Source organism: Mauremys mutica, chromosome 3, assembly GCF_020497125.1.
Source record: "Mauremys mutica isolate MM-2020 ecotype Southern chromosome 3, ASM2049712v1, whole genome shotgun sequence".
In the NCBI taxonomy this organism is placed as follows: domain Eukaryota; kingdom Metazoa; phylum Chordata; order Testudines; family Geoemydidae; genus Mauremys; species Mauremys mutica.
The window spans coordinates 96,503,222-96,575,310 of NC_059074.1; the positions used below are offsets into that span (position 1 = coordinate 96,503,222).

At 41.6% G+C, this 72,089-nt stretch overlaps 1 protein-coding gene across 1 annotated transcript; it reads left to right on the forward strand.

Annotated features, from left to right (window-relative positions):
* Positions 1-21,464: 21,464 nt before the first annotated feature.
* Positions 21,465-34,108, forward strand: CENPW (centromere protein W). The gene is made up of 3 exons (XM_045008750.1): positions 21,465-21,732; positions 31,264-31,377; positions 33,006-34,108. Exons 1-3 carry the CDS (start codon positions 21,643-21,645, stop codon positions 33,030-33,032), a joined length of 231 nt encoding a protein of 76 aa, XP_044864685.1. The 5' UTR covers positions 21,465-21,642; the 3' UTR covers positions 33,033-34,108.
* The last annotated feature ends 37,981 nt before the right edge of the window (positions 34,109-72,089 follow it).

Here is a 72,089-nt window from a genome sequence, read left to right on the forward strand (position 1 = left end):
TCACGCGGCATGCGCTCTCTATCTCCTTCAGTGACCGTCCTCAGGGTGATCTCGCTCGGAGACTCCTGCATCTAATTAGGGGAATTACTGTAATGTTACGCCTGGTCCAAAGTATTTTTAAAAAATCTCCGGACAGACGGCATAGCAGAGACTCAGCACGCTGCTGCGTGACGAGCGTAACGGAAAGCCAAAGAATCAAATGGACGCTCATGGAGGGAGGGGGGACTGAGGACGCAAGGTATCCCACAGTTCCTGCTGTCTCCGAAAAGCATTTGCATTCTTGGCTGAGCTCCAAATGCTTCTAGGGTCAAAAACAGTGTCCGCGGTGGGTCAGGGCATAGCTAGGCAATTTACGCAGCGCCCCACCCACCCCCAGAAGTGAAAGGGAAAACAATCCTCTCTTGACTCTTTTACATGTCACCCTATCTTTACTGAATGCTGCAGATAGACGCGATGGTGCAGCACTCAACACCAACATCCTTGCTCCCCCCACGCTATGGAGGGCTGATGGTACAATACGACTGGTATCCGTCCTCATCATCAGCCTATTGGCACATGGGGCAGTGCAAAAGGGCTGGTAACCATGCTGGCTAGCATCGGTAAGGTCAATCAAGGGCGCCTGGCCCTAATTTTTCCTGGTAGATGGTACAGTATGGCTGATAACCATCGTCATCATAGCAACAGGGGGCTGAGCTCCATCAGCCCCCACCCTTCATGTGTAAAGAAAAGATTCAATTGCCCCTGGACTAGCAGCAGGATGATGGGCTCCTCTCCTCCACACTCCTTAATGTCCTATCTGGACTATCATAGCAACTGGAGGCTGCCTTCCACTCATTTCTCACTAACAAGTCACTGTGTCTTATTCCTGCATTCTTTATTACTTCATCACACAAGTGGGGGGACAATGCTATGGTAGCCCAGGAAGGCTGGGGAAGAATGGAATGAACAGGTGGTGTTGTTGCAGGAGCACCCCCTGTGAATAGCATACAGCTCATAATCTATGCAGGATCTGACACAGAGCAGCTGTGCTCTCTGGTTCTCTGATACAGTGGTTCTGTAGTACACTTGCCCATATTCTAGGCAGGAATGATTCTATTTTTAGATACCAAAAAGGAGGGATTGACTCAGGGAGTCATTCCCAATTTTGGCTTTTGCGCCCCTGGCTAAGAGCAGCCAGGGGCACTTATGACAGCAGCAAATGGTGCAGTGCAAAAGGACTGGTAACCATGCCCATCTTATTACCAATTTATGGTATGGTAGATGGTACAGTATGGCTGGTAACCATCTCTGCTGTCATGCAAAAGCAAAAGCATGCTGCTGTGTAGCGCTGCTGGACCGCGTCTGTCAGCGGCATCTAGTACACATACGGTGACAGGCACAAAAGGCAAAATAGGCTCCATGGTTTCCACGCTGTGGCGTCTGCCAGGGCAATCCAGGGAAAACGGGCTTGAAATGATTGTCTGCTGTAGCTTTCCCGGAGGAAGGGATGACTGACGACATTTACCCAGAACCACCCGCGAAAATGGTTTTTGCCCCATCAGGCACTGGGATCTCAACCCAGAATTCACAGAGACAGACTACACTGTGTTCATTCTTCGCAAAAATGTATCTTTGCAAGGAATTCACTCCCTTTTTCACATCACACAGCTTCGACTGTGTCCAGACCTGCCACAGCATCCCCCTCACAGAGGCTGGCAAAGATTAGGCGGCGAAAGAAAAAGACAGGGGACGAGATGTTCGCTGAAGTTATGGGGTGCTCCCGAGACGAGGCGGACCAGCAGAGCCAGTGGAGGGAGACCCTCTCTCTGTACCAGCGCTCACACAGCGAACGGGAGGAGAGGTGGCGTGAGGAAGACAAGCAGGCGACTCAAACGCTGCTTGGACTAATGAGGGAGCAAACGGACATGCTCCTGCGCCCATACCCCCCTCACCCAAAATAACCAGAAGGAGGGGCGCCAGAGGCCGTGTAAACTGTCACTGCACCCCAGCAGAGTGCTCAAGTACCGAAAAGCTCTCATAGCCTAAATTTTGAGAAGTCCTTTCCTTCCCGCCTCACCCAAGCCCCCATCCCAGTTTCATCCCCTAACTGTCTAGTTGATAATAAAAAATACTTTTCTGTTAATTACTTTTTCCGTCATGTTCTTTTAGAGGAGACTGTGTTTGAAGGGGGGGAAGGGGGTTGGTAATTTGACAGGACAATCACCTTTACCAGGGTACAGACATGGGGGCAGGATCAGCAGCAGGTCACACACACACTGCAGTCAGTACGCACCCTGGTCGGTATGGGAGGTGGTTTGCAGGTTCTGTGTGGGTGGGGGGGTATGTGACTTTGTAGCGGGGGAGGGGGGTTACAGATCTCATGCAACGGTCCCTGTCCTGGACCACAGAGCCACGCAGCAGAGGAATCTGTATCCGTCCTCCCCCGCCAAAAGGCCACATAGCCCCCGCAGACAGAGTCCCAAAAAGGAGGGATGGCAGGCTCCGTTGAAACATCCAGTCCGGCACTGCAGACCACTCTGGGAGCAGGAGCCTGTCATTCCTCGAGTTTACAGGCAGTCTTTACATCACCGCACACCCTACCCAGCACAGTCCGTGTCCCAGTTTCAACCCTGTAACGCAAAGTCATCAATAAAGAAACCTTTGTAAAGTTACAGTGGAACATGTATTTTATTTTTAAACGTGTGTTGGAAGTTGGGGAAGCGGGGTGGGCGGGGTATGTAACTGCAGATGCTAGTCAACAGTCACTTGGTAAAGAAACAGGGGCAGGTTCAGCTTCTCTGTAAAGAAACTGAACAGTCACAGGTCACGCTGCTCACTGCTCGCTGGGACTTGAAGAGTTCCTTGTCGCTGTGCAAGGTGCCTGCACAGAGCTTCACGAGCCAGGGCATTAGCGGGTAGGCTGGGTCCCCGACGATCACTGTAGGCATCTGCACATCCCCGAGACTTATTTTGTGGTCCGGGAAGAAACTACCTTCCTGCAGGCGTCTAAACAGACCAGAGTTCCTGAAAACACGCACGTCATGAACTTTGCCTGGCCACCCGACATTGATGTTGGTAAAACGTCCCCCATGGTCCACCAGTGCTCGCAGCACCATTGAAAAGTAGCCCGATTTCTCAGCAGCTGACTATGGAAGAGGTGGACGATAAGGTGCGAGGAGTTGACAACGGCCATAACTGCAGCAGGATCCGTGCTCAAAGTGCTGTGGCGCCCGCGCTGTCACTGAGCAGAAAAGTGCACGAACAGATTGCCCGCAGGCGCTTTCAGGGAGGGAGGGAGGGAGGGAGGGCGTGATTGACGGTTCAATGATGACAGTTACCCAAAACCACCCTCGACACATTTTTCCGCCCAGCAGGCATTGGGGGCTCTACCCAGCATTCCAATGGGCAGCGGGGAGTGCGGGAACTGTGGGATAGCTTCCCACAGTGCACCGCTTCCAAAGTCGACGCTGGCCCCGTTACTGTGGACTCAGACAGTCGAATTAGTGTATTTATTGTGGATACACAAATTCGACTTCATAAGGTCGATTCCACAAATTCGAATTAAGTAGATTCGAAATAGTCTTGTAGTGTAGACGTACCCTTAGAAGAGTTAGTAGCTAGCCAGGCAGAGATTACAGTGCCAGACCTGCAAGGGGAATAAGATGGAGTAGTATTAAATCTGCATTTAGAGCTGGAAACTGGTTCTATGTGTTCAAGTTGCTGAAAGCAGCTTCTTTAAGAAAACATACTGAGTTGGAGCTGCTCTTGCATTCTAGAGCTGTTCAGTTGTCTATAGATTTATTTGCTCAGCTGAGGAGGCAATGGCCCACTGATGCTGGAAGTGCAATACTCCTGGTATTAGCACTTATGTTTACACAAACTGGTTTTGCAATAAGTTAATTAAAATACATGCAGTCATATCTATCTATCTATCTAAATACATTTATAATCCAGTTACACATACACAATTTCAAATTCAGTGTGAGTTCATTCAGCTGTATATCTGGAATATCAATTCATATATTGTAGACATCCTTGTATTAGAAGTGGGCTAGAACAAAACCCCCAGATCTAAACCTCTTCAATCAATGAAAAGATTCCAGATCCAGATTTCTGGGTTTGGTCCCACCAGTATTCATACACAACACAGGATGGATTCCTACTTTAAATGCCAAATTCAATTCAATCTGAATTATGGAGCTGCAACCTGTGCCTCCATTATAATAGGAACCCAAATCAGAACACTGGATCCCAACACTCTTGACCTTTGGGGAAATTCAGATTCAGATCTCTACTTATGAATATTTTTTGTATATAGCTATTCAGATAATACAGGTGTATATACTTTACTTTTAAAATACTGCTAAGGATCCTTCCCATAATGTGATGGCAGGCACAATAATCACATGTTAATGCTACCACACTACCTTCTCCAATGAATATATGCCTTAGGATCCAATTCTGGAAACACTTATGCACATTGTGGTGCATAGCTCCATTGGTTCCCAGAGCTTAGTGTAGACACATTTACACAGTTATGCCATTTCACCTCTGAGTTAAACCATTTTTGAAAATGCTTTAATTTTCTTCCTGGTTGGATGGGTCACTATCTTGTGTTTCAAAGGGTTCATTCAAAATAATTAACTTAATTACCAGATTCTTTTTTGTTTTAAATAACATTAAACTAAACCAAGACATGGCAATGGGGAAAATTCTCCTCTCACAGTGGTTTAAACCCATTGTAATTTCATTGGACCAGAATATGATTCCAGGTACACTGCCACAATTTCACTGAAGTCAATGGAATTCTTTCCAGACTTGCACTGGTGTACATTTTGCCTGCTGGTGATTATTTCAAGTATATCTGTTCCTAAAATAAGATGACCTAACATCCCCAGAAAACATATTTATCAGTAAACTCATATTTTCTCCTCAGTTGTTAGGATAAGAGAGGAAAAATAAGCTTTATAAAGAGAATTTTAAAAAAATGCCACGGCAGTTCACATTTTACTTTGAAATCATATCTGTATATTACTACCATTCTCTTTCTCTTGTCATCTGAACTGTTTTTCATTTGCTTTGACCCCCCTCAGTGGAGTTGGTGGTAGAAGAAAGTATCTGCCGTTGTGTAGCCATCTACTGAAAACTCTTCTGTTTCCATGTAACCATAATGTGCCTCTTTGAGACAAAACAAGATATTCTTACTCTTCTTAATAAATAAGCAGTTTCTGTTGATAGGGAATTTTCCCCATTGCCATAAATAAAGACCGGACACGAAAAGCTATGTCAGATTAATTCTTTCTCTGTAGCTAAGACTCATAATAACAAGTGATACAGTTGTGAACTGTACATTGAGAATTCATGTATTCAGTCTGAAAGTGGTTTCTAATTATAAGCACAAAATATCGTTGGGCTATAGGATAGCACTGTTCTAGATTAAAGGAAAGGAAATATGCTAAAAGATCTGCTCTAGGAATTATTTGGGAGGAGTTCTATGGCCTATCATACTGGAGGTCAGACTAGATTATCAGCATGGTCCCTTCTGGCCTGGGAATCTATTAATATTTTTATCCATACATGGAACACATAAATGGAATTACTGTCACATCTTGTAGTGATTGTTTTTATTTCATATGCCAAAAATCAAGTCAATGTAGAAAAAGATTGTAAAGAAAAATAGCTTAGGGTGAAATCCTAGCCCCATTGAAATCAGTGAGAGTTTTGCCATTGACTTCAGTGGGGCCAGCGGTTCACTTAATATCCAAATTGGATTCATCTGATCAAATAATCTTACAAAGTGATATTTATCTCAAGAATTTTATACATTCAGGAAGTGTGCTACAGTATGCTAATATTTAATCTTTTAAGGATTTTGAGCAACACTGACAAAATTCTGCCTGGATGAGGAATGCTGAATAAAGCCCTAAAAGGGGACTTTTAGGGCCAGAATCACTGATACTCACCAGCTGCTTTTTGGTGCTCTGGTAACGTAAAGATGCCATAAATTCAACTTAACTGGAGATTTAAGCTTGCCTTACATCTGCTTTACACTTCTTTAGCAAAACAAAGGAGCTGAGCTGAATGAATCTGGCCCTTAGACCACAGCACATTTATTTAAAAGAAATATCAGTCTGTGGGCCTGATTTTTTCCACTCTGTAACAAGCCTTACTATACTGATGGAGCTTCTCAGGTGTACACCCAGAGTAACAGAGTGGAAAATCAAGCCCAATGATGTCACTGCAAGATCAAATAAAAGAGGAAGATGTGCTAGAAGGAAGCAAAGCCCTTGCTGAAGCAAAATACAAAGAGTTGACATGTTATTAAACCAGTGGCGGCTCCAGGCACCAGCGCTCCAAGCGCGTGCCTGGGGCGGCAAGCTGCGGGGGGCACCCTGCCGGTCCCTGCAAGGGCAGCAGTCAGGCAACCTTCGGCGGCTTGCCTGTGGGAGGTCCCCGATCCCGCAGATTCGGCGGCAATTTGGTGGCGGGTACACCAAAGCTGTGGGACCGGTGGACCTCCCACAGGCAAGCCGCTGAAGGCAGCCTGCCTGCCGTGCTTGGGGCAGCACAAAAGCTAGAGCCGCCCCTGTATGAAACACATGCAAAAAGGTAAATGGACATATGGCTAAATTAGGACTGCTGTTGATTAATCGCTGTTAACTCATGCAATTAACTCAAAAAAGTTAATTGTGAATAAAAAAATGAATCATGATTCATTGCAGTTTTAATCACATTAAACAATAGAATACCAATTGAAAATTTTAAATAGTTTTGGATGTTTTTCCACATTTCAAATCTATTGATTTCAATTACAAGACAGAATAAAAAGTGTACACTGCTCACTTTATATTATTTTTTATTACAAATATTTGCACTATACAAATGAAAACAAAAGAAACAGTATATTTCAATTAACCTCATACAAGTACGGTAGTGCGATCTCTTTATTGTGAAAGTGCAACTTACAAATGTAGATTTTTTTTGTTACATAACTGCACTCAAAAACAAAACAATGCAAAACTTTAGAGCCTACAAGCCCACTCAGTCTTACTTCTCGTTCAGTCAATCGCTAAGACAATCAAAGCAGCAAAGAATCCTGTGGCACCTTATAGCCTAACAGACGTTTTAGAGCATGAGCTTTCGTGGGTGAATACCCGACGAAGTGGGTATTCACCCATGAAAGCTCATGCTCTAAAACATCTGTTAGTCCCCACGAAAGCTCATGCTCTAAAACGTCTATTAGGTGCCACAGGATTCTTTGCTGCTTTTACAGATCCAGACTAACACGGCTACCCCTCTGATATAAGACCATCAAGTTTGTTTATATTTATGGGAGATAATGCTGCCAACTTCTTATTTACAGTGTCACTAGAAAGTGAGAACAGCATTTGCATGGGACTTTTGTAGCCAGCACTGTAAGGTTTTTACATGACAGATATGCTAAACATTTGTATGCCCCTTCATGCTTCAGCTACCATTCCAGAGGACATGCTTCCATGCTGATGCTTGTTAAAAAAATAATGCATTAATTAAATTTGTGACTGAACTCCTGGGGGGAGAACTGTATGTCCCCAACTCTGTTTTACCCGCATTCTGCCATATATTTCATGTTATAGTGGTCTCGGATGATGACTCAGCACATGTTCATTTTAAGAACATTTTTGCTGCAGATTTGACAAAACACAAAGAAGGTACCAATGTGAGATTTCTAAAGATAGCTACAGCACTTGATCCAAGATTTAAGAATCTGAAGTGCCTTCCAAAATCTGAGAGGGATGAGGTGTGGAACATGCTTTCAGAGGTCTTAAAAGAGCAACACTCTGATGTGGAAGCTACAGAACCTGAACCACCAATAAGGAAAATCAGCCTTCTGCTGGTGGCATCTGACTCAGATGATGAAAATGAACCTGGGTTGGTCTGCACTACTTTGGATTGTTATTGAGCAGAGCCTGTTATCAGCATGGATGCATGTCCTCTGGTATGGCAGTTGAAGCAGGAAGGGACATATGAATCTTTAGCGCATCTGGCATGTAAATATCTTGCAATGCCGGCTATAACAGTGCTGTGAGAACACCTGTTCTCACTTTCAGGTGACGTGAACAAGAAGCAGGCAGCATTATCTCCTCCAAATGTAAACAAACATGTTTGTCTGTGTGATTGGCTGAACGAGAAATAGGACTGAGTGGACTTGTAGGCTCTGAAGTTTTACATTGTTTTATTTTTTAATGCAGTTTTTTTTGTACATAATTCTACATTTGTAAGTTCAACTTTCATGATAAAGAGATTGTACTACAGTACTTGTATTAGGTGAATTGAAAGATACTCTTTTGTTTTTTACATTGCAAATATTTGTAATAAAAATAATAATATAAAGTGAGCACTGTATACTTTGTATTCTGTGTGGTAATTGAAATCAATATATTTGAAAATGTAGAAAACATCTAAAATATTTAAATGAATGGTATTCTATTATTGTTTAACAGTGCGATTAATCACGAATAATTTTTTTAATCACTTGACAGCCCTAGGTTAAATGTATTTATTTCCAAATTGTCTCAGATATGTATATGCCTCTTTTAAAATGGAAAGTGTGATTGTTCCATAGAAAAATAAAGATATTTTATTTCATTTACTGAGGTAGTAGCTATATATTTACAAAAATGTGTTGACAGTTACACTTATTTAAGTAATACTTATTGGTATTCTTCAACATTCAATATAGTGTACAGAATGTCTTTAACTAGGCAAGTTGCTATTGACATTTAATGAAATTTGTAAATGTAGATGTTACCATTCCTATAAGGCAAAACATTCTAAACTGCAAAGGAATTTTTAAATTCAATGTACAATAAACCTATGAAGCTCCTTGCTGTAGGATATAATTTACAGCAATTTATAGTTTACAACAGGGTATTAAAAGAATTAGATATTTATACTAAGAACAGTACTTGCAGTTACACTAGCTGGAAAGTAATTACCAAGGTTAGTAATCCTCATACTTCAAGACATAAAACATGGGCTCTGGGACTTTGCTAACTTCTGACAACAAACTGTGAGTGTAGTGCAGCAGAGGGAAGGGAGAAGCGGCATATTAGAGGGGACATTTGTAAACTGGACATTTCCTTGGGCAAGTGGGGAAACTGAGGTGAAGGGCAACTGCCAGAGATATTGGGGGAGGAAAGGGGTAGATGGGGGTTTTACGTATTATTCACATACTGTTGATTCATTGTTGCTGTATTTTCCTAAATTAATGTTGTGCTCCATATAACCTTAATAAAAGTGTTCTTGTTTCATACACAGACTGTATTCTGTGTAGCCATGACATTAAAGGGCATTTTCATTATATTTTAGATGTCTTCTGTGCATTTGGAAGTTATGATATCAGATACCCAGAATCTTGCTGCTCCACAGTTGGCATCCTTATTTCTTCCATCATGTTCACACACAAAGACAACACTGTAACTCAGCTTTTACCCTGTAGGATGGGATTTAAGTAATCAACAATCAATTCATTCTTGCAAAATTCCATCTGAAGCCTAACCAAGTTTGTCATTTTGTTGGACTCCTTTGAATTCAGTGTGCCATAATCCATCAGCAGGAGCATAAAAAGGATTAGGGTAAAGTAGTTCACAGGCAATCATCCCACTTAGATGGATATACCATGGATTCTACTGTATTCATTTTAAATGGTCTAACTGTATTCCCGGATGTGTTTGGCTCGGTATATGCAAATATATTAAATTAGCTCATATATTCTTTCAACAAATGTTCATGGAAGATACTCTGCACTAACTAGTTCACACTTCAAGTGTGAGATATCAGGCAGGGAGAGCCCATTTTTCATCACATCCATGTCCTCGGTGGCCAGATGACCACCTCCTGGCATTCTCTTGGGAAGTAGAGGAGAAGCACCCATCAGTAACAGGCCCAATTTCTATTGGGATTGTGATCCAAGGGTTAGAAGACCCATTCTCCCTGGCATCAGAACAGAAGAGGTGAAGAAGAAGCAGTGGCAAAGAGCAGTGGGGGGCAGGGATAGGTCATTTTAATCAAGTTTTTGCTTACAGTGGTCAGAGCACCTACTCCTTCCTCCTCTTCCTTGCCTATTGGAGAGGAGAAACAGCAGCCAGGAGCAGCAGAGATCAAAAGAGGCCATTTTCCATCTGGCCCTCTATTCCCGAGGAATACATTTGACAGGGAACAACCTGCCTGAGAAAAACCAATGGGGAATGACTGGGTTCTTTACTGGAGAGGAATGTTAATGTTTCTTAGGGCTTGGCTACACTGGAGAGTTGCAGCGCTGGTGGTGGGTTTACAGCGCTGCAACTTACACACCGTCCACACTTGCAAGGCACATACAGCGCTGCATCTCCCTGGCTGCAGTGCTGGCTGCACTCCTGCTCTGCCTCGGGTATAACTATTGCAGCGCTGGTGATGCAGCACTGCTCTGCCAGTGTGGCCACCAAAAGCGCTGTAATTGGCCTCCAGCAGAATTTTCCCATAATGCTTTTAACTAAAGAACTCTTTGTTTTGTTATGATGCCTCTCTTTGTTTTGTTGTGAACTCGGGGCTCCCGGAGCTGCTTATCTTAAAAACAAACACAGCTCCTGTTTGCTGTGAATGAGGCAGGCAGGCGGATGAATGTCTACAGCTAGTGTTTGCTTTAGGAGAGTGTAGACGGGCTGACTCACCCCTGCGGCGCCTCCTGCTGGTGATTCCGGGAATTAGCTCAGTTCCAGTCCAGAGCTCCCTCTGCAGGCCGGTGATCCGCCTGTCTTCAGGCCCCCGTGTCCCGCCTTGGACCCGGTGCCCTTTTACATGGGGTGCTGCCCCCTAGCAGTAACCCCTTTCTCTCTGGGTTTCCCCTGCCCAGGGAACCCCCACCCTCTATCCCCACCTTGCCTCAGTATTGGCTACTGCCAGTCATTGTCTAGCCCCACACTCTGGGGCAGACTGCAGTATCAGCCTACTCATCACAGGCAAAGGGGTTTGGACCTGCTGCCTTGGCCTACCCCTGGGCTGCCCTCTGCAACCCCCAGTACCTGTTGGCCCACTGCTAGGCCGCAGCCTGGGGCTTTCCAGGCTGGAGCTCCCCAGCTTCTCAGCCTTTCCCCAGCCCTGCTTCACTCAGGTATCCAGTCTCTAGCTCCTTGCAGCCAGGCCCTTCTCTCTCTGAAGGCAGAGAGAGACTCACTGTCTGTACCTCTGGCCTCCCTGGCCTTTTATAGGGGCCAGCTGTGGCTCAGTTTGGGGCGTGGCCCCAGCTGCAGCCACTTCCCCAATCAGCCCAGCGTCTTGCCCCAGCCTAAAGGCTGCTTTCTCCAGCCTCAGCCCCTTCCCAGGGCTGTTTTTAACCCCTTCAGGGCCGGAGCAGGGGTCCGCCCTGCTACAGAGAGAAACAGCATGGCAGGGGGGAGGGGGGGAAAGGGAGTCCGTCGGAGCAGCTGCTTGTCTGGTCTGCAGGCTGTTTGCATTTAAGAGTGAATGAGGCGTCGGGGAAATGGTCAGAATTTGCAAGGCAGGGAGCTGACACAGTGTCGGCTCCAAAAATCCTCTCTCTCTCTCTCTCTCCCCCACGCTCCCTGTCACACTCCACCCTACCCCCCTCTTTTGAAAAGCACGTTGCAGCCACTTGAACGCTGGGATAGCTGCCCATAATGCACCACTCCCAACACCGCTGCAAATGCTGCAAATGTGGCCACACTGCAGCGCTGGTAGCTGTCAGTGTGGCCACACTCCAGCGCTTTCCCTACACATCTGTACGAAGACAGCTGTAACTCCCAGCGCTGCACACCTGCAAGTGTAGCCAAGCCCTTAGAGTAAGGCCATGTGGTGGTTCTATCCAGTGATGAGCTGCCAAAATCTTAACAACCGGTTCCCTATAAAAAGTTCTGATTTAAGGGGGGTGGAGCGGGGGAGGGGCCAGGGAGAGATCGTCATGGGGCCAGAGGCCCCTGCAGAGCCTGGGCCAATTGCCCCACTTGCCCCCTCCCCTCTCCTCTGGCCAGCCCTGGAGCTTGCAGCAGCCCCCCCCCCCCCACATACGTTGCTGGGCCATTCAAAAAGTGGCAGCAGGACGACTCCAGAGCTCAGCTGAGCTGCCCAGCTGGTGCCGGCGGCTGGCCACACTGCAGCTGGGGCGGAAGCGGGGGAAGGGCCGGGGGAGCCTCAGCCTCCCCAGCTGGGAATCCTGGGAGCAACAGGATGGTCCGGCCCACAGACCAGAGTTCTTTGCCCACCCTCTGGCCCTTTAACAACCGGTTCTCCACGGAGGTCTAATTTTAGTAACCGGTTCTTGAGAACTTGTGGGAACCTGCTCCAGCTCACCACTGGTTCTATCCTTACTGGGATAAAACCCAACTCTGATAGGTCTTTGCTTGGAAACTATTGCCCAGTCTCTTATTCCCTCTTTCTGGGATATATTGTTGAGAAGGTGGCAAAGGTCTACCTACAGCAACATCTGTTTATCCATTTTCCTTTGGATCTTGTATTGGTGTCCATCACAGCATATGATCACCAGCCATGTTAATTAGATTGTCATAGTAAGGTCACTAGTGGGCTTTGTAGAGTTTTTGGCTTTTCTTCCTTCTTAAGTTGTACCTGGTTGGGATAGATTTTGGGAAGGGAGAAGTGGTAATTGTTGTACATATTCTGGTTATGGTGGAAAAGGTTTATCAAAAAAGGTCTTTCAGAATGACCTAAAGGAGATCAGACTCTGGATTAGTCTAATCTCTTCTAGAAATTCATTCAACAGCCAGACCTTATGCATGTCATTCTGAGCTTTGTTGATCTGATATTTTCTAATTTTTGGATTCCAGCCCTCAGAATGGCTAGGGAGAGACATTAAATATAATGGCTGTTGACCAGTTCAGGGGACTAGACAAAGGCCAAACATCTTTCCGCAGCCTTTGATTCCACTTATGAGATGCTGTTGATGTGACTGCAGACCCTGGCAGAGGTGGCTAGAATTGCTCATTGCTTTCACAGCAGTCCCAAAGGATGGAGTTAGTTGATTGCTCCTCCTCCTCAAGATCTTTTAGATGTGACATCCTAGAGGACTCAATTCTGTCGCTTCTCTTGTTGTCTGTATGGAACTTCTGGAGATATTTGAGGTGATAGTGGCTGGAGTACCATCAATATGCTAATGACACTAAGCTCGGCAGCTCTGCTTCACCGCACTCTGATATAGCCTTTTCCATGCTCTCTCAATGTCTGGTAGGAGATGGAAGTCATTTAATTTAAGATTAATTTGGATAAGACAGCGGTGATGCTGACTGCCATGAAATGTGTTTTGACAAACAGGCAAAGTATATAGCTGATTGCTCAAGTAAGAGTGCCCACCTTGAGTGGGACAGACCAGCAAGAGCATAATAAACTTGTGCTCTACAAATACAAATTATATTGTCCTTACTCAGGCAGAAACTCCCTTTAAATATAAATACAATCTGAGTATTTTTGAGTGGCATATATTTCTGTGTATATGTTCTCTATCATCACAATTAAAACTCCTTTAGTTAATGCTGCTATGAGCCACTGTAGTTCCCACGTGAAATGATATTTTTCTTGGATGCATGAAGGACTGGAAGATTTTACATAAGGAAAAGACTAACAGAGATACATTGAAACTGCAAATTGGTACTTAGAATTTATTTTTATAGAAGAGGAATTAAAAATAAATTAGCATTTTTTAAAATTGGTTTCTGTTGGACAGCTACAAAACCACGTGATTATTAACTAGAGTTGAACAAATTATTCATTACAAATAACTTATTTGCTGAATGTAGCATGTTTTTCTGTTTGTGGAATGACTGTGAAAATCTCTATGCAATGTTGTTGTAGCTGTGTTGATCCCAGGATATTAGCGAGACCAGGCAGGTGAGGTAATATCTTTTATTGGACTGACTTCTGTTGGTGAGACAGACAAGCTTTCGAGCTTATACAAAGTTCTTCTTCAGGTCTCGGAAACTAACTCAGAGTGTCACTGCCAAATACAAGGTAGAACAGATTGTTTAGCATAAATAGTTAACACACATTTCAAGGGACCAGTCAAGGTGAAGTGGCCCATTAACAAACCTCCAGTCACAGGAAGGGGAAAAAAGTAAATGGAGGGGAGAAACAGCTGGGAGTGGGCATTGTTAGTGAGTTACAGATTGTTGTAATAACCCATAAATCCAGGGTCTCCTATTCAACAGAAGTTGGTCCAATGAAAGATATTACCTCACCCACCTTGTCTCTGTGAAAAACCTGCAATTAAACAAATATTTCTTTGATTGCTTTTCTTCAATGAGTGTTTTATCAGAACAAATTTTATCCTATGGATTGCTTGCAAAGTTTCCTATGAGTATTGGTGCTAATATCTGATAGCTAACATTCAAAATATGAGCTGCATGACTGTTCACCAAAGACATATGGGAGAAGATCCTGGCTCCCTCTCTGGCCGCTTTTGCGGTGCTGTGCTGTAAAGCAAGTTTAAACCAACTGCCAGAAGACCCTCCTGGCATATGAGAATCCCCAAGTGGCATAATAACCTGTTGGCTTCACTGCTACCTCCTTCTGGAACTTGGTGTAGGGGATATGGCTGGGGGAAAGAGGATGTCACATCCTTGTAATCATTTGTGCCAGTAAAACTCACTCAAATAATCTCAAAAAGTGAACACGAAAGTAATGTGAATAAGGCCAAAGCAAATTAATTAAAAATGTAAGCAAACATTCATGAACACTGTGTGTCATTATTTGCTCAGTTCCAGTGACTTACATTGAGCTGACACCTCAGATGATTAGTTCTCCCTTATGGGTTTAAATAGAAATAGAGCAATGAATCCAAGTTACAATGTGGTCTTTCATCAAATTACTTCAAGAATAGTGCAAACAAGTGATTCTATACTTCACACTACACATTTTATCAATAGCCACTCACAGGGTATAGGGAATATCTCTAAAGATAAGTGACCATTGAACTCTAACTTACATTTCAATATCCCTTGCTTTCTTACAGTCTGGCTCTTCAAGTAGCTACATGCAAGTGGATCCCTGTGCTTGGGTAGAGCCTCATTGTCTTTTAAAGGGGCTCTGTGCAGTCTCTGAGGTCCAGCTGTCTACAGAAGCGTGCTAGACTAGATCCTAAGTTATAACCCTTGCAAACTAGGAAATACCACTTTCTCTACTCCTCCTCCTCCCCCACACCTTTTTGTTTGTGCATTGCCAGATTTTGGGGACCTGCAAACAGACAGAGCATGAATGATTTGAAGGCAAAAAAGCCACTTCTCATAGCTGGTTGGCTCTAAATTCTTCCTTCCCTTCTTTGTGAAGTGACAGGATGTGATGACAACCACCCCTCCTTTGGGGCTTCTAGTATCTGCTGCATTAGAACTGGTGGCAGCTTCGGGGAATTTACTTGTGCCATTCATCTGGCCTGTCACAATAGGCTTTTTTCTCTCTTTAATGCATCAGTTTTAGGTCCATGGATGGATGAGCAATGTCTGACTTTCGTTTGGTGTTTTTTTTTTTTCCTGCTCTACATAAGGTTCCCAGATACACATCAATTGCCCTGCAAACAAGCTACTGGAGAAAGAAATATAGATGCAAGAGGTGGAGAGCCAAGCTGATTACTTATAACCATTATGATCAAACCTATCGTCTACATCATAGCAGAGTTTACTTTTGCTGGATTGTTATGTTCTGTTTTAGAGATATCTTTTCATCACTGATAAAACATCAAAAGCCTTAAGACTTTGGCATTCATATCCAGGATAGTTTCAAAGTCTTTCATCAACACTTGAAACTGGATTAGCACCAGTAACTATCTTACATTCATCATCTGACAAAAAAAAGAAGTAGATACACACTTGGCTGAGCAAGAATCTATGAAATGTGAATATTAATTAAAAAATACCCTGCATATAAGATGAAATTTTTCAGCTTTTCTGCAGTAAGGTTTTCTTTAAAGTAATGAGTTGATAAAGGTCAAGATCGTGAAAGAACCAAAACACCAGTGTTGGTGTATTCAGAAGCCATAAACACAGGAAACAGGTTAACAGATACATAGGGAAGGGTAGGAAAATAAGTTGAATAGTTTGAGACTGGCTTGACTTATTTAAAGAGGTACTGAACAGAAAGGGACCCTTGTTACTCAGGCCAGTGTTTTTCCAATTTGCTTTCCTAACATTACAGTTTATTCCAGCACCCAATTTGTTATACAAGTGGGTAAGTCAGTTTTTAAATTAAACCCCTTCTCAAAATATGATGAAAATAAAAAATGTCTTCTGGTTTGCAATACATGAATATTAGCAACTGATCATATTTCCTTTTAGTCACAGAATTGTATTAATCAGTTTGGAAGAGATCAATATTATAAGGAGCAAAAGTGACAAAATAATGATACCATAATGTACATATTCTTAAATGTATGGCAAACACAAATATCACTTCTTTTTACATTACCCACTCTTGTACCTAGACTTCAGTTCTCAGATGAAATATACTAAAATTATCACTCAAGAAAGGAACATATTTAAATTACAAGAACCTTCCTTGACAGAGAAACACGTACTCAAGGGCAAGTTTTAGCTGTTGAAATCCATATACAAATTCCTTCACTAGAACAGAATCAATAATGTTAAAAAACCTTAAGATATTATATCTACTTAATTTTCTTGAAGTACACTAATCAGCTCTAAGTTTTTCAATGTAAGAGAATGATTTGGCCCAGAGTCAGACATATAATAATATGTTATGTTTTATAATTAAAATAAAAACCACATCCATTAAAATATCATAAAATTAATTAGGCAAAGGAAAATATATAGCATTCATTTCAATTTTTATATTATAGACACATCCAGATGGGCAATGTTGATGTAACAAAGAGCATGTTTAACCATACAATCATTGTTTTCATTATTTCATTATTGGTCACAGGGCTAGCTCCAGGGTTTTTGCCACCCCAAGTGGCGGGGAAAAAAAAAAGCCACGATCCCTCGCCACCGAATTGCCGCCGAAGAGCCGGACGTGCTGCCCCTTCCCCTTGGCCGCCCCAAGCACCTGCTTGCTCCGCTGGTGCCTGCAGCTGGCCCTGATTGGTCATTTATGCAGGTCATTGCATAATTTCAAATTTGAAATATGTAATTGTAATCAGAAAAGTGTTGTTTTTTTTAACTTGTATCTGCTTCCTATGGGCCATATTATACTTTTAGAGCTAAATCCTCAGCTGGCGTAAATTGATGCAGCTGACTGGAGCTATGCTGATTTATGCCAGCTGTGAATCTGAACCTTCAATTGGCATGCTGAAGTACTGTTGATGCCAGTGGGAGTTTGTCTGTGCAGACTAGTACAGACCCTAAGTGCCTTCTGAGTCATAGCCACTTAGTTTACTGACAAAAGCAAATGTTTATTACTGTCAGCACTGCTGAGCCAGTAACTGCAACTACTGAGCTGCAGTAAAGTAAGCTATGTTTTATCCTGCCTCATGCATCATCAACAAAATAATTTGTTAAATTCTGATTCCAGGATCTACATCTTTGATGATGACTGATAAGGAATGAGCATCAAGGCTGAAAGAAGAGAGTCTGATTTTCAAATACCAGACAAAGCATGCAGAGCTGGCAAATCACAAGCTTGCTCTTCCTCTCAGATATGGCACTTCAATTCACATCACTGCATATGCTGAAAAATTAGCTGAAACACTGAGGCATGTAGACATATTTTAATACAACTGATTCATATCCTGATATCTTGTAGGAGGACCTGTAGAATTTTTCTATATGTGAAAAGGAAATTGACTAATATTAAAATAAGCTCATGATACTGATCTATGCTGGTAGTTAGAATCTGTTTATCTATGTACTTATGTGGCCCCCTTAACCATAGCATCTGAATGCAAGAATAGTGTTGTAGGTTGTAAACAAGTGTTTTCTCGTTTGACCCACTCCTTTGACATTGGTATGTCTTGTAGTACTGGTGGAGTATGCTACGTTTTACATTGGTTTTGTTTAAAGAAATAGATCTAGAAGTGTTTAAGCAAGGGCATATTTTCACTTGGCCTGGTTCTTTGCTATGTGTAGTCATTTACACCTGTGCAAAGTAGCTGTAAATGGATTGTTGTGTTCTGTTTTAGAGAGATCTTTTCATCACTGATAAAACATCAAAAGCCTTAGGACCAATGTCAAAGGAGTGGGTCAAACGAGAAAACACTTGTTTACAACCTACAAAACTATTATACCAGAAATCTATATCCCCTCTCTTACATCTACGTTGCATAGGTATAAAAGACTACACAAAAATGTAAAGAAATGGAGAATCAGGTACACTCTCTTAATGGAACATTTGTGAACAAGCATGACAAATGTATAATATGCCTCTAGGTTTTAATAAAATTGAAAAAAAGCAAAAATTGCACAAACATACTTTGGAGTTGTGGCAATTGTTCTTTATTAATACATAACAAAACAATGTTTTTCTTTGTCTACAGAAGTTTAACTGTTGACTGAAATTATAATATTTGGGGACTGATCCTCAGCATAACTCCATAGAATCAAGGGCTACATAAATTTACAGCTCATGAGGAACTTGCCTTTCATGTTTTTAAAACAAACAATAACCCCCCACTTCCTAAATTTACTTCTTTCTGTGGGTTTCTCAGTGCTTTCTGTCTCTAAGGTGTTTACTTTTGTTTCAGGTCTGGTTGTGGAACCCTTACTCACATTAGTGAACACTTAACTCATCAAACAGTCCAGTGTTTCCCAAACTTGGGACGCTGCTTGTGTAGGGAAAGCCCCTGGCAGGCAGGGACAGTTTGTGTACCTGCCGCGTCCGCAGGTTCGGCCGATCGCGGCTCCCACTGGCTGCGGTTCACTGCTCCAGACCAGTGGGAGCTGCGGGAAGTGGCAGCCAGCACGTCCCTCAGCCCGTGCCGCTTCCAGCAGCCCCCATTGGCCTGGAGCAGCGAACCGTGGCCAGTGGGAGCCGCGATTGGCCGGACCTGCAGACGCGGCACGTAAACAAACAGGCCCGACAGGGGCTTTCCCTACACAAGCGGTGTCCCAAGTTTGGGAAACACTGAAACAGTCCTATAAATTTCAATGAACTACTTGCGAAAGTGTTTACTAACATAAGGGTTCCTCAGTTGGGTCTCTAGATTAAATGCTTTCAGTGCAGAACCTGTCTTCATTTTATCATTTACATCACTGAACGCAGTGTTTAAAACATAAGAAATAATATTAAAATAAAATAATATATTGACACCTTAAGCTTCAGTTTAGGATGCTAGTCCTTACTCAGCTACTTATTTAGAATAAATGTTTACCTGAGTAGAATAGACTTAATATACTATCATTCATATTATATTTTCAAAGCAACATACTCACTTTTATTAATTACGCCACACAACATCTTTGTAAACAGGTAAATATTCTTACCCCCATTTTACAGATGGAAAAACTGAGTCAAAGAGAGATTAAGTGACATGGTTTTAGTTGCACAGCAAAGCAGTGGTAGAGTGGAGATTAGAACTCAGGCTCCCAATCCTGCACTCTAGTATTTCTCAACTGGTGAGTGGGCACCCTGGGGAGAATCATGAAAGGCATTAGGGGGTTGTGAGGTGTTGAAAATGATATTAGAGTTCTAAAGAAAAAAAATCCAGAATAACTGTGGAGTGGCCAAAACCTCAAAGTTTGTGAGGAAGTTGAAACAGCTGCAGTTGTAGTAACTCCATCCCATTTGTACTCATGCAGGTGACTGTCTCCCACTACCTTGTTCCCCTCACTCTTACTGTTCAAAGACAAGTATTCTGTCATCTCAATACACAGACATACACATAAATTATATAAACTTATCACGGCTACTCCCTTTTCTCTTACAGCAAATACAAAGGGGTCACAAAATTTTGTTATTTCAAATAAGGGGTCGCCAACCTAAAAAGATTGAGAAACAGTGAGCTACACTGTGCTGTCTCTCTTGCTGTACTGTGAAAAGAGTGTCAACTTCAGAATCACATGCCCCAGCCCTAGCTCTGCTCTGGCCATGCAAAGCAGCCCTAATGCTGGTTTATCTAGCTGGTGGAATAGTTTTACATTGTTTTGAGTGTAGTTATGTAACAAAAAAAAGGTCTGCATTTGTAAGTTACACTTTCAGGATAGAGATTGCACTACAGTACTTGTATGAGGTGAATTGAAAAATACTATTTCTTTTATCATTTTTACAGTGCAAATATTTGTAATAAAAACTAATATAAAGTGAGCACTGTGCACTTTGTAGTCTATGTTGTAACTGAAAGCAATACATTTGAAACTGTAGAAAAACATCCAAAATATGTAATACATTTCAATTGGTATTCTGTTGTTTAACAGTGCGATTAATCACAATTCATTTTTAAAATTGCAGTTAATTTTTTTGAGTTAATCGTGTGAGTTAACTTCAATTAATCAACAGCCCTAACTGTAATGTTAAAACTAAGGCCTTTTTGTATGCAGGGTCTCTATATGCCTATTTCATTGTAACTGCTATATGGTTTGGATATCCTGTGTATTATGTATCTTTTATTTTGGTGCACTACTTTATTATATGATTTTTAAATGTAATTCTATTATGTTTTACTATGCTCTATGTATGTCTTTCTTGCTTTATTAGATATATTGTAACTACTTATTTCTTTTAAATAAAAATGATTTTGTTTTTGAAGAATTTCTGCTTGTGTGTGCCAATCCTTGTCCTTTCAGTGTCAGCAAGCCCCCTGGTAACACCCTGGCAATTGCTTTAGAGCAAGTCACAACCTTATTACCCATTTGGACAGAATAAGTTGCGTAATCATAAGAAAACCATTCCTGGAGTGCCTGAGGTCCAATTTTTGGGGCAACAAGGGGTTCATTAACTCATCTAGATATTTGCCTAGTTTTACAACAGGCTACATAAAAAGCACTAGCAAAGTTAGTACAAACTAGAATTTCATACAGACAATGACTTGTTTATACTGTTCTGTATACTGTACACTGAAATGTAAGTATAATATTTATATTCCAATTGATGTATAATTATACGATAAAAATGAGAAAGCATTTTTTCAGTAACGCTGTGCTGTGACACTTTTGTATTTTTCTGTCTGATTTTGTAAGCAAGTAGTTCTTAAGTGAGGTGAAACTTGGGGTACACAGGACAGATCAGACTCCTGAAACGGGTACAGTAGTTTGGAAAGATTGAGAGCCACAGGGCTAGGGGAGCTCCTGGCTGTAACAAGTCACTAATAACTGTCAGGCACAGCTAGGGGGCAGAAATTGGGCAGTGCAGACCCTGGCACTGTTGGGCGGTCCCTGGTGCAAGTGCAACTCGCGGGCTAAATTGTCAGACTGTGGTTGAATGACGCGCAGAGAATAACCCGATTTCCAGTCTCCCCCCGTCCCCGCCACAGAACGCCTGGGCTAGGGCGGCGGGGACTAAGCCTGTTCTGAGGGGCGGGGGAGGAAGCGGAGGATCCTGGGAGCAGCGCGCGCTTAGCCTTAACGGTTAGAGTAAAAGGGGAGGAGCCAGCGCCTTCAATGTTGCGGGCGGGCGCGTCAGGCCCGAGTCTCGGTGCGGCTGCGCGGTGATCGAGCGGCGGATTCGAACGGTCCCGGGGCCAGGCAGGGGCGGTTGGACCCGCGCGTGAATTACGGGCCCCCCGCGGTGGCGGGGAGGATGAAGCGAGCGGCGCCTCGCAGCACCCTGCGGAACCTGATAAAGAGACACAAGCCCCAGCTTCGTCTGGCGGCCAACGCCGACCTGCTGGTGAGGGGAGCGGGGGGGGACAGGGCGGGAGGGGGCCGAGGGATCGGCCCAGACGCGCAGCGGCTAATTCCTGCCCCTAGCAAACGAGCGCCCCTCCCCCAGCGACAGCGGCTCTGCAGCTTCCAGCTACCAGGCCGCGACGGGGGTGAGGAACCAGCTGCCGGCCGGGGGGGCCGGGGATGGGACACCGCGGGTGGGTCACCCTAGTGCGAGGGGATGTGGGGCTGCGCCGCCCTTGGGGGTGTGGCCCCCCCCCGATATGTGACTGGTCCCTAGTTGCTCTGGGATTTCGGTTGACTGGAGCGTTGAGCTGCCCCTGCCTCGCTTGTGTGTCTAGGTGGCTTCTGGGCACTGGGTGTGAGCTCAGCAGAGGTGCATTGCAAGGTGCGGTCATCAGGGACACCAGACTGACCATCATATTGTTACTGTTTAGGCTTGAAAGGATTAGGTTTTATTGGTAAATGGTTGATTTCACTGTAGTACACAGAACCTAATGAAAAATATTGCTGTCAATAATAATTGATATTTGCAGATGGGCAAAGTAAGAAAAATGCTACTTGACAATATTTGATTTCAGGATATATACTTTAACAGGTGATAACTTGTGTTTTAATGGCTATAATACTTTAATTTTTTTGAAGCTCAGGGCAGGTCTATACTTAAAATGCTGCATTGGCTACAGCTGCACCACTTTAGTGCTTAAGTAAAGATGCTCCTATGCCAGAAGTGGGCAAACTACAACCTGCGGGCCACATCTGGCCCACGGGACCGTCCTGCCCAGTCCCCGAGCTACTGGTCTGGGAGGCTAGCCCCTGGCCCCTCCCCTGCTGTTCCCCCTCACCCACAGCCTCAGCTTGCCCCGCCACCGGAGCAATGCTCTGGATGGTGGGGCTGTGAGCTCCTGGGGCAGTGCAGCTGCAGAGTCACGGTCTGACCCGGTGCTCTGTGCTGCGTGGTGGCGGTGGCGTGGCCCAGCTCCAGCCAGGCGGCGCGGCTCTAGTGCCGCCAGCCACCGGTGCTCCAGGCAGCACAGTAAGGGGGATGTGGGGGAGAGGGGGTTGGATAGAGGACAAGGGAGTTCGGGGGATGGTCAGGGGGAGGGGGTGTGGGGCGGTCGGGGGGGAACAGGGGGTTGAATGGGGGCAGGAGTCCCAGGGAGGGGCAGATAGGAGGTGGGGGCTGGGCCACGACCCCATCCCCTAACCGGCCCTTCATACAATTTACGAAACCCGATGCGGCCCTCAGGCTGCAAAGTTTGCCAACCCTGTCCTATGCCGATGGGGGAGTGTCTAGTGTTGGCCTAGTTAATCTATCTCAACGCTAGCAATGTTGATGTGAGAGAAGCTCTCCTGCCAATATAGTGCTATCTGCACATGGAGTTAGATTGGTATACCTATGTTGCTCAGGGGTATGGATTTTTCACACCCCTGAGTAACAGTTATACTGATATAAATCTGTAGGGTTTACCTGGCCTCAGTGTCTACTGTCATTAAATTGTCTGACATACCAATAATTTCCTGCAACTATGAACAAATTAATAAAATTGGAAAAATGCTTAAAATAAATATTGATATTATCCATCAAAATTATAAATAAAAATCACATTCTGCCAAGCCTGTTTTATTTTGCAGTTACCTCTATAGGCTGATCAGATCCAGACCCCTTTGTTACAGGTACTGTAAATACAGTAAATGACACTCTGCCTCCAAAGAGTGTACAATCTTTAATCTGTTATTTCTTTTAGAAAGGCTAAACAGGCTGGACTTTGAGGGAGATACGGTAACACTAAGAGGATGTAGGCAATTTTTAGCCAATCAGAAGCAGTAATTGCAGCTTCCCACCTGCCTAGCTCTTATCATATTGTAGTTTTCCATATGTATTACAGCAAAGGTGAGTTAGCCATCAGTTAGTAACCATATGGTTATTTGGCCAACTTTTGATAAAATAACATATAAAACTGGTGGTTGGAGAGTTGTTTGTATATAGAAGCTATATTTTGGAAATGGGGACTTAAATGAGTGTAATGCTGTTGTGGGCCTGTGGTTGACTGCCAGTTAACTGAATTTTGGATAATAACAGAGATGCACTGCATGTATGTATCTTCAATTGTGCATTTTCCGGTAACGAGACCTGAATAACTTAGGCCTGAAGTTGAGGGATGGAATGCATTCCATCTAGTAATTTGAAGTGTACTAGCCACCAGGATTTCCTGGGTTCTGTTGTTCTCTATATAGAACAAGAACATCTGGAAATACTAGGTGGAGTCAAACAACTGGATAGAAGTCAGACTTCTGCAGCTGAATGTTCAGAAAACAGGGGTCAACGGAGTTATGCTGAGGCTGGGATGTATGGATGTTTTGGCCACACTATTTGTTCTGGCTGTAGAGGTGGGATGGTAGCATAGGAAGTGTGACAGTAGCTGGATCCTTAGGTGGTAGGTTAATCAGACTTTATGGGAGTTTGTGCCAGTAGCACAAAGCTGCCCTCATGCACAGAAGTATCTGGGTCTATAGTGTTTGGGATGAGAGTTGAGTACTTTGATCTAGATTTGGAAGTGCTTTTCACTTTTTTGTTTGTAAATGAATCTCTTATTTTTAGAGGTGGAGGATGAAGATTTTTGTTTACTTTCACATATATAATTGAAGATACAGATTAGAAAAAGGTGTCTGAATGCAGTAGTACAAATTATTATACATTTACATGCACAAAATATTTCACTTTAACATGTAAAACAGATTTTGAATTTAACATGGCATTTGGCAGAATTTCTGAGGCTGGGATTTAGTGGATCTGAAGCTAGATCTAGATATACCAAATAAAAATAGAAATAATCATATAGAAATAGCTATAGTCCATAACGTATTTTAAGGAACTGCCCTCAATATATGGCAGACTCAGTGCTCAGAATGTGACATTAAACTAATCATTCTTGCAAAATTTAGTGTTAAAAACATCTGTAGTCAGTGAATATACTTGCTGTTGTAAGGAGAAGCTATCTGTTTCTCCTGTGTTTTTAGAAGGAATGTCGTAGGGTGGTGATCATCCATGATTGTCAAGAGTATCACTTCTTTTGGCTACTGCTGATACTTTCTAGCAATATCAACTTCTGTGAATTGACAAGTAGAAACTCAAACAGTTGATATGCCTGGATGTACATTGGACTCTGGTAGAAAGAGCACAGATCCCATGGTATAACTGTCTTCTTCCTAACAAGATTTGAAAATTGTGTTCTGGCTTTTCTATTGCAGTCAGTATTTGTGGCTTGTCTTTTCCCAAAATGACAGCATAATTTAGGGAGGATAGGTTGCACATTTCAGATATGAAAAGAACTATTAGCTAGTTCCTAAACTAGACTAAGGGCTAGGTCACAAAAGGTCTTAAGCAGCTAATTGCCACTTCAGGTGCTTAAATCCCAGTATCAGGCCCTACTGGGATTCACAATACCCTGCTCAGCCACCACCTCACCCATAGGTGCCTACATTTTTACAGTAAAAGTTCCCTAGGTGCCTGTGTTTCTGCCTGCCTTCCTGCGCACTGCAGCCCCTTACCAGGCTTCCAGACACCTAAGCCCCAGAGTGATGCAGGAACTGAGGAAAGATAGGTGTTCCTCTATGCAACTTGCCTGTGGGGCCTGATCTTGTAAGTCTGCTCAGAACTTGGCTACTGGATCAGTCCCCTGTAGGTGAGCTTGCACAAAGTGTCTGGGGGTGAGAGGAAAAGGAGGCCTTGCATCATAACATTTAGCCTGGTGGTTAGGGTACTCACCTGGGATATGGGGGGATTCCCAGGTCAAGTCCACCTGATGGGAAGAAGGGATTTGAACAGGGATCTATCACTTCTCAGGGGAGGGCCCTAACCATTGAGCTATGGGATATTCTGAGAGGGAGTGTCCTCTCTCTCTCCTGTTGATGCTCTTGCCATAGGTGAGTACTGATGAGTACATTCTTGAGGTGGGGAGTGCGGCAGCTGGGCCCACTCTGCAATCACCCTTCAGCAGCAGCTCCTGCCCGCTGGAGCTGGGCCTGGCTGCCTACTCCAGCCCATTGGCTCTTCCAGCTTGCAGATTGGGAAGAGCCTGCCACAGCGTCATTTGACACGTGTTTCTGCACATGGGTGGGGCCTCACCCCTCGTGACTAGGGTGACCAGGTGTCCGGTTTTGACTGGAACACCCAGTCGAAAAGGGACCCTGGCATCTCCAGCCAGATCTTGGAAGAGTGTTGCCATTTTCATAATGTAATAAGATACTGTAATGATAAATATTAACAATAAATAGTGTGTAATAAGCATGTCATAAAAACAAATTTTATATCTCCAAGATCACTGCTTTTATAATTTTGTACTCAACTAAAGGAGAAAATCCCTGGAAATATTCATTTTTAAGAGAGGGTTTGCAAGACTTAACATTTTAGTGAAAGGGGTTCACAAGGTGTTAGTTTGGGAACCACTGGTATACATGCGTTCTACATCAATTTAAGGGATTTTTCCCATTGATATAAGTAATCCACATCTCTAAGAAGCAGTAGCTAGTTTGATGGAAGAATCCTTTTGTTGACCTAGGTGCATCTACACACTGGGGGTTAGGTGGATCTAACTACAGTGTTCAGGGCACAAACCTTTTCACAGCCCTGAGTGACGTAGCTTGGTCGACCTAAGTTTTGGATGTAGACCAGGGCTTGAACAGAAATTTATGAGGTGACTGAACATCACATTTTGGTTGTAGTACTAACCCAGCTGCCTGCCCACCTGAGTTTCAGGACCCAGTCTCTTCTCTCCTGCATCATCTATCTTCTCCACTCACCACATGCCACGAGTATAGTAAAAGCATGTGGCAGTCTGTTTTTCATAGAATCTCAGGGTTGGAAGGGACCTCAGGAGGTCATCTAGTCCAACCCCCTGCTCAAAGCAGGACCAAACCCAACTAAATCATCCCAGCCAGGGCTTTGTCAAGCCTGACCTTAAAAACCTCTAAGGAAGGAGATTCCACTACCTCCCTAGGTAACCCATTCCAGTTCTTCACCACCCTACTAGTGAAAAAGTTTTTCCTAATGTCCAACCTAAACCTCCCCCTCTGCAACTTGAGACCATTACTCCTTGTTCTGTCATCTTCTACCAATGAGAACAGTCTAGATCCATCCTCTTTGGAACCCCCTTTCAGGTAGTTGAAAGCAGCTATCAAATCCCCCCTCATTCTTCTCTTCTGCAGACTAAACAATCCCAGTTCCCTCAGCCTCTCCTCATAAGTCATGTGTTCCAGCCCCCTAATCATTTTTGTTGCCCTCCGCTGGACTCTCTCCAATTTATCCACATCCTTCTTGTAGTGTGGGGCCCAAAACTGGACACAGTACTCCAAATGAGGCCTCACCAGTGCTGAGTAAGGGGAATGATCACATCCCTCGATCTGCTGGAAATGCCCCTACTTATACAACCCAAAATGCCATTAGCCTTCTTGGCAACAAGGGCACACTGTTGACTCATATTCAGCTTTTCGTCCACCGTAACCCCTAGGTCCTTTTCTGCAGAACTGCTGCCCAGCCATTCGGTCCCTAGTCTGTAACAGTGCATGGGATTCTTCCGTCCTAAGTGCAGGACTCTGCACTTGTCCTTGTTGAACCTCATCATATTTCTTTTGGCCCAATCCTCTAATTTGTCTAGGTCCCTCTGTATCCTATCCCTACCCTCCAGCGTATCAACCACTCCTCCCAGTTTAGTGTCATCTGCAAACTTGCTAAGGGTGCAGTCCACACCATCCTCCAGATCGTTAATGAAGATATTGAACAAAACCGGCCCCAGCACCGACCTCAGCTGACCTAGAGGACTTGGATCTCTTGTAAGGTCTCAAGTTGTGGAGTTGCAGGCTCTCCTCCAGTTTGAAGTAATAGGGTATTGTTCTTCTCCCATCTGACTGCTTTATTTTAGAACCACAGACATGTATCTGAATTACAGAAACTACCTCGGATATCATCCTGCCCTCCTTGTTTGCAGCATTGGTGCTGAATCTTAAGAAATAGATCTTGGTCTATCCTTTCATTCCAGGTAAATCCTCCACTGAGCAGTTTAAGGCACACCAGCAGGACAATGTGAAGAAGCTTGTACTGATTCTTTCTGTACTTTTCTCTTGTGGTAAAATGGAGGCGTTTACTCTTTAATGCTGCCATTTTGGCAGCTTCATGCTTACAAATATTTTTCTAATTAATGGGAGTTTGGTGTATTATAATGCAGGGTCATTGTTGCAATGAGTAGTGTAGAATTTTGTCTTGTATAGTACCTTCTCTGCTTGAGATATACTAGTACACCTCTACCCCAATATAATGCTACCCGATATAACACAAATTCGGATGTAATGCAGTAAAACAGCGCTCCAGGGAGGCGGGGCTGCGCGCTCCGGCGGATCAAAGCAAGTTCAATATAACGTGGTTTCACCTATAACACGGTAAGATTTTTTTTTTTGGCTTCCGAGGACAGCGTTATATCTGGGTAGAGGTGTATAATATACAATCCTTCAGTGACTGGATGAAATGTGTGTGCTTAGGTACTTAGCAATAACTCACCTGCTTGGACATTCCCATCAGTTTTATTGAGGGGATCACTTTTTTTCTCTTTTCCATTCCACTTGGCTTGGCCCAGTCCCTTTTTTAAAAAAAAGTTTTAAATTCTGAAATATTTATTATTTTATCTGTTTTATTGAGGAACACTCTTATTTTACTTATACTGATATATATATATATATATATCCCTGATTGCGGGGGAAAACTTCTCAAAACTGGGAAAACATTGCTATTAAAAATAGAATAAGAACACAGCTGGTCAGAGAAAAAGCCTCTTTAAAGATGGCTTTCAAATGAAGACTTTTACCTTTTGATGCTACAGTAGAGTATAGATGTCAGCAGAAGGAATTCATTTTTCAATTTCTTTAAGAATTTAAAATGTGGAAAGTTTGTGTAGTTACCATTTTCCAAAAGTTTAATCCCCATGTTGATATGTTCAATAATCCAGGTTCTCATGCTGAACATTTTTTTAGTGCCACTGTTTGAATGTTTCAAATGGTCTCTGCATGAGTAGTTAAAAATTTTTAATCGTATTAAAAATGGCTTTGATAGTTTGCCAAGCAAACCTGCAAGAATGTCTGCTTTTTATATAGTACATATATTTATGTAAAAATTGGCATAATTTGGAAATATCTGTTGCATATTAATACTTCTGTAGTTCAGCAGATTAAAATAATTCATCCATGTGGTATGCTAGCATTAAAAATATGCTTGTCCTCAACAGTAGATCCTATGTGTGTATTGTATGTCTATTACCAAAGTATTTCCAGTAAAGAAACTCTGAATTGTATTCTTTTCTTGTTATATAATTTTCTAGCTTTGCAGAATAGCTATAGAGAGAAATAAGCAAGAAATTGCTTTTATATGTTTTATGCTGACATGATATGAAGGAAATATTAATTAATAAGCATATTTCAGCAGTCTTTTCTAAACTTTCTGGTTGAAAATACATTTTTTATCTTGTAGATTTTTATATAAATCACATAAATGAAAGATTTTCTCTAATCTTTTCCTCTTCTAAATGAAACTTGTTAAGCATTTTACCCTATTTTAAAATTCAACCATTAGAACATAAGAACGGCCATACTGGGTTGGACCAAAGGTCCATCTATCCCAGTATCCTGTTTTCCGATAGTGGCCAATACCATGTGCCCCAGAGGGAATGAACAAAACAGGTAATCAAGTGATCCATGCCCTGTCGCCCATTCCCAGCTTCTGGCAAACTTTTAAAATACCATTGACCATCTATTATCCTATATCAGTTTTAAGATAGTCACTTAGAATAAAACCTCTGCAGTAGGAAATAAGTGTGTAGTGGGACATAATATGAACTCAAATGTGTATAAATTTATAGTTGAAAACTTAAAGACCCATGTCTGCCCTTGATCCATGACTGAATTTCCATTGCGGTCAATAGAAATTACATGTGGGGGTCAAGAGCAGTGTATAATGGTCTGAATTGTGCTGTATTAAGATTACAGGAGTGGGTTTACTCAAGTAGTCCATTGAAGTTAATGGGGCTACTTGTGAGTAAATGTTTTTGGGAATTAGGCCTCTGGTGAATGGCTATGTTAAACTGTACAATCTGTAGTTTAATTTCTCCTTTTTTTTCTCTTCCCTTTGAGAACTGAGACACTACATTTATCAAGAGATGAATTTTTAATCACCTGTTTGGCACTTGCATCTTATGATTTTAAGTTCATCTTTAAGAAGCTATTTGTTTTGATAGGGGTTATTCCATTAATCAGTGGGGTATATTCTATTCTTTGTTTGAGATCTGTTTGGTGCAAGAAGGGGGGTGTGAGATTAGGGGGAGGTGAGGGAGTTTGTTATGGCTCCCTTATTCTGTATGTATGTTTATGCTAGTCCCATCATAAGTTAGATTGTGTCTACACTCTCACTTCCGTCAGTATAATTTATGTCACTCGGGATTGAAAAAGCCACTGCCTGAGTGACATAAGTTACACTGACCTGAGCGCTGGTGTGGACAGCACTATGTCGGCAGGAGAGCTACTCCCACTGATATAGCTACCACTGCTCGCAGAGGCTAGGATAATTAAGCCTATGGGAGAGCTCTGTCCCCTCAATTTAGAACAGTTAAGTTGGAGAGTTTACAGTGGCACAGCTGCGTTAGTCCAGCTATGGTGCTGCAAGCTGTCTACTGTAGCCATAGCCTGAGGGTTGAGTATTGATGGAGCAGAGCACTACCCCTTAATTAATGTCATCTGCAATATGGACAGGGTGTGAGGGATCATTTCATTTGACCCAGGAGACAGGTGCTGCTGCTTTGCACTGCAGGATTGGAAATGAGTTTTGGACTAACATAGGGGAAGAATAGTCCACAGACTAATTTGGGAAAAACTTGGTGATGGCAGGGAAGAGTTAACTGGTCACATGGTACTAATTGCTGCTTTTTTCCCCCCAACTACTAAAGAATGGTCAGATAAAGAAAAGCTGTCTCTGAAAATAATTGTAGGTAAATATTCAGCACAAAATGAGAGGGCTCAAGGGAGATTCATAAAATCCAAAGTAAATACAGGATTTTCAGTTACTGACAAACTAAATGAGTACATGGTTTGAATGAGAAGGTGTAACTCCTAGTCATAGACAGGACTTTTTTAGGAAAGTGTTGGGAAACACCAAAATATATTATGTAGGAGCCTGCAGGGGTGTGTGTGAGGCTTTTTTTTTTTTTTTTTTTTTTAAGTATAGACACTTTAAAAAAAAGTTTGACTAAATTGAAGCTGTGTGTACAGGAAATTTTTGGGGCAAGAAATGTTCAGGGTTAGAAAATTAAACTGTAGCTGGGTAATAGAGTTTTCCCTAAAACCCTTCACAGGAATTCCGAAATATTTTGCTGCATCTTTTGACCTAAAGGATTGATGCCTTTTTAAAAAATAAAGTATTTGCTAAATCAGTATAAATGATTGTTTAAGCATTTTGTTGGAAAACTATTTGACTGCATTGATGTTTTGTTCTTCAAAGGTGCATTTGAACTTCTTACTGTTTCTCCATCGATTAGCAGAAGAAGCCAGGGCAAATGCTTTCGAGAACAAGAGTAAAACAATTAAATCTGAACATGCCATGGCGGCAGCAAAGGTAATAAAATAAAAGTTGAAATTTCTCTCTCCCTTCTTTGCTTAAACACTTAATATTAAAAGTTTACTGATAAGGTTGCATAGTTACTATACAAAAGCCAGGATATACAACAGTAAAGATTCCTAGAGCAATGCTATCTTTGCTATGTCTTTTTATTTATAAACAAAACATTTAAAAAAAATAAAACAACCCTCAAAATATCTTAATCCTTGGGCACCTTAACAATAATAAAAAAATCACAATGTTGTAAAATTCACTACAATAACATCAGATAAACTGACTGCACATCAACATACTCCCCATCTCTTCCCATAATCTCAAATTTAAAAACTTTCCAAAACGAAGACCATTATTTCCCTGCCCTTCTGTCTCTTGGGTGTGGGGAGTGATGAAAATCTGGACTCTTCCAGACCAAGGATGAGATCAAGTGCCATAGTGGAGGGATGTTTGTGGAAAATGCTGTTATATCAAGGGAGCTGTAGGTTGAGTGGCTCTGCTGATCTTAACTGCAACAAGGTGGGAGGGATAGCTCAGTGGTTTGATCATTGGCCTGCTAAATCCAGGGTTGTGAGCTCAATCCTTGAGGGGGCCATTTAGGGAACTGGGGTAAAAATCTGCTTTGAGCAGGGGGTTGGACTAGATGACCTCCCTTCCAACCCTGATATTCTATGAATACACGTGAGTCTGTTGCCAGTGGGGAGGTGAGGAATATCATCTTGAGCCCAGGCTCAGAGAAGGTGCTCTGAGAGAGCTTCAGAAGTAGATCAAGACAAACATCAGCAGAAGGCATCTGCTGCTCCCCACTTGTTTCTCTCTCTCCCTGCCCTGTTCCCTTTAGGCAAGGGAGGCACTGAGTGGAGTGTGGGAGAGGAACACTTAAGGGTAAGGCCTCATCCAAAACTCAATCTTTCAGATGCTGAGTCACCTTAGTAGGACTGGAAAAAATGATGCCGCTCAGCTTTAACATATTGGAGGCCCAGCACCCTATGTTTACTAAACTTTCTAGTCCTATTTTTTTTGTAAAATATTTGCTGGATAAATTTCTGCTAACACATTTAATACAAAATATAGAAGATGTGCAGTGTGGCCATGTTAAATATTGCAGTTAGAATCTTTTAACTGTGTAATCTTAACATTATTTAAATATCTTTGCTCTTCTATTTTTTTAAGTGAAAAGATGGAGAAAGAAGAAATTGCCTTGTTTTAATAATAACAACACTTAAATGGTCCCAGTTGGGCTGAGAAGTGAATTTCTCAATTTAAACTCTAAATCAAAAAATGCCTACCCAAAAGTTTTGGTGCCCTTTGTGTAAATTAAAAAACAAAACAAAAAAACAATATGAAGCATTACAAACAAAAATCAAGCCATAACAGCAGTAAAATCACATTTTATAACCTCTTGTGCTATCTAGATATAATGGGATCAGAGCATTAAGGGATGTGGTGAGAGCTTTGAAGAACGATTTACACTTCTGGGTTGTCTCTAGAAAACATTTGTTTTAGAAAGTTTTGCTTTTGAAGTTGCATTTTGTCTATGTTCTGTGATATGAATTTCAATATGACTACTTTTGTTTGAATCACAGTGAGCATATAAGTAATGATGAGTATATGTTCCTTCACTTTCACAGGTTATCTTAAAGAAGAGCAGAGGCTAGGAAATCAAGAAGTACTCTCTCTAATCCTGCTTGCTTTACCCAGTGTAAAGATCCTCAGTTGGTATAAATAAGCATAATTTCATTTACGTCAGTTTACCTTTGAGGAATTGGGCTTATGTTTTTAAGAAACATTCATGTTTATATGTGATATGCATTCCTTTATACATGGGTCTCTTATCAAAGCATGAGGCAAACACTTGTGGTGAAAGTAGGGTTTTTTTTTTGTTTTTTTTAAATATAATGTAAGTTTTCGGCTGCATCTTCAACTAAAATACTGGGAAAAGCCTACAGCATTTCCCTTCCATGTGTTTACTGTAGTCATATTCCTAATTAGAAAGTGTTTCTTCTTATATTAATCATTCTAAGAGAGACTTATTAATGAGGAGTTTACTCTGCATGTCAGTTTAGTTCTTCTTGTTATACAGACAAAATGTTGGCTTCTTAAAGAAGACTGACAGTCTGACAATGTTGCATCAAATATCTTGGTTTCAGATTGTTTATAAATGTCTTGTTTCACAGCCTTAATTAGTGAAATAATTTTAAAGAACAGCACAAGTTACTTGAATAAACCTTCTATATTTTTTGGGACTGGTAATAGGATACAGAAGCTTTATTTTTAGATGGTGCCCTAACTTCTCCCAAAATTGCTCCATTGACTATCCCGTGGTTTATGTCAAATGAGCTGATGGTCTTAATTCAGGTCCTTGTGGACAGGTGCACTTCATAAAAACAACCACTACAACTGACATCAATTGCTATGCTTGAAATTAGACCTAGAAGAGGCATCAAGGATACTATGCTGCTCTCTGCACCCTTCTTTTCTCTGGGTTGAGTCTCAGTGGTGTGTGGATATGTTGTATGTATTTTACATATATAGTGCTTCAATTTCAAGTGTCTGGAATCCTTATGAAACTCTACTTTTTAAAATGTAGACTTGTATCTTATTCTTTCATGCGATAACACTTTGTTCTTTTGTGTTACTTTGACTTATGTAACATTAGTTAACAGTGCTTCATGTATGCATATCAGTTAATTATTTTTCATTGAACAGAAAAAAAATAAAAGCTTTTTGTATAACATGGTTGTGTTGAATTGTCTTATACTGTTAATATGTTAACAGGACTCAAAGTATGCAAAGATAAATCGAACAGGAATTATACCAAATGAAAATATTCAGATCTACTTAAGCAGATTGTAGTAAAATTTCAATCCAAATGCATATGATGTACAAATAGCATGCCTCTTACTTTATTTTAAATCCTGAATTCTAGTACAATTTGGTGTATTCTTATGATAAAATACCTAAACTGCTCTTCAGGAGTGTTTAAAAGTTTTATCCATAACAGTATACAGAGAGGGGAGATGACTTCTGTCGGGTTCAGTTATTTCGTTTTGTGTTCTTGCTCTTCAGTACCATTAGCTTGTGGATGGGGAGAAAGATGGGAGAGATGCTCTATAGCTCTCCTTCTATCATTCAACTCTTCTGTGCTACCACTAGCTGAGGATGGAGACGGGAAGAGGAAAGATGCTAAAGGGCTCCCTCTTGCCCTACCTACTTTCAGTGCCACTAGCTGGTGAGTGGGAAGAGAAGGTGCTCCAGTGCTTGGACTCATCTGTCTCTCCTTTTCCTCTCCTTTATATTCATACCCATAATGAAAAGTGAGGGGGAGGATGTGTAGTAGAGGGAAAGCTGAGGAGACAGTAAGTCATGAAGGAAGCAGAGGGAATGAATGGAGGGATATTGAGCCAGTATGCCTTAGAAAGACCTTAATAGGAAAGGTCTAAGTCAAAACTAAGTTTTCTAGTATTTTGTCAGCCACCATGTATCTTTTGCCTATCATCAGGAGAGCCTTCCCTGGGTGCAGTTCAGAAGATGATACAGTTATTTGCAAAACTAGTGCACCTGAATCTCCAGCTAAACCCTATATTCTAGCAAATTTGAATAATCTGGTGTATAGTTAAGTTGTTTAGATTCAACTGTGCACTTTTTATGTTTCCAAGGATTGTCAGGCAGAAATGGTATGACGTATTGCAAGAGGCTATATTCATATATAATATAGAAAAAGTACTCTCTTTTGTGTTTGAGAAATTATATGAACATATAATTAAGTTACTGTGATAAATATGCACAAAAGCAAGAGTTAAGGTTACAGAAACAACTTTAACAATGACATTTCCTACTTTTTGAATGCTTAGTTGTACAACTATCTTTACAGCCTCTTAAAAATACTTTTGTGTTTGGCGTTTCCTAGAGTTTTTTGTAAAAGCTAAATCTGTTTCATTCTCTAGAATCTGGCTTTTGAAGCACTGCTGGCTTGCAAATATTGCTAGGGGTGCGTGGAAATTCTATAAATCTGAAACTATCTTACTGAACACGCTTAGGTTCTGTCCCAGGCATATGAGGAGGACATAGGAAGAAGCCACTCTTACAAAGCTTAGTAGCTTCTCTGCCAGGAAGACAAGGCAAAACTCTAATAACAATTTTTTACTCTCTTGAAACACTGGTCAATGTCCCACGTTCCCACTACCAACACCTCAACACCCAGAACCTTTCCACAGACCCAAAGAGAACCCAGAAAAGGCCAATACAAATAAGGTACATTTTTAACATGATTACCAAAATGTATTACAAAAGAAAAAAATACACAGTGCCCTCAAAATATCCCTGCAAACACTGAGACCTGGTCTACACTGGGGTGTGTGTGTGTGTGTGTGGGGGTTTCTAAGTTACACAACTTCAGCTATGTGAATAACGTAGCTCAAGTCAATGTACTTAGATCAACTTACCGTGGTGTCTTCACAGCAGTGAATCGACTGCTGCCTCTCCCCCGTTGACTCTGCCCGCACCTGTTGCGGCGCTGGAGTACAGGACTTGACGGGAGAGCGTCTAGTCTAGATGCGATAAATCGACCCCTTCATTGGATCGATTGCTGCCTGCTGATCTGCCGAGTACTGTAAGCGTACCCTGAGAAGAGGTGTGTGGTTATGCAAGAATCCTGTTAGAGAATATCTTCAAGGAAGAAAAGTTAGGTAAATATTTTCCCTTCTTTAAAGGTAACTCTGCATGGGATTTTTCAATCATGGCGAGTAAGTATCTTGAGAAATGTACTAAAATATAGGAATACTCAGTAAGCAACAAGATGACTGAACTGAGCCTGGGGGCTGAGGCAGAGCACCCTGCCTGTCATCAATTAACAGCCATTTTTCTTGTGGAGTGCTGTACTGGATTATTATGAAATTATTATAAGTTAAAATAATTATAAGACATTGCAGGTACTTAGGAAAATTTTGATATGATATTGTATGTGCAAAGTTAATTTTAACATTTCTTAACTGATTGTTTAAATCATCCAGTAATATTCTCTAACACTTTTTAAATAGAATTTCAGGTAGTTCTAAACACTAAGTGTATGAATAGTATATTAATGATCTCATACTTTACTAACTGATTACCTTCCCATTCTAGTCCAAACTTGTATCTGTTCACATTTAAGCCTTAGGCTGTGATCCAAAAAACACACACGTGCTTAACTTGACACACTTTGTCCCACTGAACTCAATAACACTGCTCCTGCATAAAGTTACTTACATGCATGACTGTTTGCAAGAGTGAAATCTTAAACTTCAAATTCTACGATGCATATTATGTCTCGTTATGATGACCCCTATTCCCCAGTGAGAGTGTGTATGGGATTACTAATATATGGCAATACATTTCAGAAATGCACAGACAGTGAAACTCATTTTTCAGTATGGATGGAAGTTCCTTTTCTAATCATAAGGTGGGGATAGAGTGAAAATAGTATACTGTCTTTATTTGCCTTAAACAGCCTCCTATTATAAGAAAATAATCTGTTTATTCTTACTAGAATCATGTATGCTGTGACACTTCCAGAGTTTTGAAGTTTTACCAAGTCTGGTTGGCTGACAGATGTAGGGCAATTAAACTGACTTAAAAAAATTCCTTGTTCACATCAAAAAATGGGAGAGCTTTGCTGATAGGACAGAGGAGGAAAAAGTTAAATGTGCTAAGCTTTGACAGTATCTTGAAGATATTGCCTTTTTCAGGATACTGGGGTAGATCATGTGGTATTCTGAATTATTCAGCAGTTGGTTGGCTATTTGGACAACATAACCACCTTTAGAAATATCCAGTTGTGTGTAGCATAAACATGGATGGGTTTGTGCATGTTTCCCATATGACAATTAACTGTGCAACTGGTAACTGAAGCAAATATTGAAGCAAACACAATCGCTTGTCAGCATAAGGCTTCATTTCTCTTTAATATTGTGCTCACAATTTTCTTTCAGTAAGAAATAAATAAGAGTTAAGTTTCCCCCACATTTAAAGCTTCATAACTAAGTTCTTTGGGTATGCGTGAAGTGAATGTGGACAAAAGGGGGAGGGATAGCTCAGTGGTTTGAGCATTGGCCTGTTAAACCCAGGGTTGTGAGTTCAGTCCTTGAGGGGGCCATTTAGGGATCAGGGCAAAAATCTGTCTGGGGATTGATCCTGCTCTGAGCAGGCAGTTGGACTAGATGACCTTCCAACCCTGATATTCTATGAAAAGTTTTTGTATTGAGGGTTTGTTTGTAATTGGTATTTAACATTGAAATGCTGATAGTGGTAAAACATAACAAAGCTCAATATTTCAGAACCTTAATTGGCATGTCAGACTTAAGTTTATTCAGAATGTTTAAACAAGACGTATAACAATTTTCTAGTAATATAATTGGAATGTGGGCTGCTCTTCTTTAATGTATGGTGGAGCTGTTGGCCTAAATGCTAGTGAGAAGAAACTAGGTTGCAACACATTTCTTACTAGTGTGTCTGAGCAGTTGTCTCAAGCTTCACTATTCAGAAGAAGCTGACCGGAAAAACATTTACTGCTTAAATTGGCATTTGCACTTCACTGAATAAAAATGTTTTTATTATTTATATTATAGTGCCTGGTAGCCCTAATCATGGAGATGCATGTGGTAGGTGCTGTACAAAGACAGTCCCTGCCTCAATAATTTTGACAAATTTTGGTGTTGCTTCAACCCAAAACAATTGTTCTTCAACTTTTCTAAATTGCCAGGGAACTGGAAAATCTGTTGTTCACCCAGCTCTAATGCTAAGAGCTCACACAAAGTTTCACAAAGTCAGCGTTCTGCTGTGCATATTTCTAAACTCCAAAGGCAAGCCTTATAAGTACAAGTTCTTGTCCAAAATGTATTATTTCTGCAATTGTACCTGTAGACTTCTTAAATCTTGTAGGATTATTACAATATACTTAAAAATGAATTGAGGAAAAGTTCTTAATCTAAAAGACCACATAAATTACAGGAATGGTGTAAAGGAAAGGTGAAAGAGATGGGTGCAAGTGCTTAGTTATGGTTGTCTGGCTGGCCGTAACTATGTATTTCGGTACTTACCAATGTTTGTTCTTGGTGATTTGTTTTTCAAATGGAAACTTAATTGTAGGTTTCCAGGGTTTCCAAGGTTTAGAGTTTGTTTTTTGTTTGCTGTTAAAAACCAAACCAATGTTCTTCTGAAGTTCTTTAGTGCTCTGAGTGCTCAACCTTAACTTTAACTAAGGGGAGAGGAAGTGGGTGGGGTATTTGACAACATTTTAGGAAGGAATCCAGGACCAGAGTTCCACACTGAACACTCATCTAGACAATATTTTTTTCCTATGACCATGTGCTCATTCTGGGTCTTTTTCCACAAATTCAATGTCAAAATTCCACTTCAGTCCACTTAAGATAGAAACAAGTGCTTAGAAAGACCAGTTGGGAGGAAATTTCTGGAAACTTTGAACTTATTTTATTAGTGTCTGGAAAATACGGAGCAGGGTATATCAATTTTATTTCAAAATTTTTGATCTGATACTTAGTACTGCATAATGTTTTCTTCTTCCTGTTACATTTTTCAGTTGTACAATCATAATGCACTTTTATTGTATGTCAGTAACAACTGATAAAACAAACAAAACAAAACAAAAAAAAGCCTACTGCCAAGAAAATGAATGTTAATTTCCTCCAAAGGCATCTTCATATTCATTACATAAAGTTGGAGAATAGTGATTAAAATAAATCTCTTATTTATCCAGATGTTTGTTCATTAATATTAATGACAAACAGGTTTATCAGGCATAGCCTTAGACCATAGTTTATGAAGTGCCTCTTTATATTTTCAGCGGCAGAAGCTCAAAATGAGAATCACCACTATGGCTGGTATACGTTTAATTATTTGTTTTTTAAAAAGCAAGTTAACACCAAAGTTTGACGGATAGGCACTGTAGTCAGGAATCCTTCCGCAGTCTGTTGGTTTTGAAATGTATATCTAGTTCAATGAGAATTTAGGGAAAAATCTTCAAACAACCTGTCACCAGTTAGGTGAAGTGTTTTGGTTTTTGTTCCTTTTTAAATTGAAGATTATGAAGAGGAAAGGAGAAATTGAGTGATTGGCTAAGGAGGATTCCAAATGGAAAAACCACACTCTAGTTCTATTGCTAATGCCTTAGGTTTACATAGTACCTTTTATACAAATGATTCAAAAGTAGCTTACAAACTGGTACACAGGCTACCTTCTGCTACATAAAATGAAACTGAGGAAAAGCTTTTGAAACAGACTTCATTTCAATCCCATGTTCAGGATAGAATGCAACAGGCCTGCAGATGTGTGGTCTGTGCTCTGTAGTGTGTGTGTGTGTGTGTGTGTGTGTGTGTAAGGGTCAGGAGCTAAGGAGCAGCTGGTCTGCACAGCGTGCTTCCCTCTGCTTTGGGCAGATATCCAGGAGTTCTTTGAGTGCTTGTTCATGTCCATTCCAGTCAGGTGTTTGCGCGCCATGTGCACAACAGCCAGAAGACTTTCCCCTAGCAGTATCTGTAGGGTCGGCCTGGGTGCCCCTGGGGCTGGCACCATGAAGGCGCGAGCCCAGTATAGAGCCCTGCTGACCTGACATCTCCTCCCCCGCCCAGCTCAGTTCCTTCTTACTGCTGCTAATGGCTAGCTGGAACTTCCTGCGCTCTTGCTTCTGCAAGCGCCTCTATCAGTGCCCCACTGTCATTTGTATATATATTCTTAGAGTATGTCTACACTACAAAATTAGGTTGAATTTATAGAAATCGGTTTTTCAGAAATCGGTTTTATACAGTAGATTGTGTGTGTCCCCACAGTACCAAGGCTAGCGTCGACTTCCGGAGTGTTGCACTGTGGGTAGCTATACCACAGTTCCCTCAGTCTCTGCTGCCCACTAGAATTCTGGGTTGAGATCCCAATGCCTGATGGGGCAAAAACAGTGTTGCGGGTGATTCTGGGTACATGTTGTCAGCCCCCCCCCACTCGTGAAAGCAACGGCAGACAATCGTTTCGCACCCTTTTTTCCTGGGTTACCTGTGCAGACACCATACCACGGCAAACATGGAGCCAGCACAGATGGTGCGTTACGACTGGTAGCTGTCGTTGTCGTATTCCTGGGTGCTCTTTTAACCGACCTCAGTGAGGTCAGTCAGGGGCGCTGGGCAGACATGGGAGTGACTCAGCCAGGTCATTCCCATCTTCTGCCGAGCACCCAGGAGATGACGATGGCTAGCAGTCGTAATGCAGCGTCTTCTGCTGAGCACCCAGGAGATGACGATGGCTAGCAGTCGAACTGCACCATCTGCTGCCACCCTAAAGATGTAAAAGATAGATGGAGTTGATCAAAACAAGAAATAGACCCGATTTGTTTTTTATTCATTTGCGTCTTCCCTCCCTCTGTGAAATCAACAGCCTGCTAAACCCAGGGTTTTGAGTTCGATCCTTGAGGGGGCCATTCTGTGTGACAGTTGTTTGTTTCTCCTTGATGCGAAGCCACCCCCTTTGTGGACTGTAATTCCCTGTAAGCCATGTTGTCAGTCGCCCCTCCCTCTGTCAGAGCATACAATCATTTCGTGCCTTTTTTCAGCCAAGAGGCCATAGTACTGGGATCATGGAGCCCGCTCAGATCACTGCGGCAATTATGAGCACTGTAAAACACCACGCGCATTATCCTGGAGTATATGCAGAAACAGAACCTGCCACAGCAAAACCAGGTGAGGTGGTGACGGCAGCATGGTGACGAGAGTGATGAGGACATAGACATGGACATAGACTTCTCGCAAAGTACGGGCCCTGGCAGTGTGCACATCCTGGTGTTAATGGGGCAGGTTCATGCTATGGAACGCTGCTTCTGGGCCCGGGAAACAAGCACAGACTGGTGGGACCGCATAGTGTTGCAGGTCTGGGACTTTCTCATGCCTAAGAACACTTTCATGGAACTTTGTGACTTGCTTTCCCTTGCCCTGAAGCACCAGAATACCAAGATGAGAGCAGCCCTCATCGTTGAGAAGCGAGTGGCGATAGCCCTGTGGAAGCTTGCAATGCCAGATAGCTGCCAGTAAGTTGGGCATCAATTTGGAGTGGGCAGATCTACTGTGGGGGCTGCTGTGATCCAAGTAGCCAACGCAATCAAAGAGCTGCTGATATCAAGGATAGTGACTCTGGAAAATGTGCAGGTCATAGTGGATGGCTTTGCTGCAATGGGATTCCCTGACTGGTGAGGCGATAGATGGAACCCATATCCCTATCTTGGCATTGGAGCACCAAGCCAGCGAGTACATAAACCGAAAAGGGTACTTTTTTCAATGCTGCTGCAAGCACTGGTGGATCAAAGGGACGTTTCACCAACATCAGCGTGGGATGGCCGGGAAAGGTACATGATGCTTGCGTCTTCAGGAACACTGGTCTGTTTCAAAAGCTGCAGGAAGGGATTTACTTCCCAGACCAGAAAATAACCGTTGGGGATGTTGAAATGCCTATAGTTATCCTTGGGGGACCCAGCCTACTCCTTAATGCCATGGCTCATGTAGCCATACACAGGCAGCCTGAATAGTAGTCAGGAGCTATTCAGCTATAGGCTGAGCAAGTGCAGAATGGTGGTAGAATGTGCATTTGGACGTTTAAAAGCTTGCTAGCACAGTTTACTGACTCGGATAGACCTCAGTGAAACCAATATTCCCATTGTTATTACTGATTGCTGTGCACTCCACAATATCTGTGAGAGTAAGGGGGAGACATTTATGGCGGGGTGGGAGGTTGAGGCAAATCGCCTGGTTGCTGATTATGCACAGCCAGGCACCAGGGCGGTTAGAGCACAGGAGGGCACGGTGTGCGTCAAATAAGCTTTGAAAACCAGTTTCATGACTGGCCAGGCTACGGTGTGAAAGTTCTGTTTGTTTCTCCTTGATGACATCCCCCCCCTGCCCCTTGGTTCACTCTACTTCCCTGTAAGCTAACCACCGTCCCCTCCCCCCCTTCAATCACCGCTTGCAGAGGCAATAAAGTCATTGTTACTTCACATTCATGCATTCTTTCTTGATTCATCACACAAATAGGGGGATAACTGCCAAGGTATCTCAGAACGGGTGGAGGAGGAGGGAAGCACAAGGCCACACTGCACTTTTAAAAACTTAAACTTTTAAAACTGATTGAAGGCCAGCCTTCTGTTGCTTGGGCAATCCTCTGGGGTGGAGTGGCCGGAGGCCCCCTGTAGGGATATTAAAGAAGGTTTATATGAAACATGGTTTATATGAGAAATGATTTATTGATTTATTGTTAATTAATACTTTATAACTTAAGGTTTATGTTAGAAGTAAATTTGTGATTCCCAACATTTAGCTTCTAACCTGCAAGCCACCAGCTGTGTCTGTGTAAAGCCTGCTCAAAGAGATACTTGGTATAAAACTTGTTTAATTATCTCTAAATAAGCCAAAACAGTAGCTGTTATAGTGTATAGATAGAGACCCCCACCCTCTGTAAGTTTTCATCTCACTTTATCTTTGCTTGTTAAAAGACAGGGAGTCTCACCTAAATTGGTAACACCCCAAAAGGTAAAGAGACAGTGAAATAGATGTGATTAAGATAGAGAATGTATGTGAATGCATGCCTAGTTTAAACAATGAATGAATGGTTAGGGAGTCACCAGCCTGAAGAATTCAGTGTCGGCTGAAGAAGGTGTCAAGTGGGATCAACCAGATGACCCCCACCAAAGGAAGGAAAAACAAGTATCTGACAGAATGGAGCCAGCCACCTGCTGATTGATTTAGCAACAGCAAAATGAAGCAACTCTCATGGACTGACATAGGAATAAATTCCTATAAAACTGGACTCTAAAGACTGAGGACTTTGAGTCTATGGTTCTGCTGCCAGCCTCCAGGAGCATCAGATGCATCTGACACAGACTCGGCTCCATCCTCATGACCAAGATACCTGGCCAGTAACTTGGCATGAGCAACATCTAGGCTGGTAACTATAACATCTATACAGAACCTGAATGAATGATTGTGTGGATGTGTGTGTGTGTGTGTATAAGGAATAAGTAGTAATAGAAACAAGTGGAAAAACATTGTCTTTTGATTTGTTATGGTATTTACAATAAATGTGGCATCTTTGCCTTATCCCTCTTAATAAGATTCTGCTGGTTTTTATTATATTGGTATAACACCCCCACACCACATTCTTGGGCGTCTGGGTGAGGAGGCAATGGAACTTGGGGAGGAGGGCGGTTGGTTACGCAGGGGCTGTAGCGGCGGTCTGTGCTCCTGCTGCCTTTCCTGAACCTCAACCATACACTGGAGCATATAAGTTTGATCTTCCAGCAGCCTGAGCATCGACTCTTGCCTTCTGTCAGCAAGCGGACCCCACCTATCATCTTCAGCCCACCGCTTACTCTCTCCAGCCCATGACCTGTCCTCGTGTTCATATTGTGCTTTCCTGCACTCTGACATTGTCTGCCTCCCCGCATTCTGCTGTGCTCTCAGTGTGGGAGGACAGCAGGAGCTCAGAACATTTCATCCTGAGTGCGTTTTTTTCACCTTCTGATCTCCACTAGCCTCTGTGAAGGAGAAACATTTGTAGCTGGTGGAGGAAAAGGGAGAGTGGTAGTTAAAAAGACATTTTAGAGAAAAATGGGCACACTCTTTCACGGTAAACCTTGCTGTTCACATTACACAGCACATGTGCTTTCGTTAAAAGGTCACATTTTGCCTCTTGTATTGAGGGCCTGCTGGTTTGGTGTGAGAGATCACTCATGCTTCACCCCTCCCCGCACCGTGTGGCTAACAGCGGGGAACATTTCTGTTAAGCCACAGCCAAACAGCTGAGCAGGAACGGGCACCTCTGAATGTCCCCTTAATAAAAGCACCCTATTTCAACCAGGTGACCATGAATGATATCACTTTCCTGAGGATAACACAGCGAGATAAAGAACGGATGTTGTTTAAATGCCAGCAAACACCGGGACCATACGCTGCCATGCTTTGTTATGCAATGATTCCCGACTACAATCTACTGGCCTGGCGTGGTAAAGTGTCCATGGCAGATGGAATAAGGCCACCTTCCCCAGAAACCTATTGCAAAGGCTTTGGGAGTACATCCAGGAGAGCTTTATGGAGATGTTCCTGGAGGATTTCCGCTCCATCCCCATACATGTTAACAGACTTTTCCAGTAGCTGTACTGGCCATGAATGCCAGGGCAAACTAATCATTAAACACGCTTGCTTTTAAACCATGTGTAATATTTACAAAGGTACACTCACCAGAGGTCCCTTCTGCGCCTTCAGGGTCCGGGAGCACGCGTTGGGTGGGTTCAGGGGTTATTGGCTCCAGGTCCAGGTTGAAAAACATATCTTGGCTGTTGGGGTAACCGGTTTCTCTGCTTCCTTGCTGTGAGCTATGTTCAATCTCTTCATCATCATATTCCTCGTCCCCAAAACCCGCTTCCCTGTTGCATGATTCTCCATTAATGGAGTCAAAGCACAGGGTTGGGGTAGTGGTGGCTGCACTCCCTAGCATGGCATGCAGCTCATCATAGAAGCGGCATGTTCGGGGCTCTGATCCGGAGCGGCCGTTTGCCTCTCTGGTTTTTACGTAGGCTTGCCTTAGCTCCTTAATTTTCATGCGACACTGCTGTACGTCCCTGTTATGGCCTCTGTCCTTCATGCCCTTTGAGACTTTTTCTAATGTTTTGGCATTTTGTTTACTGGAATGGAGTTCAGCTAGCACGGATTCGTCTCCCCATATGGCGAGCAGACCCCGTACTTCCCATTCGGTCCATGCTGGAACTCTTTTGCGATCCTTGGACTCCATCATGGTCACCTCTGCTGATGAGATCTGCACTCACCTGCAGTTTGCCATGCTGGCCAAAGAGGAAATGAGATTCAAAAGTTTGCGGACCTTTTCCTGTCTACCTGGCCAGTGCATCTGAGTTGAGAGCGCTGTCCAGAGCGGTCACAATGGAGCACTCTGGGATAGCTCCCAGAGACCAATACCGTCAAATTGCGTCCACACTACCCCAAATTCAACCCGGCAAGGCCGATTTCAGCACTAATCCCCACATCAGAGGTGGAGTAAATAAATCGATTTAAAGAGCCCTTTAAGTTGAAAAAAAGGGCTTTGTTGTGTGGATGGGTCCAAGCTTAAATCGAGGTAACACTGCTAAATTCGACCTAAAATCACAGTGTAGACCAGGCCTTAGTTAGTAGTATTAGCAGTGTTGTTAGTTTCTCTAAGTTTCTGTTGCAAGGGTTCCCTCTCTGCCCCCCCATTTCGTCCCACAACACCAGGGCATGCCTCGGTCGCCGGGGTTCAAACCGTATGAAGTCTGCAGTAAATTGATGCCAAAGAGCGACCTGCATACTTCTTGTTTGAAGTGCCTCGGTGAGAGACACCAAAAGGACAAGTGCCACATTTGCCAAGGACCCTTAGGATTGCAAGCAGAGACTCAGAATTCTCCTCATGGAGGCAGCCCTCCTCCTGCAGTCCGACCCCGGCTTGGTGGAGCCAGTGCCGAGTGCCTCCTCCTCCGTGCACAGTACACCGGTGCCGACTATGCACCAGCTGGCAGCAAGGAAGGAGGCTAAGGACTCCTGGCACCGGGTAAGACTTCTGGTAGGTGTTGCTCTTCATCCCTGGTGCCTGAGAAGAAAAAGAAGTGGGGGAGATCGCCCTCCTTCCTAAGCCTAAGGAGCCATCAACAGGGAGGCCTCAGCCCATCCAGCCTCCCGTGGGCCAAGCACCTCCCAGGGGCTTGTTGACTCCTGCCCTGCAAGGGGTCCAGTTGAGTCTGGCCCACTACTGTTTTCCAGACTGACATGGCTGGGATATTCAACTCCCCTCCACTCTGGAGACTTTTGAGGCAGAACAGGACCTTATTTGCCTTATGGCACCACTTTCTCCAAGGGGTGAGGCACTGGTGATAACTGGCCACCTATCCCATCTAGAGGCAAGCCGGCAGTGATGTCGCACCGCTCCCCATCTCTGCGGCACCAGTCCCCGGTGCCGGTTGCCCACGTGGGGGGACCGCACCAATTCCCAGAGGCCCGGCACCACTCATTGGCACCACCCAGTACTACTGCTCCGTAGTCTTCGTTTTCAGAGACCTGAGAGTCTGAGGCTATCAGTCAGGTCCAGCAGCAGACGGTCTAGATCTCAGCGACACTGCCGGTCTCCTCTGGTGCTGTGACCACCTCAAAGGCAACCACCAGCTCAGTGGCCCTTTTGAACTCCCTGGGCCTATCATCAAGCCCAGGGTCAGAGCCAAGTGTCAAGATCCAGGTTGGCGTCGATTTGTGTCGACATCTTTCGCCCCCTGCAGCAGCTGGCACCGGAGACGCTGCCCATATCTGCTGCTCAGGCCTCTGCACTGGCAACCACCCCAGCGCTGGTGTTAAAGCAGCCCAACAAACAACGTGACCCTCTTGGTGCTGAGGTAAGTGACCAAGGCCATGTGCTGGTGTTCTCATTCTCCTCCTCCTCAGATGAAGGCCATTGCGGGCACTTCAATGGGCCCTGCGTTGGAGGATAGCAGGGTCCTGCAAAGTTGTTGTGAAGGGTAGCCCAGAATCTGGGGATCCAGGCAGAGAAGCTGTAAAGGATGCTGATCCCATGGTGGACATCCTCGCCCCCTCTGGGCCCTTGCACACTGCACTGCCACTCATCAAAATTATAACTGAGACCACAAAAACTTTGTGGCAGACGCTGGCCTCTTTGCCCCCTACAGCGAAGAGAAATGAGACACTATTTCATTCCCTCAAGCAGATATGAGCATCTCTATTCTCATCCTCCACCCGACTCTTTGGTGGAGGATGCTGCAAACCAAAGGGAACATCAGGGGTCTCGGGGACCGGCCCCTAAAAATCAGGAAGTGAAAAAGGTGGACTTGTAGACTTTTCTCCCGAACTTCACCAGTGGTTTGCAGACGTATGAGTATTAACTAACTTTTAATTTTTTACCTCCCCCTGCCATTCCCAGTGTTTGCATGCATGTTTGACAATACGTGTGGCCAGTCTTGCAAACAGATTGGGTAAGGTGATTTTTGTCCCCTTCTAAAGGAGATCTCACTCCCCCATCAGTTCAGCCCTCCACCCCAGTCTCACCTATGCTGCTCCTGGAGTTCTTCAACCTCCTCCTTGGCATGGGGTGGCTGCAGCAAGATTCCCTTCTCCTTCCCAGGCTTGTGGGAGAAGCTCCAGGGGCTCTTCACCCCCCCGCTCCCTTCCCAGGCTGGATGCTGCATGGGGAAGGGGCAGAGTCACCAGCCTACCTATAGTTCTCTCAGGAGGGGAGGGAGGAGGTGGGAGCAGGGCTGGGCTGCCAGGGTCTTTGTTCCCTCCCTTCCTGTGAGAATGGTAAGTAGAGGGGGGAAAACTCTGCTGGCTTCTAGCAGGACTGAACTTTGTGAGTGAGCTGGAGGTTCTCGCATCATTGCTAGATCATTGCCAGTCCTTCTGAAATCCCCTCACACATGAAAAAATCAAGAGAGGCGGCAATACTGTAATATACAATATTTTATCCAGGCCAGTTTTGCTCTCCCTTATTTAAAAAAGACTAAAGAGAATTTGCTTGTACTTTCCAAAGACACTTGCCTTCAGGCAGACACCAAGCATGGAACATTTCAGCCCAAAAGGTGACTATTGAAAAGTTTTTGCTGTATTTAATGATATGGTACATTTTATATTAGTATAGATGTGTGTATCATGTCTGTGTGTGTATATATGGAATAAACATCATAAACAAGTTAGGATAACATAAAATGAGATATATTGAAAAGTATTTTAAAAGCTTAACTGCAGCCCTGGCTATATTTAATAAAAATGTCTCAGTAAGATATGGGAGAATGATTTATAATGTATTATTGGCCTAATTAAAGAGTTGATGGCACTATGACTTGAGTCTTGTGCCTAAAAACACACTAGCCCTGAATTATTAATATACTATAATTCATTCCCTGTTGTGCCTTATGCTGCACAGTTCTTATTCCTTTAACAAGTTATTGGCAATGCAGTTGTATCCAAGAATCTAGGGTATAAGAAAGATTAAATGCATAGAACAAATGCAGGCAAAGTAGTTTCACATTTAATGTATTATTTTTGTGACTATGGTATTAAAATAGATCATTTGTGAGCTTTTCCTGGAACGGGAAGAAAGCATCTTTCTTTACTATTATTCCAAGGCTTCTTTACTGGGGTATAGTGGACATTTAATTATTTTGAAATTCTCCATAACAAATGTGCTAGTCTTGGCCTGAATCGTCCTCTGGACATCCCTGCATGGAAAGAAAACCCTCCCCTCTGCCTATGTGCTCTTTCTCATGAGGGTTGGGGAGGGAGACTACCTTCTCCTCCAAGGAAATCTCTGCACTGGCATTTGCTTGGGAAGGGTTCCCTGGGGCTTCTGGAGGAGCAGGGGACGGTTTGCTTCCATGGTACTGTTCCTGGCGACTTACAGCATTTCAGCAAATGGAAATTGTTTGGGAAGTTAATAGTAGCATGAAAATAGGGGTGGAAATTCACCTTTTTGCTTGTGTAACATGTATAAAGAAGGTTGATAGGATTTGGCTTATATAATTAAAGTAGACAAAAAGTTTTTTAAATATGAGATTCAGTTCTTGTCTATCATAGAAGTCCCATTGGAGCACTCTGTTGACTGCAGGAGCAGTGAATTAAAAATATCAAAATAGGACTGAAAACTGAACAGTTGAGTGTTTTTATTAGCATTTGTTTAACTCCGGTGACTAATGGACATTTCTGGGGAAAGTATGTTTTTGGTATAGGTTCAGTACCCCACCACCCCTCCTTATTTCCTCCCTCCCCTTCCCTTCTCCCTGCCCCCAAAGTCCTCCAGCAAACCCAAGGAAGATTAACTAGACTTGACATTCCTGCCATTCCTAAGGGGAAAGGTGCAGGAAAAACATTTACACCCCCACCATCTGTCAGGCTGTAGTAGCAAAAAGTGGACACCCCCCCCCCAGTTTTAAAATAAATCCTTTGCGAGTCACTTTTGATAGTTTGTGTTTGCATTCACTTGTGGGTTCCCCACCATGACTGCTCTTGAACAGCTGCTGTGGGACCTAAACAGTAGCAAAGCTTCAGCAGGAGCCATGCTGCTAGGGGAGACATGGGGTAGCAGAGCAGAGTGGAGACAGGAACCATCCATGTGGTTCAGCAGACCTGGTTGTCTTTTTTTCCCCATGAATCCATGTGGGTCAGAACTTGTCCAATCCCCAGTCCATGACCCCTAGACACTTCTCTCCCCACCCCACCCTCTCCTTGAGGGGACAATTTGCCAGGAACTCTGAAGGTGAACCTTGTTAGGTTTCTTTGCCTTTCTAGCTGCCTCCTGCATATTTCTTCACAAAAAAAGTTGATCTGTCCTCTTCTTAAGAGAGAAGAAAATAGCCTCAGTTTTAATGTATAGATAATACATTACAAAAATGATCTCAAAATGCTTTTTGCCTGAAGCATGTGTGTTCCACTGAGGCAATTTTCTCTTTTCTATTTCAAAAGAGAGGATTAAATAACTGACATGAAATTTACAAAGTCCCAGGTGTAGCAGTTGCAATTTGTGTTGAATAAATGCAATTGACATGAAAATGTTGTTAAACAAAACAAACACAAATTAGGAAACTTGAAATATCAAATTTATTGTTCTTTTGCAAATTATGTGTAAATGCATTTATTAAAACGATCGTGTAATATTTGCAGTTTGATTAATTTTAATTCTTGTCTGAATTCCTCTTTTAAAGAAATGTAGATCATATTTGAGGCATAAGTTGTGCAACAAAATACCTTTATTTCTGACAATTTAATTTTTACATGCCTCTGTTATGCAGGAAGTATACTTTTAATAAAAGTCATGTGTGTAGAGCAGTAGTTTAACATTCAAAATAAATTATTGTTGTGATGTAACTGTTTGATGTGCACCCTGAACCTACTGTAAGCAAAGTTCACGTGAGGATTAGATCCATATAGTCAACTATTTACTCTGCATTTTACTGAAAATAAATCTTAGAAGCTGCTATCAATTTCTGTGGACAAAATTATTTTGGACTACATTTATTTGTGTTGTAATGCTTTTTTTGTTTAGGTTTCTTAGGCTGTACTAGGAAACCTAGATAAGGTTATTTGGGTCTATTTTTTTCTGATTTCTCTTCCCCCCCACACACACACCTTTTAAGCAGTGCCTAGCGCTATACGAAACACTTTCCTGACCTTTTCCAATGTCAAAATATGAAACAGAGAGAGGAGGATATCCTACGGTTTATAGTGTGTTAAGGGAATTACCTCATCAGCATGAAAGGTCCATTGCTAATGAGCACCAGAGACAAGTGAGCTAGTGGAGCGCTGCACTTTTGAGGATATAAAGCAATATGTCAAAACACACTGGCTTCCCCCCCCCGCCCCCCTTGTTCAGTCTTTCCTTAGCCTTTCGGTAGACAATCAGGCACATGAGCGTCCTTGGATTTTTTGCTTTTCCCTATGTCACACTTCTGTCTGTCTTCCATTGCTCTGCACCACCCCTCCCCTTCCAAAAATAAATAAAATAAAAATACTAGGTTTGTAGAACTTTAAGGGGACAGGGGCAAATCCTGCTTTTTATGGAAAGAAGGCTTGAACAATTTGTTTTCCCCTGGCATGCTGTTTTACATTAGAAAAATCAAGATTTTGTCTACCCTGTTTATCTTGGAAGACTCTAAAGACAACTGTAGAATCAATAAGGTTGAGACATCACAGAAATCAAGTAAGGGACACCTGATTAAGAGGGAAGTAATTTTTTTAAGTTGTTAAAACTTGTTTGCTCTTAAAGATTTTTAGGAAAAATGAGTGTTTAAGAATTGAAAAAAAAAATCTCATTTTTCAAGAGCAGAAAAACTAAAATGGAAGTAGCACTTTATCAGCCCAAAGATGGAGCAGTGAGTCAATTGATTGATTTTTACAAAATACTCTAAATATATCTAGTATTAAACCTCTATGGGGTTGTGCGTACGAGTTTTGCCCCCAAACTTCGGTTGATTTCAGTGGGAACCTAATGTCTTGATGATGCCAGAAAAAGTAACTTGCCAGTTAAAAAAAAAAAAAATTAATTTTGAGGAAAATTGCTTAAGCAAGTTGAGAGAAGGTAAAGTATCTCTCTACTTATTTTTAAAGCGCTTTTCTAAGTGCTATTCAGTTTACGAACATAGCAGTAGGAGTTCTGACAGGCACAGCTTTTAGATGATCAACTGTTTTCTGGGATACAGAAGTGTATTTTTGTAGGGGTGGGGACATGACAAAAATTGCTTAATTCTGAAGTCAGGAGTCCTGATTTAAAAAAAATATTCTTGGCTTTGAATGTTGTAGCTGCTAGGATTGGATCAAGGATAAAAATGCATTTTTCACCACTAGTGAGCGGGGGAAAAAAAACCCCAATATGTTTATAAAATGTTTTAAGTATTCAGCAGTAGGTTGGGGTTTGGTTTCAAATCCAAAAGAGGTGTATCAGATAAGACAGGTTTTTTAATTCATTCATCTACCAACAGAAACCAAGCAAAAGCTAACTGATTTTTGTGCTGACATATAGACAAGCAAAAACTAAAGGGCTGTGTGGCAATTGCCAGCACTGTTAAGATGGGTCCTGCGCTTTCTCCTCTTGTGGGGGTTCAGGGTGCTGTTTCTCACCTCTGAACTGGGGTTTCAGCTGTCCCACTAGTGTCCCAGAAAAGGGGAGTGGAGAGGGAGGGACCTGGGCCCGCCCTCTACTCCAGGTCCCAGCCCAGGGGCCCTAGGGATAGCGGTAAACCACTTGAACTAGCGATTTCTTCACCTGGGCTACTTCCCTCTCCGGCCCTTCAGCTTGTGGGGCTTCCTCCCCTCTCTCTGCTTGGGCCAAGTTTCTCCCAACCCCTTGTGTCTGTAGAATCCCTCTGCTCTGCACACACCAGGTTTCCCTTTACCTAGAGTCTTGGTCTTCTGGCCCACCACAGCAGTTCTCCAAACCGCTCTCTGCTTGAACTCCTCCAACTGTCTGATTGAAGCAGGGGGGTTTTATCAGGTGACTGGCTTCAGGTGCTCTAATTGGCTTAATTGGTTTCAGGTGCTCTAATTAATCTGTAGCAGCCTCTCTTCCCTCTACAGCAGTGGTTCCCAAACTGGGGTTCATGGAATGTTACAGGGGGTTTTTGGGGAAAAAATTCCCTAATGGCGGACAGAGCTGTCCCTAGGGATCCCGGGCAGCATGGGGCCAGCAGTCCGGAGCCCCTGGACTTCCAAGAGCTAAGCAGATCACAGCAAGCATATCTATCACACTGAGGAGATTTAAACTTCAAGACTCCTTATAAGAAATGGAAAGGGAGGTGAATATTTTTTGCTGTTTTTAAAATTAAATAGGCAGCTAGTATTGTTTTTAAAATTATTATGAAGAACAAGTTTAAGCTTTTTTTGTAACGTGCGTTGTTTGCCTGGCCTGCTCAACACCCGAATCCTTGTGTAGGAGGAACTCTTTTGAGTGAGATCTTGGAAGAGTGTTGCCATGTTCATAATGTAATAATACTGTAATGATAAATAATTAATAATAAATAGTGTGTAATAAGCATGTTATAAAAACAAATTTTATATTTCCAAGATCACTGCTTTTATAATTTATACTCAGGTACAGGAGAAAATCCCTGGAAATATTCATTTTTAAGAGGGGGTTCGCGAGACTTGACGTGCTAGTGAAAGGAGTTCACAGGCTGTTAAGGTTTGGGAACCACTGCTCTACAGGGAATAAGGCTCTCATCATCCTGGGGTTTACATATCTCCCATCTATCACTCTCCTGCTGCCCTCTGCCCATGCTATATCACAGGCTCCAAAGGAGCTAATTGGTATAGAGTCAATGATTGTGGTGAAATACCCCAGACTTGTCATCCTGAACATTTAAACATCCATGGTTGCAGATGCAAAAGCCCCAAAACTCTTCTCACTTACTTCCTAGGCCTTTCACATGTCCTCTGTGGTCCAACTCACACAGCTAATCACATGTTGGTCTTTTCATTAGATATCAATATAGAGGCCATTACTATCCAACCATTGCCTTAGCCATACCATTGCCTCATTAAAGAGGTGGTCAATGCTCTCCCTGCTTTCAGGTTGAAGACCATGGTTGACAGCTCAGTGGAATTTTCTACCATAAAGGTAAAGCTCGTCTGTGCAAGAGACAGAGCTTTTTCAGGAGCTCAACTGAGATTGTGGAATGAACTCCCACAGGCCCTAAGGACCATCACAAACCTCATCATCTTCCGCAAAAAGTGCAAGCTGCTCTTCTTCAATCTACCTTCTCTAACATAAACACAGAGCAGTATTGCATTTAAAAACAACACACAATTACTCCCAAAACAAAACTCTATCAAAACAAAACACTCCAGAGTTCACGTAATTCTCCCTCAGGGAGAGGATTAGAGAGAGAACTAACCGTAAAGGGCGGATATTAGTTACATCACTTAAAACACTACTGGAAGGCACTCGTACTATGGTGATGAGGGTGTTTAAAAACCTATATAGAATAATACATACAATAGTATATTGTAGTGATATCATTATAGATTTTTATTATCTTTATAGGTATGAGTACATGGTATTTTGAGTACATTTTCCATGATAGTCTCTATTTCTAGTACAATTTCAGGGATATAGATTACTTGAAGCATTGATGGAAAATTTTGTACATGTTATATGTCGGAGAAAAACTGAGTTCTTGCTTTTTGTTTGGGTGCAGCAGAGTCAGATACTTTATTCTGTTTAGCAGCTACAGCAGGGAGAGAGTGCACTAGGACATAGGGTCTCCTCTTCCGAGACAGATCTCTCAACAGGTAAACAATTACAGCAAGCATTTATACTTTTGTTACAGACAATAATAAGCAACAGCTGCCTTTTGTTTATACATAGGTCATCCTAATATCTTGTTTTTCTCACTTAAGAGACTCCAGTCTACGTTTCGTATTATCTACACAAGGTCGAAAAACAACTTCTCACACAGTTCTTTTCCACTCACCTCACACAATCCTCGCTTCTACAAATCTCGTGTTATTAGGGTTACAGTTAGTCTAACTCTTGCTAACAAAGACTGTCATGCATTAAGATCTCCTACAAGTCCCTGTCAGTTCTTTTCGTACTTCCACATATACCAAATTTTCAGTAAGTTCCAAACAAAATAATTAGATACTAGTTCTCTGTGGATGATTCAACCAATACTATATCTTCAGCATTGCTGTAAATATATAATTGTTAAAATGTTAATTTAACAAAATTATTTCAAGCTTTAATTTTTCACATTTACATTATATCATTCATATATTTTGCAAGGGCTCCTATTATTAACTTAAAACAAAGAAACTGTTCAGAAATGACTTGATTGCTATTAAGCTACAGAAAGTGGTCAATATGAAACTGCATAATTGCCTTTATTGAATAACAAATTACTGCTTCCCAAACAGGTGCACTAGATGCTTTCAGATCATGTAACAGATTATGTCCCTTGAGTGGTAAAAAAAAAGACGACATTAGAAGACTTCTACTTCAAGAATAAAAATAATTTTTACTCTTGTTTCTTATTTTCCATAAATCTGCTGGTTTTCTTCCCTGCTTTCTTTCTCTAATCATTCTGTAAAGTAACTATTTTGTTGGTACTGTAAGAGTAGCTATAATAGCATGGCATCAAATTTCATTTTACTGGTACAATAGTACATATATAAGTTTGTCAGTGATAAGTACTTAACATGTATTAATAGTTCTGTATCTTACAGTCAAATCATTCCTTGAGGTCTTCAGTATTCTAAGCACAACTTAAGTGTCCAGTCAGAGTATTTTATAGTTCGTTTCCATTATGGAATGAATGTAGTAACTCTTAGAATCAGGTTTTCATGACAAATGCTTGAGGAATGTAGATGTAAACTTTGCTGCCAGTAAACATTTGCCAATATTCACTTAAAGTTCTTGTTTCCATGTTTCTGACAATAAACTTTTCACTATGATATCTGGGAAAAAAATTGAAGTAAATTTATTTAAAGATTTGAATGAATATTTGTGGAAAGTATTTTACAGTATTCAATTTGTACTAGTCCTGAAGCACTTTACAACTATAATATATGATACAACATTACTGAAATTGAGCTGTTTCTTAGGTGAAACAAAATAACGTTATATTGGCATAAAATGTTCAGCACAACACAGAGAAGCAGTTTGACCAAGCACGTAAGGCAAAGTCCATACAAAGCAGATGTAAGTTCCCATTTAAAAGGTATTAAGTATTAATGCCTTAAAATGTTGAAGAAGGCAAAGTAGTAAACATTTGCAACCCAATAATTTCTTTGCCATATTGTGTTCTCTATATTGTTTAGCGTCACAACATCCTAAGCCACTGTTTCGATCTGTGTATATGTCAGCTGTCTTGCAGTTAGCGCTTGCACTTTTTAGAGCTGGTTTGACTGAAGTAAATGGAAAACTCTTAACACTGATGGGATGAACATTTAGGACATAAGGTATAGTCATGCTCCTTGAAGTAGGTAAGTACTTGTCTCCAGTAATATGAAGTACTCTTTTTCACAACCTTAAAGAACCATATATATCACAGACTGTTGCAAGTCAGCCTGATAACTGAGCCCCTATGCTCTGCAGTTGCCAGAGGCAAAATATCTATTGGATGCGGTAGATCTGTTTGGGTGAGTTTTTCACAAGATGGATCAGTTTTGATTTTTAAAACTGTTAAAAAAAATTTTTTCACCTGTAAGTACTTACTAGACCAAATTCTGCTCTCATTTACACTGGTGTAAGTTGAAAATTACATCTTTGATTTACAGTACTATAAGTGAGACTAGAATTGGACCCACAATGTCTTTAGTCGACTGATATGTGTCGTCCCCTAAGCATTCTAACCATAGTCTCAAGACTGCATTTAAACCATCCATGATGAAAGATATTGAACTAAGTAACAGCTTCTGGAGTACTGTTCAAGTGATTATTTTGAGCACTAGGTTTCTACACTGTGGTAGATATTTTTGGCAAGTATGTACCTCTGCTAAAAAATTGTTGCTATAATGGCATTGTTTTAGTCATATACTGAAGCTCTTTTTCTTAAATGAACTTTTAATTCATTCTTTGTTTTGTTTTTATTGTTTGCATAAGAACACCACATGCTAATTCACCCCATGGAGTGTGAGTATTATCCAAACATCACAAAGTCAGTTCCAAAGTCCAGACATTTACCAGTCCCTCCCTCACAAAGCATATAATAGCAAAATCCTCATTCCAAACTGAAGTCAACCAGAACTTTGGAGTATCTTCAGAGTAAAATACTGTGCAGAACAGCTGCAGGAGTTTTGATATATAACCCTTGGTGGGGTGAACATCACCCCATAATACTGAAAATATACAACATCATTTACACATGATGACAAGATAATGTTTTTATAAGAATTTCTTCAAAAGAGGAAGGAGTACCAGAACAACTAAAAATAACCATAGATACTTTCCCATTGTATAAAATCCACATTGGATACAGCCATAATGGCAGCCAACACCTTCTTGGCTATGAGCCCTGTCAGTTACCTCAACTCTGATTCAGGCAGAAATGAAACTCAACCCTTCTACCGGATCTCTTCCACCCAATCCTCCACCTTCCAGACTGGGGAAAAACCTTTAATCCAGGGTTCCTATTCTCTTGCCTCCAAACTGTAGAGTTTGTCACTTTACATAAAATATGAACAAGAGCACTTGAAGCCCTCCTTTTGTGCTGCTTTTCAAAATAAGTGGAATTTGGATGCAGATTCTTGCATTCTGTGAACAAGACTCAGATACAGATGGCAATTAAAAAATATTGGACCTGATTCTCTAGTCCCCTCTGGTCCTTTTGCACTGCTACAGCGGCACAAAGGAGCCAGAACCTAGCTGGCTTTCAGAAGCTGAGAATTCTGCCCATGTGGCATAGCCAGCTCCTTTGTTGTCTCTCCCCTACATCAATGACCTGGCACAGGGGGCATGGTATAGTGGAAGGAAGTATGACTGGGGCACAATAGCACTTGGCTATTCTCAGCTCATGAACAGCTCCCTGAGGGTCATTACCATCTAGGGTTGTTTACAGCAGCTCTAAGTCTGTTCTAAGCTACACTAGAGCCTGGGTCAGCATAGAGCTGGACTGGAGTCAGGGAGCCACGATCAATTCCTTCATCGTCCCCCTTCCCCATCCTCATCCCATCAGATATTATCAGCAGAGACTATGTGCAACAGAGGATCTGAGCAGATTTTATTGGGGTGTTTTTGTTTTTTTTAACTTAAGAATTTGATAGCTGGTCTTTCATAGGGAGACAATGTGCTATTTCACATTGTTAGGGGAAAATGAAATTATTAAACCTCAAATTTATAAACCACTATGGAAAGGATGACTGGATTTACCTCTGCCCTGCCAGCCTCCTATATGCTAATCTGATATTATTTTCTAGGACACTAGTTAGATGCTTGAAGGTTTTACAGTTTTTCTTACTGAGTAAAGCATCTTCACTTTGGCAAGATACATGGATTCATACTGCCCACAAGCATTATTCTGAAAAGCTTTTGAGTCAGACCACACTTAAATCATGATGCTCTCCAGAAAAGAGACTCTCATTGAAAACTGCCTCTGATCTTTTTTATGGGTGAATATGATTGCTTCTATTCAACACCCTTATTAGTGAGTCCAATAATTAGTTCTAACTGTAAGGACATATAGTTGCTCCTCCGAAGCCAAGAAGAGGAAAAAACAATTTGGTTTCACAAAGATGTTTCACTGAAAGTTGTCTCTTGTTTAGTTACATGCTCTTGTTTTTTCCACATTGTACACGAATAGTGCTGTGACTGAATGTACCCCTGTACCCTACCCACCATTGTAATAATCTTTGTACAAAGTGTGCCTTGTAAGCAGTGCTTAATTTATAATGAAAGGTGTGCCATGGCTCAAGCAATGATTTTCATTTTTAATTTTAAACTTATGACTTTGAATGTGTGGTGGCATTACAGTCATTACCACTATTTGAAAGCATATCCTACTGAACGTACTCATGTTAGATGTTTACAACTGCGAATTCTATATTGTGTACAAAGTAGTAGCTTGTGCAGAAAAAGAAATTAGAAGCAATTACAGAGAAAAAAGTCTGCATATGTGCTCTAGCTACAGCCCTATCCACCTTTGCTCTGGCTTTCTCCCCAGTATTATTACAGAATATTATCATCACACCTCCCTCATTCGCTGCCCTCTTGTAATGCCTCCCCTCCAACACACACCCATTCTCCCCAACTATTCTTTGTTCAGTTGAAATAACAGTAACAGCAGTATTATATTGTGCTAGTACTTAACAACCAGCTATGGTACATTGCAATAACAACTTCTAAATAAATCAATAAAAGTAGTTAACTATGTCTGTTTTTTATATTATTAAGGAACATTGTTAACAGACGTCACAAATTATATTTTAGTATGGACTGAACAAATGTAACCAGACTTAAAAAAACAAGATTTAAGATTTTTCCTTACACTAATTCTGCAGTGCTTGGGAGAGGTGGTACTGGATCCAGCCTTGTGCTTTACTTCTCCAGGTAAGTCCATAAAATAGCCAAGTTATCCTGGCTATCTTGTTTTCTCTCCTTGTGTCTTGTGTCATCGGCTCCTCTGTGTTCTCTGCATCATCCTAGTCTCCCTGAAGGACTCTACCCTCTACCTTTTTTTTTTATTTGACTCCTTTTTCTGCCCCTCCCTGACTTTGTGCCCTGGGAGACTGCCCCGCTTGTCCCACCCTGGTTACAGCACTGATGGATACAAGTGTGTTGAGAATTTTAAGAACAACACATTTCAGAGCAAAATATAGAGGTTTTTTTTACTTTCATAATTGATGTGGCAATCGCAGAGGTGCCAGGGCTATGAAGTGCCAAGCCTAGAAGTGCCCGGGCTCAGCCCTGGCACAAATTAAGCACTGCTTGGAAGGTATCATTCGAAAACTCATAATTTACTGGTCAATTATTGCCCTGATAAAATGTGTGGGGCGACATTTTATGTGAAGCTATAAGATTCCACTGTATGGTGTTAACACATGTTCCAAACCATAACCCTACCCAAGCAGAAGTTGGCGAACAGGTCTGTCCTAAACAAAGGAATGTGCTCTGCTTAATTTGCATTTCTTTAAGCAGTAAATAGAGACATCTAGCAGAAAGTGGCGACAAAGGACACTCCACAGGTGAGGAAAAGTGACGGGGCATCCTTCCCCACAGACTTTTTGTCTGCTGGTAGCCAGATAGAAATGTTTTTTGAGAGGGTGACTGAAACTATCGAAAGGAGGGACAAACACCCCAAGACCTCACACCGTCCCTGCACATCACGTTGCACCTGAAGTGACAAAGGAAGCATTTGTTGGATTCTGGAAGAAGGGGTCCAAACCTAAGAAGACTGCTGAAAGCATGTGGTGAGAAACTTTGCTTGGATCTGCTGTAGTTTAAGTTAGGCAGCAATAGCATTTTAACTTTATTTTCTTGTAACCATTTCTGACTTTTATGCCTCACTATTTGTACTCACTTAAAATCTCTCTCTTTTGTAGTTATAAAATAATAAAACAAGTTTATTATTTTATCTAATCCAGTGTGTTTAAATGTAAGTGTCTGGAAAACTCCATTTGGGGTGGCAAGTTGTGTGCATATTATTTCTATTAAAGAAATAACAGATGCTATATAAACTTGTATTGCCCAAGAAGGGGCTGGGCAGGACAGAACATGCATTTCTGGGGGATGGGAGGGCGGGGAATTTAAGAGTGGGAGTGTGTTGGGGTCATCCTGCAGCATAACCAAGGCTGGTGAGAACCAAGGTGTGGCTGGCTGGCCGCAGGACATGTAGAGACATAGCTGGGAGTGACTTGCATGCTGGAGGCTGTTTGTGAACAGCCCAGACTGGATGTTACAGCAGCAAAGCATTGTAAAGGACAACCCAGGTTAGAGGGTAGTGGTGACACAGCTACTCGTTAGTCTCAAGTGTACTGGTATGCCACAGCAACATGTCATGGTTCTGTTTCATTAACAGATTTACGTGTCATTTTGTAAAAGTTACTAAAAATCATTCTTTTAAGTATTAGTTTATATTTTTCAGGGACTCATAGTACAGAAAACCTTCAAATGTAATTCCTAGGTTTGTGTGAACAATGAAAATATATCTACAATATTACAAGGACGTTTATGACCATGGTGCCATAGATTAAGAGTAAGGACTACATCTTCAGGTCTCCATTATTTTCCAGATTCATTTTTAATACATCCCTGTAAAACTTGGCATGTATAAAGTTAATGAGACTTTATGGTACTGAATGAAGTCGGTGAGACTTCACGGTATGAGTGAGACTTCATGGTATTGCTTATGATGCATGAACTCATGCAGAATCTAAAATATAAGCAAGAGAATCAAGTGAATGACATTCTATTTTTGTTTTCAATATTTTAAAATGTATCTTTAAAAAAATCAGATGCTGGTTATGCGATGCCAAACATATGGCACTGGCCACTCTCTTGCAACCTGCTATAGGTTGTTGCAATGCAAGGGGAATCAGAAAAAGAGCCATTTGCAGACTGCACTGACCTGATTGCCTTTCAGTTTCACCCAGGCAGGGCTGATGGACTCTTTGCTTCCACCTTCAGCCTATACAATGCATTATTTTATGAGGTAGGGTTTTTAAATTATTATTTATTATTATATTTATTATTGGTTATTGGAGTAAGTGCTATAAAGGTACGTAAGATACTTGGGATTCCTTGTATACTTTCTATTTTACTTCATGGGCAATGCTTAAGAAAATGTGAAAAAAGACATGTCTATTTTAAGGTATTATTGGGAATTCTCAGATGACAAACTACACATAATCATCTGTTTCACTGAATGTATAGGCAGTCAGTCTTGGAAGAAATGCTGTGTTGTGAGTTGTGATGCGTTCTTTTTAGAAGCTGTACCCAACACGAGTCTGTATATGCTTGAGTTCTGGAACTGAGAAGCTGTCTCCTTCCCTAGAATCTGCCATAGCAATTATGGTTAGATGAGGCACTTGAGTTAATACCGTCTAACTTTAATTATGAGGGCTGGTAGCAGGATGATCTTGGTGCTGATGATGGGACTCGAGTTTAGAACTTGCTCAACTCACTTTGTCTGACAGAGCCCATGTTTACTGATATTTTAAGATTCTGTTCTAAGCCCATCTCTTTAATCAGAAATGTGTTTGTGATGGTAAGGGATGTTTCTAGAGCACTATTTTGTCTGATGGCCTTCTCTGAAGGCATGTTACTTGCATTTCTGTGCATTCATTACATTTTGTACATGTGCTTTGACCTCTGTGGGAGGTTGGATTTTATAAATACAAAGAAAGAAATATAATTCCTCGACCCAATCCCATACAGTTTATTCAGGCAAAACTCCCTTTAGAAAATACAGATTTTAATCACAGATATTTGAGTGAAGTAAAATAATCAATCATCCGTTATGCTTAAGGTATTACCAAAATTGTGATATTCTCTTCAGTTTCTCTGGATTTAAAAACATCAATAAAGTCTAAAGATTTCACCAAGCATAAGAATTTTCCAGTCTTAGACTCCAACAGCTTTGTGTACTATCATAAAGATTAAGTAGCTGGCGTAGTTATATCTTATCATTCCCAGAGGCTGCTAAAATTATAATTTGCTGAAGCTGCAAAATCCTACACCCATTCTGAGGATTTCATGGCTATTGTAACTAAACATATTAGATACAGCAAGAACAGCTGCATTAAAAAGGTTGTTGGAAGCAAATAGAAAATGCTGTAGTGTTCTTTCTTTAGAGAAATGATGTTTGCATCACTATCCAGTGGGCATCTGAAAATCATGAATTATGAAATATTGGGAAATAATTTGCTATCATTATAGACTTTTTATCCAGGCATGATTTTTATCCCCAGCATCTTGTAAGAATTACAGAAAACTATGAGACAGTAACTCTGGTCATGCAAATGTAGGTCATAACAATTCTTTTAACATTCTAGCAATTTAAAGGCCCACATAAATCAATGCAATAACTTGCAGGTTATACACCAATCACTGTCTCAGATATAGTACCATTTGCACATGCCAGACAAATGCCAGAAAAAAAATTTGAGAGAAATTCTACTCTCCTGTATACCAGTGCAATGCCAGTGACTTTAATGTGCTTAGTAAACACATACAAATGAAAACAACAAACAAAACAAAACTGTAGTAGTGTTTGGTATGTAGCACCTTCACTAAATTCACTCACTGATTAAACTGATTCTTTTTAATTTGATTAAACTTCTGGAACCAAATTATTTGTATTAAAAATAACACAGCCTCTATACTTTGTTTTGATTGCCATAGGCATTTAGGATGAGTTTATGGCTAGCTTTCTGTGCTCCCTACTTCCCTGTGTCAGCAACCCACATTTCTGGTTACAACATATGTAGGAAAGCAGCCTTCATAGGATTGCTACTCCCATGCAGGTGGATGTGATCAGAGATTGAGAAGTAAGGAGCCTGGAGCCTGGTCTGGATGGCAAGCGAAAAGGAGTGAAAAAATTGCAGTTCTGAATGATGAGGAGGATCGTGGTGGTGTTGACAGTGATAGACCAGTGGAGAAGATTTAGGAAGGAAGTAGGGAGTTCTGTTTTGGCCCTGTTCAGTTAAAGATGTTGACAAGAAATTTAAGAGCGGATTTCAGAGAGACAAATGGTGAAATATGGAATTGGATTGAAAGAGACACTTTAGTGGGGTGAAGGGGGGGGGGGGGAGAGATTTATAAGCCATCAACACACAAAAGAAAGCTGAAACCACGTGAGTTCATGAGATTTCCCAGAGACGGTATGTAAAGTAAAAGCAGAAGGCCAAGGACAGAGCCCTAAGAAACTCCCACCAAGAGATGCTAAAAGAATGGTCAAAGATGTAGGAGGGTAGTCAGGAGAGGATGGTCTCATAACTCAGGGAGAATAAGATCTCAAGAAAGACAGGATAACTGACAGTGTCAAAAGCAGCACAGAGGTTGCGACCCAATCACCCCTTAACTCACATATCTTTGGTCCTGTTGGTGTCTCCCTAGTGTTTTACCCTAGGCAAGATGTGTAGCTTTTTGCAATGCACTTCATTGGGAGAGGACAAGTCTGCCCCTGCCCTTTGGCCAAGATTGAGCAGGTGTTTTAGGTCCCATAAACTCTTTACCCTTTAGCACATCTCCTAGAGATATTGCATTTTCCCCCCTCTTGTTGGCCAAATGGCTTGAAATGTCCCCACAACAGTATCATTCCTTAAAACAAGATTTATTAAAATCAGTAAGCTCTGAATAAGTTTCCACATTTTGGAGAGTATATGTAGAAAGAACCTCCAAACATTTTCAGGTTCACCCTTTACTAATTTTCACCCTTCCCTGACTTAAAATGTATGGGCACAGTCCTGGAATTCACACTCAGTCCTTTCTCAGAGAAAATGTGACCTGTTGAAGAAAGACCTAATAAAATAAATAGGTATATCTCCAATTATTATTTATCTCCTAGAACTAGAAGGGACCTCAAAGTCCAGCCCCCTGCCTTCCCTAGCAAGACCAAGTACTGATTTTTGTCCCAGATCCCTAAGTTGCCCCCTCACGGACTGAACTCACAACCCTGGGTTTAGCAGGCCCATGCTCAAACCACTGAGCTATCCCTCCCCTTGGGTAGGGGCTGTGGGACTGCACCTTGTGTTAATGGGGGGAAATATTTTGTCTCCTCCTTTATATTTAGCTCAGTCTGAATCAAGAAAAAATTCAACATTAATCATTTTAAACCAGATGATCTTTTTCATCTGGAGTGAGCTTACCCTTAGGGGCACTACACAGTACAGCTCTTAAAAGTAAGTCTGTATTCAAAATCATGCATTGAATAACCACATTTTCAAAAGAAGCATTTCAGCTGATTGCAAAAATACAACTGTCCATGCAAAATCAGCACATATGGGAGGAGGATCATGCTGATTAGGAGGCATAACAATATGAGGTCAATGTAAGGGAATGGCAAGAGTCCTGGTGGCTCGGTGCACACCTATTCAGTGAGACCACTTAATAATTTCAGCCTGATGATATCATTTTGTCAACAGGCTGGTATTTAAGTGGCTTTTCCGCTGCACACATTTTACTCATCCAATCATAACTTTCTTTAGACAAGTAAAATGATAGCTTTTTCCTCGACAACAGGAAACAAACTGGTCTAAATCAAGTTCAATTTACTGTGCAGTAAAAGATGAGCTGGTGAATTATATTTCAACCAGAAAACATCGGAGAAATTCTGCCTGTTAAGGACTTTGTGAATTCATAGGAGAAACTTGGTTTTAAAAATAAATATCACTTATAACTTGAAGGACTCATCGCCTCACTAGTGTACAGTGTACCCATATATATGTACCTTCTTCTTCCAAATGTTTTTCCTTGAGACAATATTCTCCACATACATCAAATTCTTCCTTTGTGTACATACACACAACTCCTGGTGTTGTCAATAGAACTTCCACACAAATGTCTGACAGCAAGTTTGATTCAAAATGTTGTGAACAATAATGTGCTTCTCCCTCTCCTCCGCTGCCCCCACCTCTGGAAAGAATCTTCATTTATCTTTCTTCAATTTATTTTCTATGATTGCATTAACATTTGAAAATGAAGACTTGGAGTGAAATCCTGACCACAGTGAAGTCAGTTGGAGTTTTGTCTTTGTCTTCGATGGGGCCAGGATTTCACCCCAAGTAAGTGTTTAAACTTGCAGCGTACATAAGCTCCACAGAAGGAATGCTTTACAAATTCTGCAGCCCCTCTTTTGCTGGGTTTATAAACTGAATATTTGCAGTCCCGGCAAAAAACATTTAGCCAAAAGTGTGACTAGCCAAATGAAAACTTCATGTCCCTTATTGCATTCATTTAACTGAGGTTGTACTGTAATGTTGTAATCCTGGAGAACTACATGTTTTTAAATACATGTTAAGCCACATAGTTACTAGAATATATTAACTTTGCCATACAGTATTGTGGACAAGTAGCGATACAGGATGAAACAGCACAATGAGGAATGTTTCCAGATTAATATAATCCCTCCTTGTTCAATTTTTCCACACAAATGCTATACGTATACAGTCATCATCCACACATGATGATTTGGAGATTTATAGGAAAACCATCAGGATCTGTGTTGGGTAGAGTCCCAGCATATCAATATGGAATAGTGTTCTATGGAGTATAATCATGAGATTTTTTTCTAAACAAATATACTTATTGACAACACAGTGATTGAGTTTGCTCAAATACTTTGTGTAAGTCAAAAAGAGTTTGTGTCATCATTTGACTTGGAGGCTTTCTTATCATCACAGGGGAGATAAGTATTGAAGACTAAGGGTATGTCTATCTGGCAAAGAAAAACTGACAGTTGGCCATGCCAGCTGAGTCATGCTTGCAGGGTTCATGGTGCAGGGCTGTTTCATTGCTGTGTAGATTTCCAAGCTTGGGCTGGAGCCTGAGCTCTGAGATTCTCCCATCTTTCAAGGTCCCAGGCTCCAGCCTAATCCCAGAAATCTACGTAGCAATGAAACCTCCCCACAGCCCGAACTCTGCGAGCCTGAGTCAGCTGGCATGGGCCAGTCGTGAGTGTGTAGTTGCTGTGTAGGCCCAGGAGATGCAAGGACTCCATAAATCTAGCATCCCTGGCAGTGCTAGATTCTTTAAATATGGTGAGGAGGAGTTAAGATGGGCTGATTGAGGCCACCCCCTAATACACACTTCTTCCACATAAGTCAAAAGATATAGCTTGGGTTGAGGGGGAAGAAGAGGATGGGGAGGTGGGATGCAGGGGGATTTGATGTACAATGTTCCCTGAACTACCTGTCCTTCCACCCCCACTTAATATACCTTAATTATGACTCAGAACAGCCACCACTGAGGTAAGAGAGTAGATTAATCTACTTTCCTATTCATTTCTTGGCTTCACAGGTGAGACCAGAAATAGTTTCCTCACTCTGCCATGTGAAGAGCGATAGTGTGGCCCTTCGCCCACTTCCTAAGGTTGTTCAGGAGCACCAGCAGCAGAAGGCTTAGACAGCTTATTTAGGCCTTAGAAATGGCAGTTTAGCTGTACCTACGTTGTGATGGGTTGGGTCACAGAAACCCCCTTGGGACTGCCACCTGATGTGCCGAGACTACCTCTGAGACCATTTTCCCTGGCAGTTTGGGACTTCAGTACCTTGCCTGGTTGTGCTAGACACGCTAGCCTGCTACAAACACAGACCCAGGTCTGAACCACGTCCCCCAGCAGCTGCAGGCTTAACTGAAAACAGCTTAAGAAGTGCTCCTGTCTCCAACACCCAGATACCCAGTTCCCAATGGGATCCAAACCCCATCCGTTTTACTCTGTCTAAAGCTTATACAGGGTAAACTCATAAATTGTTCGCTCTCTATAACACCGATAGAGATGCACAGCTGTTTGCTCTGGGTTAATTGATAAGTAAAAGGTGATTTTATTAAATATAAAAAGTAGGATTTAAGTGGTTCCAAGTAATAACAGACAGAACAAAGTAAATCACCAAGCAAAATAAAACAAAAACACGCAAGTCAAAGCCTAATACAGTAGGAAACTAAATGTCCTCAGAGATGTTCCAATAAGCTTCTTTGACAGACTAGACTCCTTCCTAGTCTGGGTCCAGCAATCACTGACACCCCTGTAGTTACTGTCCTTTGTTCCAGTTTCTTTCAGGCTTCTCTTTAGGGTGGAGAAGCTATCTCCTGAGCCATCTGACGACAAAATGGAGGGGTTTCCAGGGGCTTATACAGTATTTCTCTTGTGGGTGGAAACCCCTCTCTTCTCCTTTGTAAAATCCCTTCACAAGATGGAGTTTTGCAGTCACTTGGGCAAGTCACATGTCTATGAATGATTCAGCTTTTTGCAGGCCAATGCCATTGTTTACATGTTAGTTTGAATGTTCCCAGGAAAGCTTAAATGTGGATTGGAGTCTTCCAAGGTCCATTGTTAGCCAAGCACTCCCAATTACTTGACTAAACCCTTCATACTATGTTGACCAAATCTGCCTTATGTGCTTCCTACAGCAAACACTTTAAATTACAAGCATAGAGCCAATGCTCATAACTTCAGATATAAAAATGATACATGTATACAAATAGGATGAATACATTCAGAAGAACATAAACTTTGCAAAGATATGTTACATGGCATATCTAGCATAAAACATATTCCAGTTATGTCATATTTACACTCATAAGCATATTTCTATAAAGCATTATGGGGTGCAACATCACATACATAAAGATCTTTTTTCTGCCATAGTATTAAAAAAAAACCAAACTCTTCTTGGCTCTCCTCTTATACCTGCATGTATTTTTCAGGTGTTCCCATAGGTAAGTAGTGTTCATTTTCCATCTGTCCTTCCATCGAGACAATCCTTAGAGGAGATAGGAAAAGCGCACACAGGCTAATTAACTGAGTTTTTACAGCATAGCTCAGCACATATGGTCATCTTTTATAGAAGTGTACAAACCTCACACACAATCAACATTCTTCTAGGTAAATATTTCATAAACCACAACTTTGGATTTGCTCATAATGGGCTGATAGCTTCTAGTGACTTTAATATGACTATACCAGTAGAAGGATTCTAAAGGGTGTAAAGATAAAGGAGGCAGCTGACTTGTTTAGAGTGGTCATAACTAAAAATAAGAGAAGGAAATTTAGCAGAGGAAAACAGGCTAAAGATCAGGAACTTTTTGCTAATGATGAGGTTTGTTAAGCTGTAGAATAATTTTCCAAGTGAAGGGGTTGAATATCCATCCCTTGGGATGTTTAAACATGGATTGGACAAAGTGCTGAAGACTATAATGTAAAGAACAATCCAACATTGGCCAGGGAGATGGAAAAGATTACTTAATAGCTTTTTTCCATACCTAATTTCTGTGATTCTATGAAAACTTAAAAACCAAATTGTTAAAAAGATGAAATGATGCAACACCATTGCTATAAACAAAAGAGAATATCCAGGAGGAGGAGGAAGAGAAGAGCATCAAATGGGTGTTAATAAATCATTGCCTCAGCTGGAAAAAGAATACTTTTAAAATTAATTTCTACTCCAGGAAAAATGCGTGCAATTAAAAACCACTAAAAAAATTATCTGTAGAAGAATTAAAATTATAATTGATGAATGGACTCATTTAAATGCATGTTTGTCTCCTTTGCCCAGTAAAATCCTATTTTGCTTTCCAAGGCTGAAGGCTATAAAGAAAATGTGGTTACTTTGGTGAGTTAGCCTCACTTGTTTTATGAGTAAGAGACTTTTGCACCGTAAAATACATGATGGCAAACCTCTTGTTCTTGTAATAAAACAATCAAGGCTATCTCCATGAATTTACGCAGTATTAGGACGATTCATAGTGATGATTGTGCTGAAGACAGAGCTTAACCTTTTTTGAAAACTGCCCCAAAGATATGATCTCACTTTATTCCTTACAAGAAATATTAACGCTTCATATTAGCAAACTGATACAACTAAACATTATCAATAATAATACTCACTATTTCTTATTAAATTAGTTTATTTGGACAAAAATCTTCAGAAAAACTGAGGCTGTTCCAACTTTCTCTTGGGTCCAAATTGGTCTCTAGCCACGCTCAGGAAGTGGAATGATAGAATAACAACTTGCATGGAAATTGCTCAGACACTGCAGTGCTGAGCAGCAGCAGCATAAAACCTTAAAAAACCCTAAGATAGATAACTCAATCTCTGCTCCTTTTCCCTGAGTCCTGCACTAAGTAGAGCTCAGATGTGACCTAGGATCTGGCCCTGAGTCTTGGCTACCACAGTGGAAAGACCACCAGGATTTTCCTCAAAGCCCTAAAAGGTAGTGGGCACACAATGCTTTTATCTTCTACCTCCATGTATCTATGAATCTCATTTCATTAAATCCCTTCATACCTTTTAACTTGGTTTAGAGTGATAAACTAAAACTCTCTCTCTCCCTCTGTGTCTCACACACAATTACATGTTATTTAATTTCTAAATGATTTCCATTTTTGTGGTGTACATTGAGACCATGTTGGCCACAGTTAGTATATTTCAGTCAACCAGGAAAGTGCTATCACTAAAGTGAATGAGTAAATTCTCCTTAAAGCTATGTGCTTCTCATTGGGTATGATATTCTTTAAAAAAAACAAAACATAATTTTCAGGATTTTTTTAAATAAAAAGTCATGGTCTTTGTCGCTCCAGCCATCCCACTATTGAGAAAGACTTCTCTGAATTTTCACAGATTGGACTCCATGTATCTCCAGTGTAGTGGGGTAGGGAATTTTAAAAATTTTTGAACTAATACTTAAATAGTATTAAAAGGTGTTAAAACATGTTGTGGCAGAAAAAGGATATTGACTTTTCTAATGATTTCCCTGACAAATAATTTATTATTAATTAAGACCTTGTGTGCCATAGCTTTTCCTTTTTATCTTAACTTTTAAGACGGGATGTGATCTACAGTGTGTTATGCTCCTACAAAGCACACGGGATCTTTATAGAGGAAGGTAAATACACAGCATTTATTGAGAATACAACAGTTAGCATATGCTTTTCAGACACACACACACTCACTCACTCCTGCCGGTGATGTTTATAGTTACCAGTCTGTTGCAGCTTGAGTCAATCTAATGGCCGGTTAGATTGAGCACGAGTGTGGAGCTGGGCTCTTGTCGGTCACGATTCGATGCTCCTGGAGTGTGGCAAGACGAACCCAATGTCCCATGGCCAAGCACCCTGGTTCTTATAGGGTTTTTTTAGGTTGTGTCAATCTGCCCTTCATTATGAATGTGCGTTGATAATTTTTTGATGTCCTTTAAGTCTCTTTACTTTTTCTTCCTTGACTTTGGCTATAACAATGGCATTTACACCTTATCTTTTCCTGATGCATGCATCCTCATTCACACAAACAGACTGAGACTACAAACAATAGTATTTTATATCGAGCAAAAGGCATTGCAAATTAAACCTTGCCTTCAATGTTTTTTTAATCTACTTAACATAGACACAATAGAGAATTCTGTCTCTTACTTACTAAACCTTAAAACAAAGAAATGTATATTTAACTAGAGTGCCTAATTTGTAATACATATAGGAAACCATAATAGACATTATAACTTATCCTAAAACAAAAGGGTGACCATAATCACTCATAAGGATTGTTCTGGTCCGTCATTCCTTTCTGCTATTCAAAAAGGGTGACTGACAGAATGAAATCAAATTATACATTAATTCTTATAGTACATTATAAAATCCAGCTCCTACAAGTGCACTAGCCTGCTGTGCACTAACTGGCCACTTGGACCCTGCTGCTGCACACTAAAAGTTCCATGGTGCATTTTGACGTACTGCGCTGTAGATTGACAATCTGGCCTGTGCACTAATGTCGACAAGCTCTATGACTTCTGCATTTTTTGCTATGACAAAGTTAGCTCTTCTCTCATTTTTTAGAGATGACAAGCAACCAACTCTAATTACCCCTCATGAGAAACCTGGTTTTTCAAAATACCACACAGTAATATATTTAATCTGAATGTCAAAATTGAAAGATCAGATTACAACTAAAGACTTTTACAGAGTATAGTCGTCTACATTTTCTCTGCTTCATTTCATCAGAGCAGGATATAAATCATGGGGATCATTTGGCATCTCTAATAAAAATATTAAATGCTAATGAAAAGTGTTATGATTTATCTCTTGTCTTATAGCAAGCTTGAGAATTCTGTTTCTGAAACAGAGACACATACTTTAGTCTGGATTCACATTTTCTCCAAGGGCTGGTCTGCATATAGATATTCATAGATTCCAAGACCAAAAGGGACCATTGTGATCATCTCATCTGACCTCCTGTAGAACACAAGCCATTGAACTTCTCCAAAATAATTCCCAGAGCAGATCTTTTAGAGAAAAAATCCAAACTGATTTAAAAATTGTCACTGATTGAGACTCTACCATGACCCTTTTTAAATTGCTCCAGTGGTTAATTACTGAATATTATATCTGTATAACTATGTTGGTTTGAGGTATGATTTTTTTACCCAAATAATAGTACCAGTACAGCCCCTAGTATTGATGCAGTTACACCAATGTAATGGTACCACCTTCTTCAGCACCCATCCATCAGTGACAACAGGCCCAAGGAAGTCTTTCTTCCCAGTACTAGCTTCATTCATCTTTAACCCTGGCGGTTCTATATTATTCTATTTTTAAGCTCCTTCATGTCAGTGACTGCAGGTCTTGAACCTAGGTTTGCAGTTTTTGCACAAGCTAGGCAGTCCTGACCTAACATCCAGTGACCTGCTAGCAGCTACCAGAATAGCAGCTGAATTCTGACAGAGGGCTCCAGCCCTTGGATCTGATTGGGGGTCCCGATTGGTCCCCAGCCTCTATTTAATCCAAGAACAAGCACAGGAAATTGTCCATGCAACTGGGTTCCCCCTGCCTGGGGCTGCTTATTGTGCAAAACCAGCTCCTACTGCTTTCTACTAGCGTTCTGACATCTGATGTTCAGACTGCCCTCTGGCCTGTCTCATACTTGGATCTCCTGTTAACCTGATCCCCTGACTCTAGGTTTTGCCCTCTGGCTTGCCTCCGATTCTGATCTCCTGGTATGTGCTCTGGCCTGATTTCTGCTCTGACTAGGTCAGAC

Coding starts and splice junctions, on each gene's coding strand:
- CENPW (XM_045008750.1), top strand. CDS start 21,643: ATGAAGCGAGCGGCGCCTCGCAGCACCCTGCGGAACCTGATAAAGAGA. Junction 21,733..31,263: donor CGGCCAACGCCGACCTGCTG/GTGAGGGGAGCG, acceptor TGTTCTTCAAAG/GTGCATTTGAACTTCTTACT. Junction 31,378..33,005: donor ATGCCATGGCGGCAGCAAAG/GTAATAAAATAA, acceptor TCACTTTCACAG/GTTATCTTAAAGAAGAGCAG.